Source organism: Mastigoproctus giganteus, chromosome 4 (assembly GCF_048544385.1).
Source record: "Mastigoproctus giganteus isolate SK-2022 chromosome 4, ASM4854438v1, whole genome shotgun sequence".
In the NCBI taxonomy this organism is placed as follows: Eukaryota; Metazoa; Arthropoda; class Arachnida; order Uropygi; family Thelyphonidae; genus Mastigoproctus; species Mastigoproctus giganteus.
The window spans coordinates 232911366-232983454 of record NC_143578.1 but is presented as its reverse complement, the minus strand read 5'-3'; the positions used below and the strand labels follow the sequence as shown (position 1 = coordinate 232983454).

At 37.0% G+C, this 72089-nt stretch overlaps 2 protein-coding genes and 2 non-coding genes across 6 annotated transcripts in view; 3 read left to right on the top strand and 1 right to left on the bottom strand.

Moving 5' to 3' along the window:
* The window catches only part of mfr (ferlin family C2 domain-containing myoferlin misfire), an 81536-nt gene extending 76355 nt beyond the window's left edge, over positions 1-5181 (top strand). For all 3 annotated transcript variants that reach the window (XM_090371209.1, XM_090371208.1, XM_090371206.1), the window contains exon 46: positions 3473-5181. In XM_090371209.1, coding sequence (XP_090227335.1) covers positions 3473-3653 — 181 coding nt within the window. In that variant the 3' untranslated portion in view covers positions 3654-5181. The remainder of the gene's footprint in view (positions 1-3472) is intronic.
* A 7934-nt stretch (positions 5182-13115) lies between these two features.
* LOC150087486 (transient receptor potential cation channel subfamily A member 1-like) lies at positions 13116-66434 on the top strand. Its single transcript, XM_090372101.1, has 25 exons — positions 13116-13397; positions 43425-43581; positions 45007-45182; positions 45344-45454; positions 45572-45683; positions 55237-55334; positions 55615-55851; positions 57803-58003; positions 58313-58485; positions 58578-58742; positions 58973-59087; positions 59361-59530; positions 59647-59731; positions 59859-59918; positions 60018-60104; positions 60213-60283; positions 60391-60574; positions 60662-60748; positions 60848-61023; positions 61137-61269; positions 61570-61773; positions 62666-62734; positions 62833-62943; positions 63124-63251; positions 66123-66434. Exons 1-25 carry the CDS (start codon positions 13128-13130, stop codon positions 66322-66324), a joined length of 3582 nt encoding a protein of 1193 aa, XP_090228227.1. The 5' UTR covers positions 13116-13127; the 3' UTR covers positions 66325-66434.
* TRNAH-GUG (transfer RNA histidin (anticodon GUG)) lies at positions 21794-21865 on the top strand. Its single transcript has one exon. It is a non-coding gene; the product is annotated as a tRNA-His (tRNA).
* Positions 35834-35905, bottom strand: TRNAH-GUG (transfer RNA histidin (anticodon GUG)). Its single transcript has one exon. It is a non-coding gene; the product is annotated as a tRNA-His (tRNA).
* Positions 66435-72089: the final 5655 nt, after the last annotated feature.

Sequence of the window (72089 nt, the reverse complement as noted above, 5' to 3'; positions counted from 1 at the left end):
TGATCCCGAAGGAGTATGGCAATAATATCGCATAGATTATGTGGATTGAACTGTGTTCCCTCTATTTAGCTTTGATTTTAGCAGGCTTCTCAGTTTCTGCTGGTATTTCTCAGTCAGACTGGCCTTTATCTGCTTGTTCTCTAACTTCTCTACCTGCACCATTTCCGGGTATTTGTAGGTCTGTCTCACTTATGTGGTTTCGATCTCTAGAGCTGTCTACAGCTTGCAGTTTCGACCGATTAATTTCCCCTGATGCATTCAGAGGGTCTTGCTGTTTAGTCCAAATTACATCCTGATGTCATTGCTGAAATCGCGGATCTAGAGCAGCTGTTGGAGTTGCTTCTTTGGTTGCTGAGTAAAGCTTAATGCCATCTATACATCAAGTGGGAGAGAGTACGGTTTTTCCTTCCTTCTTTAGGGTATATCCCTGTTATAGTCTAAGATAATAAATCAATATTAACGGATTCATTAATACAAGCACAATATGCACAATATTTATTTTTATTAGGATAAAAGAGAAGCAGAAACGCATTTATTGACAAAAGAGGAGGCCGAAAAAAAATCCAGCTGGACTTGTGGTGAACCTGATCCATGATGGGTTGTGGTGAATATGATCCGGGGTGGACAGCAGATTGGGTGCTGGGCAGAACCGGTGTGCTCAGGGCATCTCCCTGACAGATTCCTCTCCTGATGGGGATCGGTCTGTTCGCAATGTTCTCGACCTTGATGATGGTCCTCCGTTTTACCATAGTTGCTTGTAGAAAGCGTGACAGTGTCTGGTTTAATTTGTAGATCGATGTAGGACGTGCACAGGTTGCGGTGTTTCTTGTAGGCTTGCTCCATAACTGGGGCATCGATGGTCAATTGCTTCTTGCCTCCTTTGTTCATCAGCTTGCATCCCTTCTGTTCTTCAGCCATAATGATCTGGGTCTCCAAGGGGTCTGATATCATCTTGTTTATGTAGCTGGTCAGCATTTTGTACATCGTTGGGAGATAGATGATCGGCCTATATTTTTCCAGGTTTCTTGTGTCTTGGTCCTTAGCCTTCAGGTATGTGATTCTTGAAGAAGAAACTCTGGGTGACTTATCATTCGGGTGAATTGGTCCGCAATGTGCTTACGTGTGCAAGTGAACTTCTTGTACAAGTAGTTGTGGAGATTATCAATCTCTCCGGTTAGCCAATTGTAGGACTTCCTCATCGACTGTTGTACTTCTCCCATTCTGTCATCTCTTGTATGTCCTTCATTTTCTTCTGTTATAATTTTATCCAGAGTGGGGGAAGTCGGCTGATATGTCTTACTTTACTGCTGCTCCATATTGCCCAGGAATCCTTGATTGCTTTCTGTTCGGGTGGTCTATTGCCTTCCTACTTTCCTTGTTCGAGGTTCCTGTAAAAGGCTCTTTTGGTTTTCATGAAATGTCCCGTTTTCTGTTTTCATCTGGGCACTCTCTCTTTATGAGCCTAGTCTCTTGCGGAATGCCAGGAGTTTCTGCTTGAGTGTGTCAAAGTATTCGTGAAACCTCTGATTCTTCATCTCGTGCTTACTGTAAGTGTTGTCCTTCATGAGGATGTTCTTCTCTTTTACGATCAACTTCTACAGGGTGTCTCAAAAATATTGGTACAAACGTTTAGGGGAGGTAGGTAACATCTAAAGGAATGTGAACGCATATGAACCCATAACCGGAAACGGTAGACGGCGCGGTAGTCGCCGAACGAAGAGCATGCATCGATATACGAACTGTGAGCTGGCAGACATGCACCTAGTGTATGGATTAGTAAAGGGCAATGGACGAGCCGCTCAACGAATTTATGGAGAACGCTTCCCAGCCAGACCTGAACTGGACCTACTCGCAACCCTAAAATAATAATTTGAATTTGTTCCCACTTAAGGTTCTGTGGATTTTTTCCTGCTGGATTTTTCCCACGATTCCAGGGGATATCAGGTTCTTCAGGACGATGGTCAATCTCTGGTCTGCTATTAGCTCTTCGGTGACGTGAACAGTCGGGAACCATTCCAACCACTCAGTGTGTGGTTTCATCCTGTACATTGTCATATTGGCTCGTTACTTCGTAGTCTGCTCGCATGATGAATGTATTTCTTCACGTCATCGTTGGCTTTTTCTTCCTTCCTTGGTGGTCTCTAGCATCTTGCGCAGGAAGCAGTTCCAGTCGGTTGGGTTGGATGGTTGCTCTTTCCTTGTGGTATCCATATGGTGGATACCCTCACTTGCTCTACTGTCTTACTTGTGAGGCTGTCTCTGACTTTTGTAACCCATCAGTCTAGGCCTAAACGCGAGTAGCTGTATCCTGTGCTACACTAGATTTAGTGTGTTCAATATTTCTACTTTTCATATTCATCCAGCTATCGAGGTGCATCTCTTAATCTTTGGCTTTTGCATTCAGGAGGCGGTAGTTATTGGGAGCGACAGCAGATGGGGTCACTCTCTGCTGTAGCCATAACTTCGATCTTGGGGTAGATCTGATGAAGCGACTTTCGCGATTTTTTTTCTCCATTCGATTTTTTTTCCGCGTTGAGATTTGAACTTCGATTCATCACATCAGTGGCCTTGTAATCACAGAGCTAATCGCGCCTTATTATTATATTTTACTCAGTCATATTTATTTAAAAATATATAAAATATGCCAGACTTTCTGAGACAAGTAGATTCAAATTTACCTTCCAGACTCCAATAAAATTATTTGCACAATTTTTCTATGCCACAAATATTGATTTTAATTGTCCTCGGTAACTTTGCCGGTAAACAAACTATATTATGAAATTCTAATGATTTTATATTCAGAAACAGGTTGATCAACCTCTTTCTAAGAGATTTTATTCAATAAAAGGGGTGCTTACTGTAATTAGGCTTTAATCCCGTAAAGGTCACTTAGATTATCTTCTGTTCGCCTGAATATTTAATACAAACATGGCCATCAATTTGGTTACACAACTGGCCTTTTCTTGGCAGTCGGTTGTAACGACAAAAGGCGATATTTTCCATCAGCGGATAACAGGGCCGGCGACACTTAATAGTGTGAGTCATCTTGTTTGATGTGTGCTGTTTAAGTAACTTGACGATCTTTGGACCTGTTGAATATTCTAAAGCACTTAATTTACAGCATTTTATTCTTATACAAAGTTGTTTACCTTTTCGGGACATGTCTATCCTCGTGAAACATAATCCTGTCTGCGGAGAGAAATTAAAAATGAAAAGAAAATAGCGACGACGCATGCGCTGTACATTGCTGTATTTGACTAGGTGGTTATTTCTTAGCATTTATGGATTGGATTCGAGTCCTCTTCTTATTTTCTCTCTCTGTTTCTAAGATTAGCTTTTACTAAAGTATGTTTATTTAAGATCAGGAAGGAAATAATAAATTAAGATGTTTGAATGTTATTTAAATAATTTAATATAATTTATATGACAATAACATAATTAAACAACCAATCAATTTTTTTTTTTCCCACAGCCGGCCTGACTCCTCTTTCATCTGGTTTATCAATCCTCTGAAGTCAATACGTTACATCATCTGGCATAATTACAAGTGGGTAATCCTAAAAGTGATAATTGCCGCTATGCTTATCCTTGTACTAGCCCTATTCGTATACTCCATGCCCGGGTACACCGTCAAGAAAATGATAGGGGCATAGCATCTTATCCCCTATAGCAAAGGAGAAAATCTCCAATTTCTTTCCCTCTCTTGTTTTGTTAATTCGCGGACCGAGCACATTCACAAGCCAATGAGGAAGATTGTCTGCCATACTTTAATGGATGAATCCTTGAAAATACCGAATCTTCAGTGGATGAATCCTTAAAGGTACCCAATGTAGTGGTGAATCCTTGAAAATACCCAAAGTTTAGCTGATGGATCCTTGAAAATATCCCAAAGGACAATGCATTTAACAATGAAGGAATGTTATACCCATTTACTTTAGGGTATTTGAGTCAAGCCAGAAATGTAGTGAGAAATCCTAATTTCAATGTTTGGTGTTCCACAACCCCAATTTCTGGCTTACACGATATGAATTTAGAATTTTATATCTCTTTTAAATTAAATAAATATAGAAAATAACTGAAGTATTTATCAGCAAGATGTGGAACGTTGTATTCTGGTTGCCATGCAACCTTATATCTCTAAAAAAGATTTTAATATCACTGGGTATACCATTTCTTCATTATTTTGAGGAAATAATCTCGTTTATAGTCATAATTCCAGCATTGTTGCTCTTTGATTGTGCATTGTATTGTAAATAAAAATGAAAATATATAATATATATTTCAATATACCATAATTCAAATGTAATATGCACCGTATTTTGAATGTTGTTACAGCAATACTATGGCCTTTCTACCCTTACGATTATAGCATATCAGGGAGGTTTTTTCAAGTGTGCTTACCAAATAAGTCAAATTTTTATGTGGCCATTCTGGCCCTGAATTCAACTCAATTATTAATTGGATGTTGCTCTTTAATCTTGGAACAGATTTTTAAAGAAAGTTTTGTACGTCTTGTGACATAAAATATCAATGTGTTCTCTTTGTAAAGCATGCTCACTCACAACGTTTCGACTACATGTATCAGCCCTTCTTCAGGTGTTTTGAAAAACAATTGCAAATTTGCTTTTATTGTTCTGTATTTGGTTTTCGTATAGAGTAGAAACTTACCTATTTTAAGATGGAATATGAGTTACATTTTGTGTAAATTATATTAAAATGTTAATAGTTTCCTTTAATATAATAAGTAGATAAAAGTACTTAAAATTAAAAATAGAAGATTTATGTTTCAGAGAATAGAACATGTAAAATTTTGGGACGTTGTGAGCATTATTTTTGCAGTAGAGTACAGTTTTAAATATATCATGAAAAATTCTTATTTAATTTTTAAACTTTAATTTGGAATTTAATAATTCGAATGAATTAGTTTTTAATAAATTTATATAATTTTCTTACCCTAAAAGACATACTAGAGGCGACATCTACCGACAAATATATAACAAGCATGAAAGTGGAGGTGATATAATTTTACATACAGTCGTTTTTTATTGTTTTTGTTTTAAATGCGTATTTAATTTATTTTTATTAGTGAAGAAATAAAATTGCCCTAAGATTAAACTCGAAAAAACGTTCAATAAGCAATGAATGTTAAAAAAAACGTAGTTATTACTTGATGCCATTTCATTGACTTTTCACTCAAAAGACATATGCATGCGACATCTACCGGAAAATATGTAACAAACACGAAAGTATATTTAAAAAAAAATATATATATATATATTTTTCAGTTTTGAAATAAAAATATCCTTATCAAAAATATTAAATATGCAATCGTGAACTTTATAATACATTTTATTGCTTTATGATACATTTTTTTAGGAATAAGTGTATATTTAAATATAAATATAGGCTTATTCCTAACAAAATTCTTACTTTGTTCAATTCTAGATGCGACATCTAGCGGAAAATATGTAACAAACATGAAAGTTCATTTTTTAAAAAAATATTTATTTTTTTCAATTGTGAAATATTAACCTTAATCAAAGATTTTAAATATTAAATATGCAATAGCAAACGCATAATAAATCATTTTATTACTTTATAATAAATTTTTGTTAGGAATAATTATATATTTATATTTAAATATAAATGTACATTTATTCCTAACAAAATTCTTACTTTGTTCAACTCTGGAGACGACATCTAGCGGAAAATATGTAACATAAATGAAAATGCATTTTAAAAAATATATATATTAAGCTTTTTTCTTTGATATCATCCTTATCAAAGACATTAAATATGCAATAGGGAACACTTAATAATTTTTGTTAGGAATAAGTGTATATTTATAAGGATAAATATATGCTTATTCCTAACAAAATTCTACTTTGTTAATTCTAGATACGACATCTAGACAGAAAATAAATAACAAACACGAAAGTGCAATTTTTTAAAAAAAATATTTCTGATTTTTTAAATTGTGGAATAGAAATATCATCTATATTAAACATATTAAATATGCAATAGCAAAGGCTTTAGTGAAGTTTATTTAATTTAATTCTAAACGCGACATCAAAGATATCAAATATGCAAGAGGAAACGCTTTATAATACATTTTTGTTAGGAATAAGTGCATATTTATATTTAAATATAAATATACATTAATTCCTAACAAAATTCTTACTTTCTTTATACCTAGATGCGACATCTAGTGGAAAATAAGTAACAAACACGAAAGTACATTTTTTTAAAAGACACATATATATATTTTTTCAATTGTGAAATAGAAATATTATCCACATCAAAGATATTAAATATGCAAATACGAACACTTAATAAATAATTTTTATTGCTTTATAATACATTTTTGTTAGTAGTAAGTGTATATTTATATTTAATGTAAATATAAAATTATATGTAAATTATATTTAATATAAATATACATATAATATTTAATATAAATATGCACTTCTTTTTCAGTTGTGAAAAAAATATAAATATTTATTTTCATTATTTGTCCAAAGATTAAACTCGAAAAAACGTTCAATAAGCAATGGTGAATTAAAAAAAAAAAAAAAAACATACTTATTACTTGACGCCATTTCGTTGACTTTTCACTTGGAAGATATATACACAAGCGACATCTACCGGAAAATATGTGACATAACACGACAGTCCATTTTTTAAAATATTTATTTTTATTATTTTTTAAGTTCTGAAATAGAAATATTATGGAAGATATTAAATATGCAATAGTGAACGCTTTATAATATATTTTTATTGCTTTATAATACATTTTTTTTTAGGAATAAGTGCATATTTGTATTTAAATATAAATATACATTTATTCCTAACAAAATTCTTAGTTTATTTTTAGATATGACATCTAGCGGAAAATATGTACACGAAAGTATATTTTTTAAAAATATTCACGTTTTTTCAGTTATGAAATAGAAATAATAATACATTTTGTTAGGAATAAGTGTATATTTAAATATAAATATACTTTATTCTTAACGAAATTCTTAATTTGTTTAATTCTAGATGCGACATCTAGCGGTAAATAAGTAACAAACACGAATATTAACTGCTTTTAAATATTTTGAACTGCAAAATCGTCCTTAACTTAAACCAAACATACGTTAAATATGCAATAGTGAGTGTTTTATAATACATTTTCATTAAAAACTATTCAGCATGTACAATTTAAATATTATTATACACTTATTCGAAATATATGTCTGTAATAAATTGTATAATATTTTAGCACAGAAATTTGGAATTTTCTCCCTACTTTTTTTCTATAAACTAAATATGTATAAATAAAATTATAAAATATAGAGTTATTATCAAAAGTGATTACTTAAAATTTGACGGGTATCTCGTAGACTTGTAGAAATTTTAAATAATTCTGTGTACATGGTGTATATATATTTTTAATGTATTTATTGTATTTTATATTTTTTTACCCCATATATTGTAACAAAGAATATAATGTGAGATCTGTTTGGTAGTAAGATGATAACAAACGAATGGTTTGATAACTTACATATCATTGCTCGTATAGCAGAGAATTGTTTTATATCTTAAGACTATGGATGCTTGTAAGTATTTCCGAATTTTTCATTCTCTCAATCCATAATGTGCTCATTATAATGTCAAGCCAATTATACCAAGAGTATTGGAGAGACAGAGTGTATAGTGGTATTTGCAAATGACTTGAGCCCAAGGAGATAGTCCAGCATGTAAGTGACATATCCAACTGTACTTGGTCAATATTTTCTATTTTGTTAACATGACTATTGTGGTCTGATAAAGTTTGTTGGTAGGATCGAGTCATTTCTTGTGTAGTTGAGTAAGTTGGTGCCATCTGGAGATATTGAAGCAAAAGTGTTATTGCTCACAAATAAAATAGAAACTACTTTTAAAAAATAAATATTTTATGAATATAGTGTTAACAATATTATGACATAACTAAAATGAATTAATGTATGATCCTACAAACAAACTATTATATGTGTGTGTGTGATTATTTGCGTCTGTATATTATCTGAGCTACATTTTCATCTGAACCGATCAAAGTAGATATATTTCCTTAATGTGATGAGAGTATTTGTAGTGTAGATAACTTAAGACTTCAAGTTTGCCATTTCACCATCTCTTCAGAAAAATCAAGTATAAGGAATCTTGGCTTAAAATTTGGAATTTCAATTCCGTAGATACTGATCCCAAGAAATTATGGACTAAAATTTAAATCCCTCCACGCTGATGGGTTAACAAGAAATGGTGATATGACTTTTGAAGGATGCCAAAGCACAACCGATGTACAAATTTTAAGTAAAAAACGCCATGTTCAAAGCACTATTTCCTATAAACGAGTTTCAGCCTTAGTGTATCCAATGTAATATTTTATTTTGCAAATCGGTACAGTTGTACTGAAATAAACTCCCACTGCAAAAGAGTTTTGATTGTTTATTCATCGTGTGTCGTAGTGGTTTATTCACTGCCCAACCAAACAGGGATTGTATACAAAAATTTAATGGATGGATAACTGATAAAAAATATATTTTCCAAATTTAAGGATAGGAGTTATACCTCTGAACTGATCTCCTCTGCATCTTCCCCATCTGTTAAAGTGGTGCCATATGACGAAACTGAGTGGAACAATTCTTATTGATCGATTTTTAATATTACTGACAAGCTGTCGAATTAGAGAACCTTGCCAGTACAAGAAATTCTTGCTAGATTTTGTTTCTCAAAGATTTCTTAACGTGTGGTCCAGTGAAAAAAGTTTCACGGCGAGAGTGTGGAAAAAGTAACAGTCTATGGCATTCTTTATCAGCTGGAGTTAGAATTTTTAATCCCGCAAAGCTGTCAAACCGATTGTAGAACACGCACAATTGCAGGCAAGAGATCTGCGAAGAGTTCCCAGCATCCGTGGATAATTTTTGTAATGGCTACTTTAAATTTTACTTATTTTTTAAACAAAATCTAAATATCGTTACAGACTGGATGTTGCACCCAAAATGACAATTCAGTCGCCTACAATCATTTCCAACTTTAAAGGACTTTGTGAGACGAATAATCAACACCATTCTTCACACTAATAGCCCGTGAGCAACGATTGAATGTATACTCAAATAGTAATAGTTTATTCAGTTATTTTTCGTGTCAATCAAAGAAAAAAAAAGGAAGATTGTTAACATAATAAATCAGTTCTGAGATATAAATTTTTAATTTTGGATACCTATCGTCCAGACACCCCATATTTAAGTGAACCAGAATGTGAGGATTCGTGGTTATTTTTCGAAGCCAAAGGGGTCAGCGAGCAAAACGATTGGGAAACACTGGTCCAGACAGACAAATTTGAAACAAAAAATAAAAGACGTGGATATATGGACACCCAACATTCTATTTTGGTTACCGATGTCTCTATTGTTTTCAAATTGTGGATTTACACTGAGTGATCACTGAATTGTGACCATCCATCTAATACCGTGTTGGGCGATCGAGTATACGGATAACAGCCGCTATTCCCCTAGGCATCGACTCCACTAAATGTCTGAAGACGTCTGTAGGGATCTGCAGTCATGCTGCCTGCAAGGCTTTCCATAATGTCGAAATACTTGACGGTTGAGTGTCTACACCTCATATAATGCTCCAAAACATCCCCCCAGGTATTCAAATGGATTAAGGTTAGGCGAATTTGGAAGCCAATCATTATCGGCGATATGTTCGCTATGTTCCTGAAACCACTGCACAGTGTGGGCCTGATGACACGATGCAATATTGTCTTGAAAATCCCGTTACTGTCAGAAAAAAAAAAAAAAATCAACATGGCAAGATGCATATGGTGTTCTTAGAGTCGATAAACCTTACCTGTGAGGTCTACCGGCAGCGTTGCAACACCGTGAAACGTTGATTCATTAGCACTAGAGGTCCTAGTTCTTGACACCAAATTTGTCCCATATTAAACAACTATCGCCATCTGCCGGATAGTGAGTACCATGAACGATGGGCCCATGGATATTACTTTTACTTGCACGACCAGATGAAAATTATCACTGCTCTAGTGTACGCAGCTGTTAACCTTTTTATACTGCGAGTTATGCGGCATAGTACATTACGGATGGGGTGGTCACAATTCCATTATCGCTGAGTGTATATTCCTGAGGGTATGTGCTCGATAAATGTGCCTATTTATGCAAGTAACGTAGCTCTACATTTTGTTGCCAGGTGTTATTGGCTTTAGGAATAAAGAGATCGAAAGAAACCGGAAACTGGTAGAACATGGCATCAGAAATTGGAATCAACTTATATTGACCTAACAGCCAGTTTCGAAATTGTTTGCATTTATTATGATACAAAATATTAGTAGTAATAGATCGATACTGGAAAATAAATACTGATTTTTCTAAGTGTTATTTTCTTTCATGGTTAAGCCATGAACTTATAAATCATCCCGTACATATGCATCATATTTTCGCTTCACTGCAGTGGCGGACCAAAAAACTGCATCATCTTAAAAAAAGCAACATTTGTTGGGAGACTTATAAGATATTGTTTTATTACAGTCATTTTGTTTGTCGCAAAGCAAAGGTATTGCGTCAGATAACGCTTCTATTGCATCAGACAGTAATTGCAAGGTATTGCATCAGCCGTTTCTATAAATACGGCGTTGCAACATGCTTACAAGTATCCTGTTTTGCGGAGGTGTAAGCATGGCTCCATATGTTCAGTTGACACCAAGAAAAAAAAAAGTGTAGCTGGTGCTCCGTCCCAGGAAGCGCTTTCTACACGTGCTATCGTTGATAAAATAGGGTGCAGTCATTAGTGAACAGTATTCCGGGTGCTGAAATTAAAGCGTGATGTGAAGAGGAGACCTGGACAGGCCGCAAGAGAGTGAGTGACTAGGTCTTCCCAAGATCGATATTTGAAGCGACTATGCCTTCGTAATCGCAATGCTAGTGCTCCTGATCTAAAACTGGACTTTAAGATGGCATCTGGTGCTGAAACAAGTGCACGAACTGTCCAAAGACGGCTTTCGGAATATGGTCTGCATGCCTATCGTCCCAAGAAGAAGTCTTTGTTGATCTAAAAAATGATGAAGAAGCGACTTGCTTGGGTTAAAACGCATGTTTCATGGACAAAAGAGCAATGGGACACCGTTATCTTTTCTGACGAATCGAAATTCATCCTGCATGGCTCAGATGGGAAGCGATATGTCAGAAGACGAAAATCGGAGGCATACCATCCTGACTGTATAACACCGACTGTAAAGTTCTCCGCCCGCCGATCAGATGGTCTGGGGATGCATAACAAGCAAAGGGGTGGGACGGATTAAGTTTATTAACGAAACGGTGAATACAGAAAGCTATACTGCTATCGTGGAGGAGTGCCTGAAACCCGTTATTAGGGAGCACCACACACATATCCAAAACTGCATTTTTCAACAGGACTCAGCACCTTGACACACAGCAAAATTGGTAAGTTTTATGCTATTTAGATTTAATGATGGGTTTGTCTTCTTGTCTCACAAGGCTTAAACCATACTTATACCAATGTTTTCCCTCGTTTTTCTCCCTTAAGATGCAGTCATACCTCAGAAATTCTGGTATTACAGTGTTGGACTGGCCCGAAAATAGTCCAAATTTGAACACTATTGAAAATTTCTGGTATATAATGTCGTCTAAAATTGGTCAGAAGAAGCCAATAAGTAAGATTCAGCTGCAGGAGAGCATTGTAAGGGTGTGGTACCACGAAATTGGACAACCGTATATCCAGAAGTTGATTAACTCTATGCCAGATCGTTGAAAGGTTGTAATTGCAGCTTGAGGAGGAAGAACAAAATATTGAGGACTTATTTTGCAGATTTACAGTACATAATACTGTTACGTTAATTTGCCATTTCAGTTTGTACACGTAAATGCAATAAAATGTATGTTTGGTTCTCATGATTGCCATTTGCATGATTTCTCATATTTCCATTAATTACGCATTTTACCCTTTGGGAAGATATTTATGGTAATTTGGTAATCAGGTGGAGTCTTTTTACTGGATTTCATTCACAGAGATATATATCCCATCTAACAAATTCATTTCGAACATTTCTGCAACCCACAAATGAATTTATATGCTGAAAAAAAAAAGGTCGTCTGATATATATCTAGAATCAGAAAGGGTCCATGGCCCGAAAAGAATTGAGTAACGCACTCTAGCTATACAATCGATGATAATCATTAGCAGTCTGATGAAGCAACACGTAGTACTGAGGGAGAACTTCATTTCACGAAAAGGGTTAAGTGTACCTAATAAAATGGCCACTTCGTATATGCTTTCTCTTTATTTCTGCTATTTTGGTTAGTAATAGCCGATTGTATGAACAATAGTACTACAGAAGAAGATTTTCTTTTAACCTTCATAATAGTGAGCACCAAAACCACAAAAGTTATAAATTGAATAATAAAGGATTTCCTTCAGTTAGATGGCGCTGCCATGCGCACTACGTACATTAATTTCAGTGGGATCAATGAGTTGACATTTGTTTGGGGGAGGGGGAGCTATCAGGCACCAAAATAAGTATATAGAATGATGGAATACTCGTCTGCACATTATCCATGTTTGGAACTTGGTAAATTACTTCTTTTAGATTTAATTGGTATTGCGGGTCCAAACACGAACACCCATAAACTAATGATAACATCCACCCGATAATTTGTGCCGGTTCTTATAATGACTCAGCATTTTATTGCTTCTTTATCCCAGCCCACTTGGGAGATAAGGGATATTTCCCACATTGTCACTTTAGCAATCAACCAACCTCTGTCCACGTTGTTGATCCTCTCTGTAATTCAGCCTTTACTGGAAATAAGCACGATTCTCCCTGACCTCCACCCCCCCTCGCTTTGCTCTCACACACGCAACACCCAACGGAACGAACGCTTTACGTAGATTGTTGTGACGCATGCTCTATTAGCAAACGCTACGCCTACCGTAAAAAACCTCCCAGTTTGCCTTGATCAGGCACCGAAAAAGGGTTAAAAGTTTGTCGAATAACAGGTGAACTGCATGCTGATCTGCGGGGTGGTTTACACAGGTCAATCTACGACAAGATTGTCCTTTGGTGTAATATGGAGAATGTGGCCAATTTAGCGAGAGCCGTGACAACTTTTTCCAGACAAAGATGGATCAGATCTCGAAGAGTTTCTTTCCCAAATAGGAGGGATGCGAGCGGGCAAAAGATCAGCAAATGTAACTTCAAACGGGATGGCATGATTAAGGAAAGCGATTCTCATGTCATCATTCCATTTATTGAAAAAGGGAAAGCAGAAAGGGAGAAAGGTGTGCAGATTTTTGGTGATGTATGCTGTGTACAAGATGGACCATTTTATATATTTAAAGTAAGTGGATATTACCATTTAAATAATTAAAAGATAATTTTAATTTAATTTAATCTTTTTTAATCCATTATAAACCTCTCCTGAGCCAGCTAACTCAGCCACGTTCTGAAACGAGCCCTTTAAAATTCGAACTCAGGTGATTATAACCGCTGCGCAAAGAGTGAGGGTATTTTTTAGTAAAGTTTAGTTACAATTAGAAAATTATTGTTTTATTTCATATTTTCTCTTCATTTAAGGGTACTATTGCATGATTTCACTATCTCAACTTGAAGACGAAATTTATAAAGCCATATTTGGAAAAATCATTTAAAAATTAGATTTTCAAGTTTACTGAAGTTCAAATTGACCTATAAACTCGTAATAAACTCCCATCTACTTCGAAATTTATAGCCTTGATGAAACTCTTGGGCTTTCTGGAATCGTTGCAGTTGTTGCGGTAGGGTTTCAGGAGCATCAGCGACTAAGGCCATTCCGTGTATACTGTCTGAAACTTGCGTGTGTTCTGAGGTCGATTTTCTTTTTTGGTGAGCGAAAAACTCTAGTTTACAGGAGAAAAAAACCATGGTAGATTCACCAGAGACCAACTAACTTAGCCATGTTGTGAAAAAGGCCCACAGAATTGCTCGTATCATCGACAGAATTCGAACTCTGGTCTTTTCCACCCGGTGTCGGGAGGATGGCGATTCTACGAACTGTGCTACCCACGAGGGCTTTATGGATTCAAAATTGTTAATTGACAATGAAAAATATCTAACCACAAGACGAAGGTATTGAATATAAGACATTCCTGACATCTCAATCCATCTTTGTCAACTGTCTTTTATCCATTCAAAGCTGGTCTTTACTATTGAAAGGGTAGATTTCTCTCTCTCTTCGAAGCCTTCATAGAAAAGACCCAAACCGTAGGATTATTTCATTTAAAATAGAAACTACTCCATTACTCTCTTTGATATTCTTAAACAAGAACGTCAAAGAGAGTTACCATGAGAAAAATAACCTAGTACTTTTTGCCACATGCTCCATCTTTATGTCGAAATATCTTTTGTATGGAATCGAGAGAACAAACGAGTTCATATATTCGTTACAGAGAGAAGAATACAACAGGTGGACTTTCTGATGAAGTTCTCAAGTTACAGAAAAGATGATATTAAAAATTGTCTGTCATAACAAACAACTTATAATAAAATATGGTGGTTTATGTCGGCACCTCTAACAGGGCTTCATATAACTGGAACAGAACTTTAATTTCTTTAATTTTTACAGAAGGACCTCTGATATTGTGATGACCTCAAAATGTCCAAAAATCTCTTTTAATGGAAAACAAATTCACTTTAAAAATTTTAAATTCCACAAAAGATTATCTAGTAACCCCCTCTTCTTAATTTCCTTATAATATTTGAGAAAATTTATCTACAGTTTTCTTTTCTCTATAAGACGTGGGTTCATGTTTCTTGGTTGGAGTTCTAATTCTAGTAGGATTTTAGGGGCATCAGCAACTAAGGCCATATTGCTCTGTGTATACTGTCTGTAAATTGTGTGTTTTGTGGTTGATTTTCTGTCTGCTGGACAATAAACCTGAGTTTCGGGGAGAAAAAACCATGCTACCCTCTCCTGATACCTCTAACTCAGCCATGTTGTCAAAAAAGGTCCATAAAAATTTTTCACATTATCGACGGGACTCAAATTCAAGTCTTTTACACCCGGTGTGGGGAGTACGGCGATCTTACCAACTGTGCTACCCACGAGGGCTTGTCTGGAGTAACCAACTCACTGTACCATCCTTCATTAATTACTCCCAAATCAAAATGATACTTATCTACTGTCTGGACATAGCCTACAAATTGTTAGGAATAAAAGTGGTACAGTACTATTAAAGATGACTAGTATCATTGTTGAGCAGGGTAGACCACGGTTCAGTCAGTCAGTTGACGAGTGATGAGTTCCAGGTAATCAGATGAAATATAATAGGATGGATTTATAAATGTCAGAAGCACTGTTGGTTATTATAGGTTTTTAGCACATCAGTGACTTAGGCAGTATACGCTGTAAATTGTGAGTTCTGTGGTCGGTTTGCTGGGAAAAAAAAAATCCAAGTTTCTGGGATAAAAAGCCACGTTGTTTTTGCCTAAGATCAACTAACTCAGCCATATTGTGACAAGATTTAGATAAAATATTTATTCAAAGATGATTACACAAACTTGGACCACCCGAAATGCTTTGTGGTAATGCAAGGAAGTTACCTGTTGAGGGATTCTTTAAAGAATCTCTAAGTCTTCTTAATAAACACGTCCTTGGGGTTTTCATTACAGTTTGAATAACTTGGTCACGCCTTTCTATAAAAATATCTTTCCTTTTATGTTTTCTACGAAATGAGCTATTATCTATATTTTAAATTGCAAATATCATTCTCTTCTTTCGCAGAAGCAAAAGAAGTCTGTTTGCCCGCATTTGTCAGCACTTTTCCTTGTGCAAACATCATGTCCTTTCGGGATGCAAAGAGTGTTTATTTTCGAGAGCTGATTAGCTGACACAAAGAGGAAATTAATAGGAAACTGTACATTAACCCGGCTTCATTACTTCCGCTGAATCAAATCAATATAGTGTAAAGGGCTCAGTCAGAAATAAATGTAACCCCAAGCACAATTCACATTAGTATTCTCTGGTGGTCTTTGGAACTTGAACAGCTGCTGGGATAAGAGACCAATATTGTTTTTAAACTCAAAGGAAAATATTCATTTCATAATTCCCAAAGAACTCTTTTGAAATATTTTATGAATAGTCTACAATTAAAAGATATTTTGATTAATAATTGGACCAAAAAGGATGGTTAATTTTTAAGTTGGTTAAGCCAGCGATGTACAATATTAAATCGTGTTTTTATGAGGTTATTGAATACATTTAAGTTTTAATATTTAGATAAAATATTGATATGGCTTATCTTGTGTTTGGTATCGTAATTGTGTATGCCGATTAAAGAATGATTAGGAAGGATTCAATCAGGTTGAGTAGAAGCAGAGAGAGATGCTGGTGTAAGTAGTTGGTAAACATAATAATGTGTGTTATCAGAAAAGTGGAGTCATAAGGACTACATGCACGTATATGTATAGCGGTTGAGAGAAAAGTGATATTGACCAAACACAGTTGACAATGCTTCCAATATGGACTACTGCGATTACTGAAGGATAGCCAAAAAGATGAATTTGTGTCCATGAAAATATATTTTGGTTTATCGTAAGTGCACGTGGTTGTGGAGTCTTCCCCCAGATGTCGTGTGAGTGGCTTTGGAAATAACAAACTTCGTGCTTGTGTTGAAAATGTTTCTATCACTAATATAGTGAAATTTGAAAGTTTTTGACTTTTCAGTACATCAATTCAACGCTCCGCTCACTACGCTGTGTTCTTCAATTTGAAATTGCAAGAGGAGTCTGCATTAAGTATTAGTATTAGGCGTGGTAAATGATGCAAGAAAGCAAGATTATACATCACCCAAAAAAAATTCACATAACCTGTCGTCCCCTCCAATGATTTGTCTAGTTCTTCAGTGAATTTATTCTAGCTATCCACTTCCAAAACAACATATGAAAGTTTGTTCCAAAAAGAAACCATCCGCTGGTTGAAGGAAAACTTCCACACATCTGCAATTATCCGTCCTGAATTATGCCCCCTTTTGTGCGTAATCTACGCGAGGGGAAAAATCTCAACAGAACCGAGCTGCTCAATTCTTAAACCCAGCAATCAGATTACCTCGCAGGTGCCAAGTCTCCAGAAGCAATAATTTCAATCAATTTGGCCATGGTGCAAAGCTCATGTGGTAGAATTTTGCACTGCATGGTCTGTGCTTGTTAACAGGAGACTGCTTCCACAGGGATGGGATACACTTAAATAGAAAGGGTGCAAGAATACTTGCTGATGCTATTGAGGCAGTGTTAGGTGGGGCAGAAAACTGCTAGCATGTATTAAGTGTAATAGGGCAGAAGTGTAAGCAATCATTGCACTGCTATTGGAACCAGCGGCAGCCATAAAAGCAAGGTTCTGTGGATTTTAAGGACTGATGGGCATCATCATGAAACAAGAAAATACACGGGCTGTGTTAGGGTAACTAAGACTAAGAACAGGTGCATGTATACTTACATGTACACCAATGCTAGGAGTTTGGTAAATAAATTTGACGAATTTGAAGTGCTGGTCTACACATCAAGCGCAGACGTTGTTGAGATTTCAAAGACGTGGTGCCACTCAGATATACGCAGTGCAGAATTGGAAATTGGGGAGTACAATGTGTACAGAAAGGATGGACACGGTAGGAAAGAAGGACTTGTGTTCTTAGTTAAGAAGCATAAAATCTAAGGAAGTGCATCTAATTAACGTGGGTGGACAGTGCAATGTTCAGTAAGTTTGGTAATGAACAGCTGTACAGAGAAACAGTGACCCAGTAAATCCCAATGTCTTGTAATGGGGGATTTTAAATTCTCAGATCTTGACTGAAATTTATGGGTTTGGTTACTCACCGACTAGCAATGCTTTTGTGGATTTAGTGGACTATTATCGATATCAACATGTTAGAGAGGTAACCAGAGGGAGTAATACTCTTGATCTGGTTATTAGCAGTGGTTCTACATGCATTAAGACTGCAGATAAAGGAACAACTCGGTGGCGGAGATAACAGTGTGCTGAAGTGGGATTTACTTAAAGATGTAAATACCATCAGGGCTAAAGAGAGGGGTTTTTGCTTTCGTTAAGGTGACTACAGGGGTCTCAGACAGTTTTTAAATTCTATACAGTGGGACCAAATGATGATGTTACCAGCAGAAAATTCTAAATAGGAAGCGTTCAAGGAATTAATCTTGGACGCTACTAGGCTTTCCACGCCAACTAAGAATACTGTTCAAGTATGGGCATAAATGGATGTCAGATAGACTGATGAAACTCGTAGCAAAGAAGAAAATTTCAGGGGATGCATATAAATTATCGAACAACCCATAAGCCTCTAGCACAGCGGTTCTCAAAGTGTGCGTTGCGACACCCTGGAGAGGCGCTATAATTTACCAAGGGCGTCGCGGCGATGTAATAGTTTATGTAAGATGTTCCATGGCAAATATTACAAATCTTTGGAATCAAATGCAAAATAGTGAACAACGAAGAAGATCCTCAATGTGCTATCTGCTTCAAGGTGTTGGCTGCAGAAAGCATGCTTCCCAACAAATTGAAACGACACTTAGAAAGTGTTCACAGCAATTCGGTAGATAAACCAAATTGCAAGGAATGGATGCACAAAAAAAATATTTTTGAAGAAATTTCGAGTTCCCAAAAAGCTTTTCTAGCATTATACAAGGTTGCTTTTAGAGTAGCAAAATGCAAGAAAACCTCATGCGATTACAGAAGAGCTTGTTTTACCAGTATTTGGCATGCGTTTTTCTGTTGTTATGTTCTGGCCTCTTGGCTACCCAAAAGCATTAGTCACTTAGAGAGATAATTCTGGGTACTCGTCCACACCACGGGAAGGTGGGCCAGTCGCAGAAAAAAATAAAAGAAAGTAAAAATGATTCAATTTTTACAACAAAACGAAATTCATTTCAATGAAGAATTAAAATCAGTAATTGAGCATTTTCACAACTCCATGCACACTTCGAGAAATATTTTACAGAAAATTTTGGGGAGTACATATGGATTAGAGGTCCCTTCAATACAAAGTAGCTATCAAATTTATCAACTGTCGAAAAAGAACAATTTATTGATCTCACATCAGACCTTACACTAAAGGTTTTCGTCGTTATCTTTATATGAATATTGGTGTTTAGCTCCTTACGAAAACTATAGAAGGAAGGAGATAAATCAGATGAGTCTGCTTGATATCGAGGGCAAGTTGCTACTATGGATAAAGGGATGGTGGTAATCAATAAAGACAGAAAGTGGTAATCAATGGACATTGCTCTTCATGGACGAGTTGCTGTTTTGGGCACCAGGTACTCAATTAAAACTATTCACTGATTGCAGTTATCAAAGTCCCAGGGCTCGGTATTGGGCAATTGTTGTTTTCTACATTTGTCAACGATTTCGATGAAGGCATATCGGGCTTAATGTTCACGTCTGCAGATAATACAAAGGTTGGCACGGTGGTTAATGACAGGAATGACAGTATGTTATTGTAACAGGATCTAGCCCAGTTAGGTAGACGGGCTGAGAAATGGCAATTGAAGTTTCACCTTGATATATGAGAAATATTACATATCGGGAGCAGTAACCCAAGAGTAACGTACCAATCGTGTGTTACTACACTCAAGGTAGGGGAAAATGAAAAATTCCTTTGGAAATTTGCGTAGTCAGTTGCCTGAGCATTGCAGACAGACTGCCAAGATAGAGCCCGTGGGGTTATGTCACTGATATACCAGAATTTTCCTAGCAGGATAAGGGGGGGGGGTGATTATCCCGTTGTATAAGGAAATGGTCACGCCACATCTTGCACTACATACAGGTCTGGAGGCCTCATTTTAGGAAGGATGTGGGCTGTTGGAACGAGTATACAGAAGGAGAACGGGATTGGTGACAAGACAAATGGGTGCTCTTACCAAAAAGGCTTTAGTTCTGCAGAGGTTATATAATTGAGGTGTTTAAGGCTTCGAATGGATTGAGCAAGCTGATGGGATTCTTCCTCTTTCTCAGATCACACATAGGAGGGGGCATAAATTCAAATTGAAGAAGGACGATTGCAGAACAGATTTGCGAAAGGTTGTCTTTAGCCAACAAGTGGTTGATCGTTGCAACAAATTTCCATTTGTTGTTGTGGAAGTTTATAGCTTAAATAAATTCAAGGAAGAACTGGAAAAACTACTGGAGGGAATGGGAGGGGCTGTTTGTTTTTTTGTGTAAGCATGATTTCTTACATAATTTGCCGCTACCAACTCTAATGATTATGCGAAATTTCAGAACTGAAGCCTTCTTGGTAAAGCATCCTTCTTTTCCCTTCACTGATCTCGTTGTTCCTCTTTGCACCCATTCCAGCAGCTACACATCCTTTCTAAAACGAGGCCTCAATATCTGTATGCAGTACCCAAGGTGTGGCCTGACCATTGTCTTATACAAAGGGATAGCCAACTTCCTATCCTTGTTAGCAAAATTACTCTACATCATTGACAAAACTCCATGAGCTGTCCTGGCACTACTCACTCGTCTGCGCTACTCAGAGAACTTCATATCTGGGTAATAAAAATGAAAAAGAGCTAGGGATAACTGGGGGGTGTGCCTCTAACCTGAGTGTAAATCTTTGTTACGTTAATATGGATTTACTGCTACCCATATGGAGTAACCATGCATTTGTCAATGTTAAACATTAATTAGAATTTCTCAGCACATTTGCCTAATTTTCTAGATCTTGTTGCAGTACTATATCTTGGTTACTCTCATTAAACACTCTGTAAACTGTGTATCACCTGCAAACTTAGATTGTTAAGTCTCATGGCTTAACAATCTAAGTTTGCAGTGGCTCAGCAATGAACTCTGGGGGACTCCGCTAATGATATTGTTTCAACACGAGCAGTGTCCATTGATAACCACTCTCTGTTTTCTTAGTTCTTTTGCTGCTTTCCTTAATACAGTTGGATAGATCCCATCCATCCAAGTGCTATTTTATGTTTACCTTTGACAATTTTTCCTCCACTTTGCTCTCAGTTATTCCAAAATCATCTGTTAGAGCTAAGTTTCTGTCCACTTCCCTACAGAATTCCTCATGTGTGAATGTAGATGCAAAATACTCGTTCAGTTTGTCAGCTACCTGAGCAGGATCATCAACAGTTAAACCATTGACATCAAGGGGCCCCATCGTTGTTCATCCTCCTCCTTCTACTCTTTATATAAGGAAAGAAGCGTTTTCTGTTTTTCTTTGTATTCATTGACAAAGACGTCTCATAATCTGTCTTTGCTAACCCAATCTCCTTCCTGACTTGACTTTATTTCGATAAATCTATTTTTCATAAATATAATATTTATATTTATATATAAATGTTTTAAAATTTAAAAAAATATTATGTATTTTCAATACTATTAATTTCAAATTTACCTCTTTAGGCTTTAAATATTTTTTACTATTCCTTTGCGCTCTAGTGGCCAGGCAATCTTTCAACGTATGTAAGGGTCCAGGAAGAGTTTGGGCATTTTTTTTTCTTTTCATTAGGGTGAGGACTCGACATGTTCGGTGTGGGTGGTGCTTAACTGACACAAAACTTTCGTGTGAACTGATTTTTCTTGAGAAATCGTTAAAGTCTGGATTTCTGTCCTGATTTTTTAGACATTGCATGCATGGTTACTCTTCTGAGATGTCTTCAAGAAAAACTCATCTGACGAGGATGTTTGTGGTCTCATTCCACTTTATTAAAGAGGATTAGCAGGATTTGTAATCAGAAGCCGTGATCGTCTAGTGGTTAGGACATTGCGTTGTGGCCGCAATAACCCAGGTTCGAATCCTGGTCACGGCAAGTTTTTATTTTTTTTTAGAAGAAATTGCTTCTTTTATTGTCACCATAAGATCACGAGAGAAGTGGATTTAAATAATTATAATTCAATTTTTGATAATTGGTTTAAATTCCTCTGGTATTTTTGTTTTATTTTTCTTCCATGAAAATCTCAAACATGAAAGCTATTATCATCTTTTCGTCTTCTCAACCTTAATGGGTTGAAGGCCGAGAAGATGAAAGAAGATACTTGTTAACATTAGACTTGAATTTAAGTGGATTGTAATTTTCAAAAAATACATATGAAGGGACGTTGCTACAGAAAACGGGAGTTGAAGGAATAAGTGAGGAAGAAGAAAAATTGGTTATGTGATTTGAAGTTGGAAAGTAAAAGGTGATTCTATCAACTGTGCTAACTACAAGGGCTATGTCTTCCTTAAAATCTCTTATTTATATTCTTTTCTTAAAATCTCTTATTTCAACAAGGGTGAAAAACCAAAAGTAGCCATCTCAAAGGGCTCAAAACATGGTAGATCACGCAAGAGGACAGAGGTTGTTTCTGAGATGAACTTTATAAAAATGAGTGATTATATTTCATTAAATATGATGACCCTATGATGTCCAGTTTTCCCTGTGAGAATGGCAGGAGAAGAACATGACTGGTGTCAGTTAGTTTCAATAAAGAGATTTATGTAGTTCAGGATTTTGGTAAGTTTCAAGTCCAAGAAACAGGAAAAGCCCAATGTCCTAACTGCAGTTTGAATTATGAATGAAACAAAAATTAATGTTGATTAACGCAACCAACTGCTCCATTTATTCAAGGAATGCATTGATTGCTTCTAGGATAATATTTATAGATAATCTATGTTGGAGTTGCGTGGTGCTGTCTCTGTAGCAGTAATTCTTCATAAAAGAACAGCTTCGATCATTGTCCTCAATGACATAGTTTGTTCCAAACGTGGTGACTATGCTCTCTAATGCGTCCAGGCTAATGATATCCACCATGGTATATAAAGTATGATCAGCGCGTTCTGAGAATCCTTCATGTTTAAACGTCTTACGTAATATGTCAACATTTTGATGGTGGTGTGTTCCGCGTCATTCCTTTCTTATGCGGCGTTTTAATGTAAGTATAAAAATGAGGTCTGATCCATTTTAATACTTTGGATATTCCGATTGAGATTGTGTTGTTCAGTAGTGCCGAGGTAGCTAAGATCTTTTAAAAATATAATGCTAATAACAGCGTACCATGATGAATCCTATACCAGAAGACTCCATTTAGTATTTGCAACCCATTGATGGATCTATCGTACAACTTTCTATGACAGGTAAATTTTTATTGTCATTTTTTCGTCGCATACATTGTAATCATAACTACGGTATTTACGAGTTGGCTCAACTGTGTAAGTAGAAACTGCACCAGGTCAAGGTTGCTACACAATAGGCCTGATTAAATACCTTAATCATTAAGTGCGTTAAATTCCCTAATGGTCTCCTCGCTAGCGCCAGCGGCCTGAGGTCTGCAATTAAATCGTCTTGAAAGTAACTCCTCTTCTGAGCTTAACTGAAAAGTCAGTTGAAAGCAGCATATCCAACACAAACCAACCAACTGAGTTTCAGAGATACCACTTAACTCATAAGGGAAAATGCATCGACAGATCCACAACAAATAATCCAGTGGCAAATTGCCTTAATGAAGACGTTACTGGGTGGCCGCATCAAGAAGCTAATACTTCATATACCAGTCTGCCGGATTGCCCACCAATCCAGAATGCTATCCACTTACTCACTAGCTTTATGCCAAACAAACTGATTAACAAATCAAATGGGAACAGAAATGAAATTTTCTTCAAAAGAAAATATGCTCAAAGACCTCCCGTCCCTTCCTACTCATCTAGTCGTAGAGGGTACAGCCGAAACAATTCCATCTCGGCAGCCGGTACACAATACCCTACCAATAACAGCTGCAGTAGATTGTCAGGTGCATCAGTCTCCTCTCGAATAAAACCCATGATCACAAGACCCACCCAACAACCTAGAGCCATTTTGTTTCCCGAGTCGACCCTCAGACTAATACAGACCAAATTGTGTCTGAATGCCTACGACTCGTAATATAACTATAAGAGTCACCCTACTGAAGAGGGCAGCCACATATGCGTCCCTCAAAATTGAGTGTGATGAAAAAGATATTAACAATGTTGCCGCCACCTCCTTCTGGCCAGTGGGAGCTCTCATCAGGCCACAATGGCCATCCGAGATTAAAACCACCTCGCTATGTATTTCACAGTAAACCAACCACAAACTCACAAGTATGACGCCAAAGGAAGGAAACTAGGCCATTGTAGAATATACGCACCCCGTCAGTTACACAGAATAATGAACCTCTACCGGATCGCTAATCAGATGTCAATCGAATTCCCAGATGTCATCAGATGTCAATTGAATTCCCAGATATCATCAGATGTCATAGAATAATCAGATGTCAATCAAATTGATGGACCCCCCCCCCCCGAAAGGACCCTAGTAGGTCGCAGAAGACCTACTAGGATACAGATAAACCTATTATCCATAGGGAAGATTTTTTATCAGAATGTTAGGAGCATACAGAACAAGTTGGACACGCTAGAACAAAAGCCCTTGCCACAGTCTGCTGATGTTAGCTGTCTTACCGAGACCTGGCTCTAGCCACATCAAGAGTCTCTAGTCGCTGCTGACGCTGCTGGATACAAGGCCTACGTCAAGTACAGATCTATAATGAGGGGTGGAGGAGGATCCCTGTCTGTACGTGCCATAGCAGTTCAAATCATCTCGGTGGCCTACTCGAATTCAGAGCTTTATTTGGCATTACTTGTTACTTTAAAAGTCCACACAGTACTCTTAGATATAGCAGTCGTTTACATTCCACCTGTCCCTAGTCTAGAAATGATAAATAATGTAGCAGACTGGCTTCTCAACAAATTACATGTGTCAGCCACCCATATAGTATGTGGAGATTTCAACTTTCCACCACAGCTCAATAACCTGCTGGTCACCATGCTAAATAGACTATAGCCATGCTCCATCTCTCTTATCAATGACCAACCTACAAGAGGTGAAAATAGACTTGACCTAATTCTGTCTTCTGGTAAATGTATAATTGATGGACCCCGAAATGTTCTTTCCATCCGATCATAGTCTAATTGCAATGCTCATAATGCTACCGTATATGGACTCCAATACCAAGGAAAAAATTAAGAGCCAGCTTGTCACTTCGCAAGCCTTTCTGGACCCAAATAAATGCTTATTTGCTGCCAGCTGTATCCCGTGGGAATGTCTACTCAAATGTGATGCCTTATTTGCAACAACTCTCTTAACCAGTTGGATCAACTCTATTACAGAATTTTCAGCTTCCAAAGTAGTAAGGATATCGCCGAGATCGAAAACCTGGTGGAACTCTAGCCTAACTGCACTGTTTAAACTAAAGCAAACTCTGCACAGAAAATGGAAACTGTCTAATGACACACAAAATAGAATTAACTACTCGAGGGCCAGAGCAATATTTAATAGGGAAAAATCTAGAGCAATCAATCGCTACATGAAAGACACACTTGACAGGGGAAAGCTACCTCGTTGCACACATAAAAGTGACACAAATCAGGGACTTCACAAAGAAGCGTAGATGAACCACATCAGCAGATTCTCCAGCATATATTATGCGTCTCAAGTCAGGGAGTTTGAGTGGGATCAATTAGTTGACTATGAGGTGGAGTCTGTTCTTATCACTAAAGAAGCTCTAATACAGAGTATTAACTCCCTCGGGGCAACTAAGACAGCCGGAGTTGATGGAGCGCTCCACTTCATGGTAAAGTGTCTCAACCCTTATCTAATTGAACCACTCCAAGCAATTTATAGCTCTATCTTTGCTTGCCGAGTTTTCCCTCAGAACTGGAATAAGTACGCTGTAATTCCAATGCCGAAAATTACAAAGTCTAACCTTGTGGAGCACTATAGGCACATATCCACTGCATCTACCCTGTTAAAAGTACTGGAGAAAGCTCTACTGCCGAAGTTGTCGAATCAGATACTGGCTGGGCAGCCTCAACAAATTCATTATTCAATAACTACAAGATCAACAATTACTAACCTCCTGACAGTTCAAGCCGCGATACTAAATGCTTTCCAAGCCAGAAAGTAAATTGCAATAATTTATGCTGATATAAAAGCAGCCTTCGATAGTCTGGATATACATGCACCAACTGGAGTCTTAACTGGACTCCTCTTTACTGCCGTGATTTTCACGTAGGACTATTCTCATAAGTCCATTCTGGCTTTGATCGACTCATAGAAGTGTGTCCATGTTATTACCAATTTGGGCTATTCAAAGTGCTAAAGGGGTCCCTATTCGGTATTAGTTAGGTGTACCTAATAACGTATCCACCCAATGTATATTGTAGCTGTACTCTATCGGCCTAAGTTCGAGGGATGAAAAGCTTCACCACAGCGAAATGGGTTGATTCTACTAGTTTATATATTAAGAAGTTCTCTACTTATTTAATATTCATCCAAAAAATTAGAGATCAGTTAGAACCCATCTTGAAATTCATAGAAAACTATATAGAGAAGAGGAATGGATCGGAATTCAATAGAGCATCGCAACTACTTTATGGGATGGAGCTCAATTGACTTGAATTTGCTGTTTAAACCTTCTAATGATGGTAGATTACCTTGCTTGTCGGTGGGGGCGTGGTTTATCGGTTGATCGATTCGTTGGTTGTATACAGATGTTGAGGAAGACTTTTGAACGTTTGTCATGGCAAACACAACTTGGATAGAGAGATTAATGACTCAAAAGGATGGACCAGTATGACAATATCGAGGTTGGTCAGCTAGTGTTCTTTGAAAAATCAATATATTCTGGTGTTTTTAATTTCAAACTGTTAATACTGCTAAAAATGAAAAATTCCGAATGGAAATCTGAGTAGCCGACATCATAGTGTTGGTTAAATTTTTATCCAAGTCCAAAGATTTAAATCAGATTCAAATACTTTGTACCAAAACACGAATTCGGTCTTATTTCAGAAATTATGGTATTCCAGAAGGAGCTGACTTTTGAAGCTAATTTCAAAAGGATTCTAATATTTTGTCCAGCTAGTGTATTTCAAATCGTATTGCAATTTTAGCTACAATACGATTCTTCGTTAGTTATTTTTGTAGCAATAGATGGCGCAACGTGCAACGAACATTACCAACATCAAATTACATTTGAAATTGAAACAAGATACTCGTTTCTATGGCAACCGATATCGATATTATGCGCATGACTCGAAATCAAATTGATCGTGAAATTTACCTTTCAGACGTCAAAGCAATTTAATTCGTTTGGCGACTGTTGCGCCCTCTTAGGAGAGTCTACATGTTTTAATGGTTTTATTTGGATTTTTAATATTACCAATGAAAGAATAATATAATTTTACCGGTATAAATAAAAAACAAAATTAAAATAAATATTACGATAAGTTCACCCGAACAGCAGCGATTTTTGAACACAATCATCAAGGAATTTCCTTTCTTTTTTTCCATCTAAAGTTAGCTACTGTGGTTTATATTAGTAAGCCGGATGGCAAGTGTCTTTCAGTGCTCCAGAGTATGTGGCAAGGAAGGTAAGCTCAAGTTATTTTTAAAGACTCTTCAGAGTATTTCCAGCCAAGAATTTCCCATAAATTTTGAATGTTGACTTTACCGTTGTACACTCTTAAACCATGAGCAAATTTTATCAACAAAGAGTAAACTATTTCATCAAAATTGTTCAATTATCCCTAATACCATTAAAATTGGACCAATTTTTTAAATCCACATATTTTAGCATTAAATATCTTTGTTACGTGCACTAACTATAGAATGAATGGGCGATATGGCGAATGCGCAGAAAGCTAAACCTTCTTGGTTCACGCATAAAATCGTTGCTTGTTCTTTTGTTATAAGTTTACAAAATACATAAATCAAGAGGTGCGAGAGCGCATAAGTACATATAATGTTTACTGCTTTGCCAGAGATAGTATGCGTTATTGTTGTATGGTGTTCCTCTGTCCCTCAACCGCGTGTTCCTCGCAAATCGAGGACCCTCTGTTGCCCGTCCAACACCACGAGGAGGTTAAGTCCTAGAGTGTAAGGTTTTCTGGCTGGAGTGGACCCGGGTGTCACCAAGGGTTGCTAGAGAGGGGTCCCTAAAAAAATAACCGAAGTTTTTACGAAAGGAGCACTGGGAAGATAGTTTGAGTAGGTGAAGATGGATGGTAGGGAGACTTCTGAAGTTATAATTAGCATTAGTAGAAGCATACGGTGCAAGAAAGCAAGCTTATGCAGTATCAGCCAAAAAAAAAAAAAAACCTCCCATTTCTCCCCTCCATTCGTTTCGAATGCCTGTCCAGCTCAGCCTTAAATTTATTTAGGCTATCATCTTCCACTACAAAAGATGGAAGTCTGTTCCACCAATCAACTACCCGCTGGCTAAAGGCAAATTTCCGCACAGCTATTCTACAACTGTCTTTCCTCAATTTGAATTTATGCCTCCTCACATTCGTAACTGACCAAGAGAAAAAATCCCATCAGCATTCAGCTTGCTCATTCCATTCAGGTGATCTGATTGAGGCCTTATACACCTCAATCAGATCACCTCGCAGGTGCCTACTCTCCAGGCGCTGCAATTTGCAGAACTTAAGTCTTTCTTGGTAAGAGCACCCCTTTGTTCCCCTTCTTTGTCCTCGTTCTAGCAACTCTACATCCTTCCTAAAATGAGGCCTCCAGACCTGTACACAGTACTTAGATTAACGGGATAATCACCACTCTGTCCCTGCTAGCAAAATTCCTATATATTATTGACAAGACTCCATGACCGGCCCTGGCAGCCCGACTGCACTGCTTCATATTTGACTGCACAATTATCCCCAGGTCGTTTTCATTTTTTACCACACAGCTGGTACGTTTCTCTTCGGTTACTGCTACCCATACGCAGTACTTTTCATTTGTCAATGTTAAACTCCAGTTGCCACTTCTCAGCCCATTTTCCCAAATTATCTAGATCCAGTTGGAGTAGATTAATGTCTTTACTGTCGTTAACAACCCTGCCAACCTTTGTATCTTCTGCAAATTTGGACATTAACCCTGATACATTCATCGATATCATTGACAAAACAACAATAGGCCCAACACGGAACCCAACACAGAACCCACGCTAATAACATTAGTTCGTGAAGAAAAGTGTCCATTGATTACCACTCTCTGTCGTCTCACACTCAACCATCCTTTTATCCATTGTAGCAACTTACCCTTAATGCCATACCTCTCCAATTTGTACAGCAGTCTTTAATGTCCAACAGTACCAAAATATTTCCTGAAATCCAAGTATGTGATATCAAAATTATTTTTGACATTCAGTTCTTTTGTGACCACATCACAGCATCAAATTAAATCGGTCAGACAAGACTTTCCTTTAACAAACCCATGTTGAACTATTACCGCAGTCTTGTCTGGATGATCCTGTAATGCTTTTTTAACCAGTGACTCCATCATTTTCCCCGGAACACAAGTTAAACTAACAGGTCTATAGTTACTTGTGTCACCTTTTGAACCCCCTTTGAATTGGTGACACGTTTGCACATCTCCAGTCCATTGGAGCCACCCTTGAGTCCAAAGAAGCTCTCATAATTATGGACAAGGATTTGCATACTTCCATTGCTGCCTCCTTTAATATAACTGGATAGATCCCATCCACCCCAGATGCCTTTCTTATGTTTAAAGTCAACAATTTCTCCTCCACTTTACGCTAAGTTATTACAAAATCACTTAGCTTCCTGTTAGAGTTTGATGAACTTCTGGCACTCCCCTCATTGAATAACTCCTCGTGTGAATGTAGATGCAAAATACTCATTCAGTTTATCAGCTACCTCAGCATGATCATCAATAGTCAACCCATCTATGTTAAGTGGTCCAATGTGATTCATTCCTTTCCTTCTAGAGTTTACATAAGTAAAGAACTTCGCTCCTTGCTGTTTTTCTTTGCATTCTTTGCCAAAGATTTCTTCCCATTTAGAATTCAACGTTGGTAACATCATCAGTTGATCCCACTGTGCAGAATTTAAAAATTGTCTGGAACCCCTGTAGCCACAGTTACGAAAGCAAAAGCCCTTCCCTTTAGCCTTGATGGTAGTTACCTCTTTGAGTAATTCCCCATCAGTACATTGTGATCACTGTCACCCAGTGGTTCCTTTATCTGCAAATTCCAGTTTAAAGATAGAGGGATACCTGTGTTGGGAGCCTATCCTCCATAGGGGGAGGGGATCTGTTAAGGAGAAATATTTAGGATTGTAGAGTCCACCAAGAGAAATGTTTGGATTGGAGTTGAGTTTCAGGAGGAGAGTAAATTCATAGTATTAGAGTGCCTTATGTGGAGGGAAGGTCGTGCTGTGGGTGCACAGTGCAATGTGGTAAGAAATCCCACACTAGCCAGACCAGTGTCAGCAGACCTCCACGCCATACTTCTAAAGAGGAGAGCCATGATGCCAGCGAGGCAGGGAAATTTCTTAAGTAAGTTGCCCCTTCTGTGGTCTAATTTGGGAGGGAGCTGTCAGAACAACTACACATACTCTGATCACTCATTCATTTGTTATATTTGCACTTACTCGATGACACCTTTTTTAATGCTTAACATGTATTTAAGGGCAGAGGTAGTGTGAGTTTTAGTGTTCGTCTGCGTAGTGTAGTGTCTGGTGATCTTGGTCTGTTGTTCCTCTGGCCATTTATCCGCAGGGTCTCTAGTGGTGCCTAACATTGCCCGGGGAGGCAGGCCGGGTGTAGTAGAGAAAATAAAGGTCTCTGGCAGCGGTGAGCCCTGGAAGGAGCTTTTTCTGTGGTTGGTGGTAGAGTACACCAGGAGAAAAGCTTCGGATGGGAGATGGAGAAGGGAGACAACGATTGTGGGGATTAAAGTCATAGGGCTAGGGTGCCCTATGTGGAAGAGGAGATCGTAGTGTGTACCTGCAGTGCTCCTCTGTTAGTAATCCCACAACCTACCAGGAAGTCAGCGGGGCAGGATGCCCTGCTGGCTTTGTGGTAGGTTGCTTCCACTGCAGTCTAATTTTGGGGAACCTTTTAGAACAACGCATTCTGTACATGCACTCAGCTCAACTACACATATAGCATGCTTCGTTCTTTTTTATATGTGTTTAGGGACAGACTGTCATATTTCAGACACAGCATGGGTTGGATAAGGGGTGGACTTGTCTAACCACTCTGATTGGATACTCTAATAATATTCTCAGTTGAAAATTATGCTTTTATTATGAGAACCACATAGTTATTAGTAGTAACTGAGAGGGAGAAAAAAAGTTAAATTGCAGCTCATTAAACCTATAACCACTCTGTCCATTTGTAGATAGTGGTGCCATCTTTTGGTAGTTTTTAGCCCAATTCTTCTTGCTGTTTTGGGGATAATCTCTTTAAGGCAGGTTCTAGTAACTTTTCTTTTTTATGAGCCTCCCTAAATGAATAAACAACTTTTCTCATTGTAGAAATGATGTCCCTCAAAGCCAGTTGAAACATAAAATTTATAAAAAAAAGAAAATAAATATTTCACTTTTAATTTTAATTACATTCCATTTACGGTTTTATAAATTATTTAAAAATAAATAAATAAAAGTATAAATTACACGAATGCAAAATGGGATGGTCTACGAGATTTCTTTTCTTCATTTCTTTGGTCGGATTACTGTTTCAAATCTTCTAATGTCAATGTTTGCTCAGATTGTGTCAGTGAAATTATTCTTCGAATGATGAAATCTTTTATTCCATACTAAACCTTAAAATCTCGTCCTTTAAATAAACCTTGGTTTTCCAATAAATGTGCTAAACCCGTTCAGGAGAAGAATGATGCATATCGTAATTGGCTTGTTTCCAATTCTTCTTTTTCATATTCTGCCTACACCAAAGCACGCAACAATTGTAAAGCAGTTATTAATCAGTCCAAACTAGAAGAGTAGAAAATTGCTTCTCCCTTTTTTGGTCTCTTGCCAAAGCTATTCGACAAAACTTTTGACCATCTCTATTCCTACTTCTGTTAAAACCCGTTGGTGCTTTTGCCACCTCAGCTAAATAAAAATCTGACCTGCTAGCATATTAACCGCCAACTCTTAAACTACCTAGAAACCTTCCGTCTGATCAACGATTGCCAGTACGTATTCAGTCAGTGTCGATCCACTGGTGACATTCTGGTTATGTTACCCATTTATGGACTAATTAAATGGAAAAGTTCGGTGAAACACAAGCAGTTGCTCTTCACATCTCAAAGGCTTTCGATCCTGTTTGGCATAAGGGTCTTCTAAACTAGCTTCCATCTTATGGTTTTCCAACTGTTTTTTGCAATTGGTTGTCCAGTTTTCTCTCTGATCGCTCACTGAGGGTGATGGTAGATGGCTCTCTGTCTTCTAACTTCTCCGCTAATGTTGGTGTTCCCCAAGGTTCAGTCCTTTCCCCCACTCTTTTCCTCTTGTATATCAATGACCTTCTTCCATTGACTGGAAATCCTATCCATAGTTTTGCCGATGATAGCACATTGCATTCAACTTTCCATTTTGAGAAACCTTGTCCTGCTCAATCAGCTTCAAGTTCTCGAAAATCCGCTGCCAATTCCTTAAATGCCGATCTTCAGGTAATTCTCCAGTGGGGCAAAGACAACTTAGTTGATTTCAACCCTTCTAAAACTCAGTCTTGTCTTATATCTCGCAAAAAGGATTCTTCTGCTCCTATGCTTATCTTTAGTGACACTCTGATTTCTAGGGAAGATGATATATCTCTTTTGGGGATTACCCTGACTTCTAATCTCTCTTGGCACAAGCACATTACAAATATTGCTTCCTCTGCATCTAAAAAACTTGGTTTTCTCTTTCGCTCTCGGCGTTACTTTTCTTCCAAACAGCTGTTCACTCTGTACAAATCGCAAATCCACCCTACCATGGAACACTGTTCCCACATTTGGGGTGGTGCCCCCAAAACCTCTCTAAGGTTTCTCGATTCATTCCCTCCAGAAGAGGGCAGTTGGGTTAATTAATGATTCATCTCTAACAGAGTCTCTCCACTCTCTGTCTGTCTCATAGACGTACTGTTTCTGCTGCATGCCTCTTCTACAGATACTTCCATGGGCACTGTTCTTCTGAATTGGCTTCTATAATTCCCGCTCTCTCTTTCAAAACAGTCCGAACACGTCCAGCTAACACCCATTTACTGTCCAACTTCAAACTCACGGAACCCACTTTTCATCTTCCTCGTTTATTCATTCAACTGCCGTTTTCTGGAACAACCTCCCTTCATACGTATTTCCCCAAAATTACAGTCCACAGAAGTTCAAGTCCAATGTCAACAAATATCTTCTTTCGTCTTCTCAACCTCCAACCCAAGCACGGTACTAAGTATTATAGGTTCTGATACCTCTCGTGTTTGGGGTTTACATAAAAAAAATCCTACCTTTCTTCTAACACTTATATTGATGATCTTGGTAAATCACTTCAATGCATTCAATGCTTCCTGTGGTCTTTCGTCAAAAGGATGTGAGAAGAATTTTGAAGAATTTTCTTGATGCTGCTTTGGGGGGAGGAAATGTTATTATTTGTCTTATTTTTGTTGAGTTTTGACTTCCACCCTACTGAAGTCAAAACTCACAAAACGCAAATCTCACTGTTACAAATTATCCACTTTACTTTGGATCAATTGTATCTTACATATTATGAATCCTCAATGAATATCCAATCATTCTTATCTATTACCATTTTTTTTCTCTTACATCAGTAATATTCACTACAGATCATTCAATCTACCTTAGTTACTCCCTTTACTCAAGAGGTTTCTCAATAAATAAAATTTCTTTCTCTACAAACCATATCTGTCAAGTTATCATTTGTCGACACCTTTTCAAAATTAATGATACACGTTAACATATCCTCGACTTTACCCCTATGATTATATTATATTTCTTTATTAATTCTTTTATACTATTCCTCTCTTTTCATTACCCCTGTACCACCCTTTCGTCATTTCATAATCATTAACATTCGTAACAAATTATCTCAGACTTAGTGACTAACTTGCCCATTTCAAATTGAATTTTCTTTAGAAAGAACTATCAATCAATTTCTTACAGAGTTTAGAAAAAAAAAAAAAAAAAAAAACAGGAACAGACTTACATTCCGAAATGGCCGCTACTTCCAATTCCCTTGCGCTCACGCTTCCTTCGTAGCAGACAGTCTTAAGTTCCTTTCTTGGGCGCTCTGATTATTTTCTTTCCCCTTCTTGGCTCACATATCAGCACAACTCGCCATTTCTCAACGGGCCGGACCCTAGACACAAGTGTAGGCGCTTACACGACAGAACGTGGGCGGTACAGCTTGCGATTACAAGGCTTTCTTTCTCATCTTGCTATCACGAGATGTGAACACTGACCACCAAAAAATCTACTTTCACTTCAACCCGCAAACTCACGACTTTATCCCCTTAGACCACAGAGAAGTTCGATACAGAGTGGACACTTCAATTACTCCCCCGAACTTTTCTTTTCCCCTCAAGTTTGGAACGCCTCCCCTAAGGACTCGCAATCAATCCTCATACTCTGTTTCATTTTCCATTCCTTTCTATTTGCTAAAACATCTCACCACTGCCGTCTCCCTAGCGCACAAACCAACCCTCCTCTAGAAATTTTCTTATTTTTTTTCACAAGGCAGTATGACCCTTTCATATTTGCGGGTCACCTCCAAAACACTCAGTTTCGCATTCACACCTTCTCTGCTAAATATATCGAACTTAGCCAAATATCAATCACCCTGATGCCGTTTTCTTTTTATGGGAATACTGGATGTCTACTCATTTCCTGTTTACTTCCTAACGGTGGCTTAAATCAAAAGAGATGCGTCATAATCCAGTTTCACAGTCCTATTGTTCTTGTCCTCAGTAACCCTTTCTCGACTGTTCGCAAATGGCACCCCCTCCCTAGTGCTGACCGTTGTCCCTGTTTGCTCTCTTATTTTACTCGAAATTTCTTGTCTCCATTTAGTCACTATTTTAATTCCCAAGCTTAAACTGTCCATTCCTAAATCCAGTGTTCTTAAACTTTAACCTTATTTACATTAAAACTAAATATCAAATCTTAATACTTACTATTTTTAAACTTAATACTCCATCGCCCTTCCTGGATTTATTTTAGAAAAACAGATATTTCTATTATATTTGTACTATCTACATCTTACAATGCCAAGAAAGCTTTAGGTCCTGATGATGTTTCTCCACTTATTCTCAGAACGTGTGCTTCTGAACCTACTCTTTTGTGCCCATTTACACTTTCTTATCCCAACGGTGTTTTTATTTCTGCTTGTAAATTTGCTCATACTTTACGGTTCCTAAAAGGGTTGACAAATCCTTCCCATCCAGTTATCGTTCCATTGCAATTACTTCTCTTTCTATATTAATGAAGAAATCCTTTAACCGCCAACTCCAGACTATCTAGAAACCTGCCATTTGATCAATGATTGCCAATATGGATTCGATCAGTGCTGATCCACTGTGCTTATCCACACGCATCTATGGACAAATTCAAGCAATTGCTCTTGACATTTCAAATACTTTTGATGGTGCTTGGCATAATTGGAATATGATTGTAATTGGGTATCCAGTTTTCTCTCTGACCACTCACTGCGGATGATGGTAGATTGCTATTTGTCCTTTAACTTCACTAATGCTGGTGTTCTTCAGAGTTCAGTACTTTCTCCCACTGTTTTCCTCTTGTATATTAATGACCTTCTTCGATTTCAATCCACCTGTCCGTTTCAGAAACTTTGCCCTGCACAAAGAACTTCAACTTCTTTTAAAAACCTCTTTTCACATGATAAGAAGAAGAACCTTTATTGCAACGCTTAGAATGATAATTTACATATTCATTGTGAAATAAAAGTAGAAATTTAAAAAATAAATAAAACTTGCCGTGACCAGGATTCGAACCTGGGTTATTGCGGCCACAACGCAATGTCCTAACCACTAGACGATCACGGCTCCTTAATCATGTTCGTTCTAATACTCTTTAATAGTATGGAGTAAGACCAAGAGCAGTGGTCAGATGAGTTTTTCTTGAAGACATTATAGAAGAGCAACCATGCATGCTATGGCCAAAAAAAATCAGGACAGAAATCCAGAATTTAATGATTTCTGAGCAAAATTCAGTTCACGCGAAGGTTCTGGGTCAGTTAGGCAAACTGACCACGCCTCCCACGGGTCTTCAAACTAATAAACCAAAAATGCCCCAACTCTTCCTTCGCTCAAAGGTTTGTCCACTGGAGCGCGAAATAATGGTAAAAAAATATTTAAAGCCTAAAGAGGTAAATTCGGAATTAATAATATCGAAAATACATAATATTTTTAAAATATTTATATATTCATAATAAGCAGAAATATATGCGCATGTGCACTTCGAAATTTTTCTAAATTACACCTTTCTCTGTATATTCTACAATTCCAATTTTATCCATGTAAAATTTTAAATACTTTTATTTCCCAGCTTCTATAATACCGTTATAAAATATTTCCAGAATTATCTATTGGTATCGGTATAAAAAGAATTGGGCATCGAATCAAAAACTCTTATACTTATATAATCGAGACACTTACAATGATTTTCCGTTAAAAGCATGTACACTGCCAAGTCAAAACATGATGGCCACTTAACTAAAAGTGGACATGTCCTCCTCCTGTCGCTACCACCACCAGATGGACTGCCAATTGCTAAAACACGGGTTTCGTCATAATATTTTGACTGGATAGTGTATTTGTGTATTTGATTAGATATAAAAATTGCAAAGAGATATTTCTACTAGCGGGTGGACTATAAAGACCTAAATTCCTAGTGTAACTCAGCCAAATAGGTATTTATCTCACTACTAACAACTTTTGAGTTACAACCAGAAAGATTCTTTTAGAATCGCATAACCCCATAATTCTGCAGTAACATTTAATAGTAATTAGTACCCTGTGGGAGATGCTTTACGTTCTCGAGCTGTTATGAAAGCATTATACCAAAAAAATTTACAGCTGCTGAAACCATAGCCTCAATTACATCATTAAATTTCTTTCCACCATCACATATAAGGGGCAGATGGTCCTCTAGGGGATAATTAAACAACGAAAATTATAGTTTCTTCTGTGGAAAACACCACTTGTTACATCAGCAAATTGGCAATAAAAACCTTAGACTCTAGGCTCTAGCCATAAACGAATTTAAGAGGCCAACAAAGGATAGATGATGTACCCTTGCAGAAGTACCCCATCACCAAGCCTCCTTTATTATTTAGGAACCATTTCACCTGAAGTTCCTCCCACCATTTTAAGCAGACTTGTATTTCAATGTTTTTTATAACTCAATACTCCATGTGTATATATATCGATTTATTTACGATATTATTAATTTAATATTAATCATTTTGGTTTTATAGAGTGTCCATGACTATTTGAAAGTCTTCAAAATCAGTTTTATGCTGTTTTAAAACTCTATCAGAATTTTATTATCATTTTATAATAATAGCCCACTAGAGGGAGCCACCTTCTCATTGTCTTAAGATGCTGAATCACTTTAAGTTTCCTTCTACACTAAACTTATAACTTGATTTCGGATGATTTTCATGTTTTCGTCATTCAGACAACTCAAGCGTTTTTAAGATGCAGTTGGGAAGATAAATACTGGATACGTCAGTCAGTATTTGTTTGTCTTTGCCATTGCACAAAAGAAAAGTTTATTCTTACTTGAAGATGTTTTGGAAAGATAAATATAAGCTAACAGAAAAGGAAAATACTTCTCACCAGATAAGAATTTTATGTTTTAAGTTAAGTAGTAATATGCTGAATTTAAATTACAGATTTATTTTATGCATTGATTTCTAAAGAATTAATTAGAAAGATTTATTTAAATAATAACTATTTAATATTTAAAAGTTTAAATATAATCCACTACAGCTATATTAACTTTAAAAGCAACAGAATGACTTAAAAGCTAATCAGGTTATGGAGTCCCGCTAGAGGGAGCCAGAGGTCTGTTCGATATTTTTATTTATTTAATGGAAATACTCCAACGTTTTTGTTTTAAGTTAAATAAGAATATTGTTGCTTTTCAAGTTATAAAATATTTATTGAATGCATTGATTCCTAAATAATTAATTAGAAATATTTATCTAAGTAATAAAACAGTATTTAATATTTAAAAAGCTTAAATATAATCCACTAGAGCGATATTAACTTTAAAAGCAATAATGACGTAAAATGGTTATAGATTCCCGCTAGAGGGAGCCAGAGGTCTTCTGTTTTGTTCGATATTTTTATTTACTTAATGTAAAATATTCCAACGTTTTTGTTTTAAGTTAAACAAGAATATTAATTATTATTATTAAAATCAGTTTATTTCCCAAGAAACCTTGGGTCACCCCGGGACGGCTCTGTGCCAGAAGGGTATGAATACAGACTAAGGTGCGAGGAACACAATGTACAATAAACAAGGGTACGTTCGTGCTCGACCCGAGACTTTTACAGGGTTAAATAAACAATAATGTACAAAATATACAGTAATATACATGATTACATGAAAACAGAAAGTCTTTGCCATATACAAATAGGCAAGTTAAAAAAAAAAAAAAGTCTGTCCAGGAGCAGGGGAGTATTATAGGTTCATAATCTGGTAACAGTTCTTGAGGATTTCCTTCCTGTAGGGCTTGTCTTCACAGAACCTATCAGGGTGGATCCTAAATTTATTGAAGATCCGAAGACAATTGGCTGGAAACATGTTCCTCAGGGACTCAATGTTTGACAGAGTAAGACGTAGAGGGAGACAGGAGTCGGGGTGCTTCCCTCTTGCCCTCCTCGGGCCAGAGATTAATGCGGATACTGATGGAGCATCAATTCGCCTCGTTATAAGCCGTGCAAGCGTGAGAACATTTTTTGTCATGATGATATGTCTCCAAGGAGTGGTGCCTAGATTTGCTTGTAGGATAGATCTGGAGATAGTTAGGGGGTGGCCTACCACCCTGTTCATCCATCTAAGCAACCAGTACTCTAAACTAAGATACTTCTGAAGGTATGAGGCAGGGGCAGATGACCAAATTTCCGAAGCATAGAGAGGAATCGGCGTAATACACCTCAGGATGTGCCGAACAAGCAGCGCTGGCTGATGCACACCAACGAGCTCTTGACGCACTGCCCAAAGAGCAGCGTACGTCTTCTGCCTCATCCTGGCAAAGTGAGGCTGAAATGTGAGCCCAACGTCCCAGGTGAGGCCAAGATCAGTATGAGAGGTCACCTTTTGCACCGGTTCCCCACTAACAAAGATTTGGATATCATTTTTGACTTTCTTCTTGGTTATCGTCTGTTGCGCTGATTTGGAAGGGCTCAGATGCAGTCCAATTGTGGCAAGATAACTTTCCAAGCTCAATATCTGCCTAGAAGCTAGTTGGTTGATATCATGAATCTGATGATTATGATCTGAGCTCACGTAGAACTTCAGATCGTCGGCATAAGAGACAAAGTTCGGATTCTGAGCAAGGAAAGGCTCCAAAACTGCTGCAAACAGGATAGCTGACAGTACACTTCCTTGTGGAATGCCTCTTGAGACGTCAAATAGTTTCTTGAAAGTCATTGTGGGTCACAGACAGATGTCTAGGAAGTAAAATAGACTTCAAAATTTGAAGTAAGGTTTCCGCCAGGCCGAAGTAGTGTTTCAGAATGGTAAAAAGAGCTGGGAGGTGTATTCTGTCATAAGCCGATTTTATGTCGAGGAATATGATATCAATCTGTGATTTGTTGTTAAGGGTGTGCTGAATTCTGAAGAGGGTATCAAGAAGATTGGTAGTTGTCGATCTCCTTTGTAGAACGGTATGGAGATACTCGGGCCTGTATGCAAAGCAATGCTGGGCAATTGTTGGCTGAATTACTTTTTCGAAAATTTTGAGTAAAGAACAGCTGATGGATATTGGTCTCAGGTCTTTAGGAGATTTGGGTTTTTCTTTTAAAGCTATAAAATATTTATTTAAAGCATTGATTGCTAAATAATTAATTAGAAATCTTTATCTAAATAATAAAACACTATTTAATTTTTAAAAAGCTTAAAAATTAAATAGTGTTTTAATTTTTATTAACTCTATTAACTCTAAAAACAATAATGACGTTAAATGGTTATAGATTCCCGCTAGAGGGAGCCAGAGGTCTTCTGTTTTGTTCGATATTTTTATTTATTTAATGTAAAATATTCCAACGTTTTTGTTTTAAGTTGAACAGGAATATTGTTGCTTTTAAAGTTATAAAATATTTATTTAATGCATTGATTGTTAAATAATTAATTAGAAATATATATCTAAATAATAAAACAGTATTTAATTCTTAAAAAGCTTAAATATAATCCACTAGAGCGATATTAACTTTAAAAGCAATAATGACGTAAAATGGTTATAGATTCCCGCTAGAGGGAGCCAGAGGTCTTTTGTTTTGTTCGCTATTTTTATTTTTTTAATGTAAAATACTCCAACGTTTTTGTTTTAAGTTAAACAAGAATATAGTTGCTTTTAAAGCTGTAAAATACATTTCATGCATCGATTTATAAAGAATTAATCAGAAATATTCATCAAAATCATAAAATTGTATTTAATGTTTAATAGGTCTAAATATCATCAGGTTACAGCTGTCCACTAGAGGGAACCTGTTGTCTTATTTTTTGTTCAATACTTTTATTTATTTATTGAAAGAAAAATAATTTTCGCCAGATTCACTTTAAAACCAGCAAAATGACCAAAAATGTAATCAGGTACTAACAGCCCGCTAGAGGGAGCTTGATATGAATAAATGCTTTTAAATTTCTATACAGGTGTTCAGAAATCTAAAAATATTCTATTTATTATAAATATACTTTTCTACAAACAGTTGAGTTGGCATTGCATTCCAGCACCTACCTAAACCCAGTAAGCCATCTTTTTACCCATAATACAGCCATACTTGTCTTGGCATGGACTCCTCAAGGTGTTTGCGAGGTGTCCTGTGGTAGTGCTACCCATACGCAAAACAATATGTCCAGTAATGCATGCACATTTTCAGGTGGATGGTTGTAGCATCGAATGTCCCTTCCAGTAGGTCACAAACGTGCTCAATTGTACTGAGTTGGTTGGCCATAGGATAGCCATCTAATTCAGCTCGTTTGGGCTTTCCATGGCCATGAGAGGCAGGAGAATTCATTGTCATGTTCCTGAAAGTAGTTTGTAACTTTCCAGGCCTTATGTTGGAAGACCATGGAATTGCCTGGATACATGGTAATCATGAAGGAGTGTACTTGGTTGGCGACGATAGAAAAGTGGGCATTCCTCTCTAGCCGTTGATTAACGGTAACTAGAGGACCCAGGGCATGCCACAAAAAAAAAAAAAAAAAAAGTCCCCAAACGCCACCGCCTCCAGCCTGCCAAATACTAGCAGAGTATTCAGGTGCCATGGCCTCATGTTTCTTTTTCGAAATGCCGACACGCCCATCATAATGAAGAGTTGAAAACGGGATCCATTAGACCAGTCGACAGATTTTCATATGTCCATGGTCCAGTGTTGATGCTGACGTGCCCATGCAAAAGGCAGTTATTTGTGTCTTGCAGTGAGCAATGTACTTGTGACTTCCATCGACTGCCATAGTTTATACGAGCTAATGTCCTGCACATAGTCCACATAGATATTGGTCTTGTCCTGGATTATTAGCTGGATCACTGTGCTCTGTTACGAGACAAGACATACGATGTTCACCACGGCTTCGATCACAAGTGGCTGTCCCACATGTGACCTTTGGTTGACCGTGTTGCTGGCTGTTTTGGAGATACAAAACCATTTTGCCACAAAACCATTCCACGTTCGAAGTAATGCTGGCCCATTCCTTGCAGACTCAAAAATTGATTGCCACTTGTGCGAACAACAATCTTATATCAGCCATTCCGGACATTGGGCCTTCAACAGCGTCACAGATCAGTCCAGTGTATATTGGAGATTTTTATCATTATAAAAATTGATTAAAATAGATGTTTTTCTCAATCCGGAAACTTGAAGTGTTTTAAAAACAAAATAAGTATTTTATCTCAGCAAGGCAATTGCGTACACAATAATCTTACTATTAATATTCAAAACCTAAATTGGGGTGAGGTCATTAGACCGCGCTGGTCATGTAATTTTTTATCATATGACGAATCCAACGATCTGGAAAAGCAGCTTTATTTTCGCAGACGGCATGAATCTAAAGTTGAGTCGAACTCTATTGAAAAACAACGTTTGGGTGGTAATCCTTCAGCTGTAGATGCATTTAATTCTCCTAAACATTAAAAAATAAATTGTTCTATTTATTGATTTCTAAATGAAGAAAATGCCAATAGCTCTTGTAACGAAATACCACAATAATGTCCATTTATAATCCATTGTTCTCTGAGAACCATATGCGGTGGTTCCCATGACCTGAATCATATTTCACTAATGAAATGCTTCATCAGAGAAACACGCCTTCTTTAGATAGTTATTGACATGTTGGATAAATCCAAACATGGTAAAAACAAACCACTGAAGTGTTGATGTTCTACACACAGTTCAGAGTAAAGAGGAATAACCATTTTTTTAGGCTCCATTTTGGTTTGTAGCCGATTTTGACACCATCTACAATTCTTCATGCAAACCAAATTCCTTTTAAGTCCAATTCATCCATAATGAAATTTTTATGGATGTCCTCTTAAATAAATACCCAAAGAGGGAGTCCCTAATTAATTACTTAGATATTTTTGGAAGTGTCTTCAATTGGACTTTTCTAAAACAGCACGTGATGGGATCTTCTCTTTCACTCTGTTTTCTTACTTATCCTGCTTTGCGATTCCACAGGTTGTGATATCGAAACAAGTACAGTTTTCTCACGAGCGCTTATGTGAGTGGGTTACGCATGCTCAGTGGCCAGGTGTTGGCAATCCGTAATGAAATAGGAGGGTATTGTTTGCCAGAGGATCACAGGAGATGACGTGAAGGTAGACAGTGTTACTGCGGGTGCAGAGTTTTGTCTGGAAGAGCGCCACTCATGGCAAGTGACAAGAGAAGAGAGTTTTCCCAAAGTTTCAAGATGAAGGTGGTTCCATTGATTCAAGACCCTCAGCAGAAGATGACCCGATTCCTTGAAAAACTGCAAGTACCCTTTCTGATAGGTCAAGAACGGGAGATCGACTATGATATGTTGTTTTCGGTAGGTTATTTATTTCTGGGTTGATTTATTCAAGTGTCAAGTACGCATGCGTGCATCCAAATGGTGTTTTTTCTTGAGATAAAGCCTCCCAGCGTTTGTTATGTTAATACGTCTTCTGTTTTTGCATACCTACAACTTTATCGTTTGGTTCTCCGAAAAGCTTGCGCAGTTTTCTTTTGGTTGTTTTATAAGTGACACGCGAACGGTAGCGGTTTCTATGGCAACGGATGAAGGGGAAATTTTTCTAACTAATGTCATAATATTCATCGAATGTGTGGTAATTTTCATCTTTGTTGTGTGTAGGTTGCAGAAGCAGGTAATCTAGGAGAGTTTGAAAAATACTACCTCCTTGATGATAGTCGTTTGAAACACCAAGATAGCAAGGGCCGGACAGTTATCCATGTGGCAGCATCGCGAAACAGGGTAGAGATTGTAGAGTTCATTGTGGAACATGGTGGAGGTAAGCTCATCGTGATTATATTTAAATTTAATGCTCAAATAGTTTAAATTAGTATTAGAAGGATTTAAGCAGTTTTCTAAATGTTGATCTTAATATCCAGAGCAGAATAGATTTTGCGTTAAACACAAGTTGCTTTGGTATTGCACTACACTGCAGAAAAGATTAAACTCCCATTCATTGAAAAGATTCTTCACTTTTATGGACTCTATTATTGTACTGTTAAACTTAATGGTCCAATGTAATCAATAAAGACTATTTGATAATGGACTAATAAGGAGTAATGCGACCACATGATGGGGGAACAATACCTCTCGGGGAGGATAGTTCCTAAATTGCTGGCTTCTGTAATACTCCCACTGTCTTCCTAAGCAGTCCGAACCCATTCCACAAATGAGTCAGCATCCATTCAGTGTCCAACGCCAAACTCACAGAATTCTTTTAATTATTACAAAATACATTTTTATATTTTGTCATTCTGTATAATTGGAATCGATTATGGCTCTCTTTACTTCGGATCCTTGAGACTCCCTGTAAGTAGAATAACCAAGTGGAGGGTCAAATCCGATGAATAAAGTGGATTATCTTTGCAAGTAAGATGCAGTCATTCTGTAGAGTAGTTATTTTATTTGGTGGGTCACATGATTAGTCCAAAATCTTCGCGAGCCATATTTTATAAGTTTATTTAAATATGAATTAGAGATGTAAAGTGTCAGATTACTCTTGTCGTTCGTTTATGAGCGTCTACGTAATTTGCAGATGGAGGCCATCATCTACAATCGCTATGAAACCAAAATATTCACACCTCTTGGTGAAGGGCCATTTTCAAATGGGTGATTATCCTTTTTCTCTATAGTAAACATCCCTCCCGGTAAAATATTACCAGAGCCTCCTTTCCTGGAAGCGAATAAATAATGCATGTAGTCTTTGAGACTCTTGACTGAGTTGAGTATCTTTGTGTTCATGTTTATAAGATGATATTCTTCCAATAGACCGATATCGAAGATTGCTTTTATGTCCTTGACAAACAAGTACCATCCACTGCTCTTTGGAGTTTATGTCCCACTTCTTATGAATGCATGATGAGAATTTTCATACTGAAACCTTTCTTTCTCAATTTAGGGGTGAAGATGTCCACAGGAGGTGTAATAAAATTCAAATATCGTCTCTTTGAATTTTATTGTTCAACGCGCATACTCCCTATATCTAGAAAAATTATAAATTAAATCAAATGAATAAGTGCCTAACGCATAAATCAGGTATGTACATGGATCCATAAATCAAATGAAAAATTATTGTGCCGATTTGATCAACTGGATCCGTCTTCTCCAATGATTTCTTAATAATAAGCCCCTTTTCCTTTTGGCTGCACTTCGCGAGGAAAGCTAAGTAAATATTTTTCTTCTTACTTATATAAATCTTTTCCAGATATTAACGCCCAAGACAACGCTGGAAACACAGCACTGCATCTGGCGGTGGAGACAGAAAGTATAGAGACGCTAAACTTCCTCTTGTTGCACGGTGCAGACTCATCCATCCTCAATAACGAGATGAAAGGCGCTGTACATCTAGCTACGGAGCTGAACATGGTCAAGGTTCTTGAGGTAAGTGGGAGTAGTTAAGGTAAATAGTGGAGCAGTAATCTGAGAGTTATATAAGGGAAGGATTATATTGGGGAGCACATTTTTCTGAAAGAAAGAGTTTATCACAATCAAGAATACGTTTCTTTTGTGTTTCTCTTCACTCTAATCAATGTCATTAACAGGAAATGGTGAAATATAAGTCGCAAGTGGATATCACCTTGAGGGGGAAACATGGAAGAACTGCTCTACACCTCGCAGCGATATTCGATTATCCGGAGTGTACAAGAGTTTTGGTTAGTCGAATTTTATTTCTATGTACTGTACCATGTTTGTTTTGCGAACACCATTAATGAAAGCTTCTGATATTTTGAGCAATAAGTGTACGTGTTTCCTTGTTTTTCTTTCTTCAGCTCAGAGATTTAAGATGCTGTCCCAGAACTCCTTGCGATAATGGTTACTACCCTATTCACGAGGCTGCAAGAAACGCGTCGGCCAATGCGATGAAAGTGATGTTGGATTGGGGTGAGTTCGCTTTTGATCACAATTTACGATGTATGGTCTCTGTATTTATGTGTGGTAATTGATGAACGCTTTCCATGTTGGTCGAAAAGTCCATCTAATCTAACCTCGTATGTTTTCAAAACAACTTCGAGATGTCGCTTTGCTAGCTTTAAAACAATATTCGTTCTGCATAATGCGATGTCAAACAACGCTGACCCCTTTCATTCGTCTAATTAACGGCTTATGGTTGGATAACCCAAAGACGCTTAGATTTTAAATAAGGTTCTCCTCATTAGCCACGTTGATTACATACTGTCAAGGCTTGGTATGTTTGTCTTTCATTTCTCCTCCCTAATTATGCGCAAATATTGATTACTGTTAATTTATGGTAGTGAATTTTTTTTGTATGGACTGTACATTTTCTTATCTCAGGTAAGTAATTGTCTATATTAATACTTCAATGATATTTATTTTAAAGATTGCCTTAGCAGCTTTCACCTTTCATCGTTTTAATAATTTATGGGCAGTCCAAAAAATCTGCATACCGGTTTGATGTAAACTACATTGCCAAAAATTATGGTTCTTCCAGTGTCCAATAGGCTGATTGGACACTGGAAGACTGCAAACGAGTGTGCTGGTTGGATGAGTTCAAAACGCAACACGCCGAATGACGCATTCTTGGGGCGCAAGCAACACGAGTCCATGGACCCATCGTGTATGGTGTCCACTATGGGGTTAATATGGGGCATGTTTTGCTGGCAAGAACTAGGACTCCTGGTGCGTATGAACCAACGATTCATTGATAAGATCTACCGGCAGCTCTTAGGATACCATGTGGACTCTACCATGTTGCCTTTTTTTTCGAACAGAAACGATATCTTCAAAGACAATAATGGGCCTTGTCATCGGGCCGCACTGTACATAATTGGTTTGAGGAAAACAATGAAGATATCACCCATCTTAGTTGGTCTCCAAATTCACCTAACATGCGATTGAATACTCGTGGGATGTTTTGGAAGAGGAAGTGAGGTATATGGACATGAAACTGTCATGTCTTCCGATACTGTGAAAAGCGTGGCATGGCTGCAGATCCTTACGCACGACTACAGACATCTAACGAAGTCAAGCCTATGCGACAGTGGTGTTATCCACGTGAACGGTTGCCCAACACGGTATTTAGTAGATGGTCATAATTCAGTAATCACTCTCGAGTAATATGCGCTTAGCTATATGTGTACCACATTGTTTCTCAAAATAGTCGTGTTCCTTCTTACTATTTTATGATTAAATGGACATAAATTTAATTTTCGTTGTAACAAAAGTGGACCAGATTCCCCAAACATGCGTTAAGTAGATGTGGAAGAGTGGGTTGTACTTCGTGTTTGTTCAAGTATATCCAATCCGAAGTGGTTTTTTATCCTGTTAATCGATTTCTCCTCTGTTGTATATGTCATCCATCCGTCCATAAGGGGTCAGCATGAGCGATTGTCTTGTGCTTGGATGGATAGCGATGTCGTGACTGGATACCAAACAGTGAAGCGAATGAAAGTTTAGGAGCCGTCATGGTAGTATCAGAGGCCAATCGCACAGGGTGGAGTGCCTTAATTGTGCGTGTTCGATCAGGTGCTCTGAGAACTCCAAATATTTGATCTTCACGTTCACTTTGAAAGGTTACTACAACCCAACCGTGACAGATCGGTTTGCTGTTGTTCGTTTATTAACTTTCCTCTTGGCAAGTTGAGGTGGTTAATTAAAAATAGAGTTATGAAAAATACAAAAAAGTTAATAACATAAATCCATCCGACCATGAAACACAAGTAGTGCCTTCCAGTGCATTGTTTCTGCTTCTGTAGAGATCATAATGTCCTATTAACGCTGATATTTCATCCCATTATGGTTTCTAGTAGCTTTGTTAAATCTTTCAACGAAATATAATATATTTCCGATTTTATTGTTTTATATATGTCGAGACTTTCATGGACTTCCATGTCTTTCATAGTACCAGCCATCCGGTATACTTGAACATTCTTTGTTCTTTGAAACAAGGCCACTAATTTAATGCACAAACTTCATAAACCTGTTTAGAAACACTGAGCTATTTTGTCAAAATAAAATGAAATACGCCTCATGACCTTGGTTCCTTCAGCAATAAAATAATCAACATATTTGAAATTTTTAATTTGCTTTTTGAAATTGTTTTCAGTTTAATTAATTCATTTTTTGATATTTGTCAACACCCTTACTGCGGCTGGGTGACAATGGGAGAGGCCTATGAGTTTTTCCTGCACGAGAACCAAAGAACAAGAAAGTTCTTCTTCAGAATAATCAAGACAGAATTCAAGAATCATGATAAGAATTTTCGAATTTTGCCGCCATTGTTATAGTATTGATATATTCGTATGCCGCGAGTCTCGGCCATACAGAATGTGCTATTTGGGCAATGTTTGCGGGACTATCAGGAATCGGACTTGATACTGCCAATGGGGACGTCTTTCTGTGTGTTCGGCGCAAAGAGTATAAGGAAATTAGAAGCGAACTCAGCGTACCAGTGAACGTTTATGAGAACTCGAAGAATAGAGTGGATTCCTTCGAAGAAATTAAAATGGGGCCCTCAAGTTCTCAGCTGCTTAACTTAACGCCAGCGCCCTCACATGTGCATCAGGTAACACATCGGCAATCCCCAAGGCAAAATGTGCTGGTCGTACAGGAGGTAGTTGTTGTCGGTGACTCGACTGTCGTAAAAGTGGGACTATATTGAGCAAAAAGGATAGGTGGAATAGGACCAGGGTGTATCTGGCTGGGTGTACCTTTGTTGTACACCTTTGAACCAATGATATAAAGAGTAGGAGATATGAGGACTTATCTAACAAGTATTAGGTAATGTTGGCAAAAAGTCGCGAGTTAGGATTTAATTTGAAAATACCTGCAATCCTGCAGAAACACAACAGAAGAGAATACATGTTGAGCGACTTCTCAATCAATTCGACCCTGGAGCGACTGCGCAATGTTCATTGAGGTAAACTTTATCTCAGAGTGGTGTGTGCTTGTTAACAGGAGAAACTGCTTCCAGGGATGGGATACACTTAAATAGAAAGGGTGCAAGCTATCAAGGGTGCTGATGCTATCGAGGCAATGTTAGAAGATTTGAAAACTCCTAGCTTTGGGAGAGAGGATATACAGGAGGATGTCGCAGATTTCAAAAAGTCTCTGACAAATTAAGGGAGGCAGCAACGGGGGGGGGGGTAACAAAACATTAGCCATAATTATGAGAACGCCTTAGGATTTGGGAAGGTCCCTGTGGAGGGATATGTGAAAATACTTCCCCAATTCGCAAAGGGAGATCAAAAGGTGTCATGAGTAATTACAGATCAGTTAGTTTAACTTCTGTTCCGGGTAAAATAATGGAGTCACAGGTTAAAGATGCATTGCAAGATCATCTAGATAAGACTGCAACAATAATTCAGACACAGCATGGGTTTGTAAAGGGAAAGTGTTGTCTGACAAATTTGATAGGACATTATGATGTGGTTACAAAGGAACTGGATGCAAAAAATAATTTTGATATCATATACTTGGATTTCAGGAAACTTTTGATACTGTTGCACATGGAAGACTACTGTACAAATTGGAGCAATATGGCATTAAGGGCAAGTTGCTACAATGGATAAAATGGTGGTTGAGTGGGAAAAGACAGAGAGCGGTAATCGATGGACACTGTTCTTCGTAGACTAATTAGTTGGGATTCAACTAATAACTAATTAATTATTACTGGAGTCACCAGGGTTCGGCGCTTGGCCCATAGTTGTTTTATATAGTCATTATTAATGATATTTATGAGGATATAAGATGATTAATGTCTACGTTTGCCGAACAGGTCATTGCACAAAACAGAAGGAACTGTTTTGTTCAATGGCTTTCATCCTGCAGTGAATTGAAAATGGCTGATGATGATAATGATAATGAACCCCAGAGTAGCGTGCCAAGTGTGTGGTACTTTGCTCAGAGTAGTGGAACTCAGATATGAAATTCTCTGAGCAGTGTAGGCGGCCATGACATCTCATGGGGTGTTGTCAATGACACACAAGAATTTTGCTAGCAGAGATAAGCAGGTAGTAGTAGTAGTAGTAGTAGTGGCATGTGATGCAAGAAAGCAACTGTATGAACTTATGCAGCATCAGCCAAAAAATAAATAAATAAAATAAAATAAAATAAAACAATAATAATAAAATAAAAAAAATCACACCATTCCCTCCAAATGCCTGTCCAGTTCCTCCTTAAATTTATTTAACCTGTCAACTTCCCCAACGACAGATGGAAGTTTGTTCCAGCAATTAACCACCCGCTGGCTAAAGGCAAATTTCCGCACATCTATTCTAGTGGAAGGATCCCATCAGAATTCAGCGTGCTCAACATATTCAAGGCCTTATACACCTCAATCAGATCACCGCGCAGGTGCCTAGTCTCCAGCCACTGCAATTTGCAGAACTTAAGCCTCTCTTGATAAGAGGATCATTTCATTCCCCTCACCAATCTTGTTGCCCTTCTCTGTACACGCTCAAGTAAATCTACATCCTTCCTAAAATGAGGCCTCCAGACCTGTACGCAGTACTCAAGGCGTGGCCTGACCATTGCCTTATACAGAGGGACAATCACCTCCTTTTCCCTGCTAGCAAAATTCCTATATATTATTGACAAAACCCCATGACCTGCCCTGGCAGCCTGTCTGCTTTGCTCAGAAAACTTCATATCTGTCTGCACAATTACTCCCAGGTCTTATTCATTTTCTACCACCTTAAGTGTAGTACCACACAGTTGGTACGTTTCTCTGGGGTTACTTCTTCCCATATGCAGTACTTTGCATTTGTCAAGGTTAAACTTCATTTGCCATTTCTTAGGCAATCTGCCCAAATTATTTAGCTCCTGTTGCAGTAGCACACTGCCATTACTGTCATTAACAACCCTGCCGACCTTTGTATCATCTGAAAACTTCGACACTAAGCCTGATATATCTTCATCAATATCATTGATAAATATACAAAACAACAGTGGACCCAACACCGAAACCTTTGGGACTACACTAATAACATTAGTCCACGAAGAGCAGCACCCATTGATTACCACCCTCTGTCTTCTCCCACTTAACCATCCTTTTATCCATTGTAGCAACTTACCTTTAATACCATTCTGCTCCAATGTGTACAATAGTCTTCCATGCGCAACAGTGTCTAAAGCTTTCCTGAAATCCAAGTATATGATATCAAAATTATTTTTTGCATCCAGTTCCTTTGTGACCACATCATAATAACCAATCAAATTTGTCAGACAAGACTTTCCCTTAACAAACCCATGCTGTGTCTGAATTATTGCTGCAGTCTTGTCTAGATGATCCTGCCATGCATCTTTAACCAGCGAATCCATTATTTTATCCGGAACAGAAGTTAAACTAACTGGGCTGTAATTACTCGTGTCACCCTTCGATCCCCCTTTGTGAATTGGGGATACATTTACACATCTCCAGTCCGTGGGAACCTCCCCTGAGTCCAAGGATGCTCTCATAATTATGGCTAAGGGTTTGCTTAGTTGCTTTGCCGCCTCCTTTAATATAACTGGATAGATCCCATCCATCCCAAGTGCTTTTCTTATGTTTAACTTCAACAATTTCTCCTCCACTTTACTCTCAGTTATTACAAAATCATTAAGCACACTGCTACAATTTGATAACCTTGTTGTATTTTGAAACCTTAATAATTCCTCACGTGTGAATGTGGATGCAAAATACTCATTCAGTTTGTTTGCTATCTGAGCAGGATCATCAACAGTCGAACGATCGATGTCAAGTGGACCAATCAGATTCATCCCCTTCCTTTTAGAGTTTATATAAGTAAAGAAATCCTTGCTGTTTTTCTTACCATCTTTTGCCAAAGAATTCTCGTAATCTGCCTTCGCCTGCTTAACCTCATTTGTGACTTGATTACAGACTAGCTTATATCTGCCATAGGCTTCTGAGTCGCTTGATAACCATTTAGGCCTAAACCTTGAACAATATTTCTTAATAGGTATGAAACTTTTAGTAGCATCCACGATTAATTCCTTGAATGCTTTCCACTTAGAATTTACTGTTGGTAACATCGTCAGTTGGTCCCACTGTACAGAATTTAAAAACTGTCTGAGACCACTACTCACCTTTACGGAAGCAAAAACCCTTTCCTTTACCCCTGACGGTAGTTACCTCTTTGAGTAAATCCCACTTCAGCACACTGTGATCACTGCCACCTAGTGGTTCCTTTATCTGCAAATTCTTAATACAGGAATGATCACTGCTGATAACCAGATCAAGAGTATTACTTTCTCTGGTTGCCTCTCGAACATGCTGCTGCAGAAAACAATCATCCAATAAATAAACAAAAGAAGTCTGACTAGTGAGTGAGTGACCAACCCACAAGTTCCAGTCAATATTTGGGAAGTTAAAATCCCCATTATAAGACATTCCGATTTACTGGCCCACTCTATTTCTCTGTACAATTGTTCATTGTACTCATTCAAGTCATTATAACACACTCCTACTCTAATTTTTGCTTTCACATAATGTCACACCAAACTGACTCAACAGTGCACGGTTCATCTGGATGCACTTCTTTTGATTTTATGTTTTTCTTAATTAACAGCATGACACTTCCTCCCTTCCTATACTGTCTATCCTTTCTGTACACATTGTACTCCCCAAATTCCAGTTCTGCATTCCTTATATGTGTGTGACACCACGTCTCTGCTGTCCCAACAATATCCGCCTTTGATGTCTTGACCAGCACTTCAAATTCATCAAATTTATTTACTATACTTCTAGCATTGGTATGCATGCAAGCATACATGCTCCTACTTGATTATACTTGGTATAAGTAATGATCTGGCCAAATCTTGAGTACCGCGTGCAAGTCTGGAGGCCTCATTTATGAAGGATTTAGATTTGCGGGAACGTGTACTGAAGCCTTTCTTGCGAAGAAAGACTTCAGTTCTACCAATTGCAGCATCTGGAGACTAGACACTTGCAAGGTGATCTGATTGAGGTGTTTAAGGCTTTGAATGGATTGAGCACACTCAATGCTGATGGCATTCTTCCACTTGCTCGCACTGCACACGTCATGGGGCAAAAATTTAAATTAAGGGAGGATGGTTGCAGGATAGATCTGGAAGGTTTGTTTTCAGCCTGCGGGTGGTTGATTGCTGGAAAACCTTTCATCTGTTGTTGTGGAAGTCCGTAGTTTGAATTCAGGGTTGTTGTTGTTGTCGAGTTTAACGACACATAGGGTGTTAGGACTATATTGTGTCTTTCTAATGGTTATATGAAATAATAACTATATTTTATCATATATTCCTATTCGATTTAGGAAAGTAAATAGTTCTTTTTTATTAGGATCATTTCCCAGAATCTGCATTAAATTTATTGATGACTACGTATTAGCAATTGATTTAAAGGTGTTTAAGGGGATGCTTTGAAAGTGGGGACAGTCCACCCGCTTCAAAAGCGAATTATGTTAAGTACAAGCGAATGGTCACTTGTACTTAACATGATGTACATTGGGGAGCGTTGTCATTAGTTAATAGACATAAGTGAGTGAGATGAGTATGCCCAGTCCTAATCTCAGTCCTTTATGATGGTCCAGGCTGACCATGACTTTGCAGAAAATTTTATTTTATCCAGCGAGTTGTTAATTATAGGATTAAATTTCCATGGATGGCTGAAGCTTGGAGTAATTCAAAGGTCAACTGGATATTGCGCACGTGAGGAGGGAAACACGTTTGGTTTCTTTGTACTTTTGATTTTCATGCATTTTTATTTTTGTTTATTACACACTCTTTTATACGAGTTGTTTTCCAGTTTAATGTCATGGGGCCACGTGGTATTGTATGGTGTCATCCCTCCAACGTTTGGCTTGATCCTGCTTGGCTGGATTCTTTGAGTCTGAATTTTTCTCGTGTATGCTAACGGCATTCTCACAGCGCCTACAAAACCAGTTAGCTCAGAATTGACAGATGAGAGGAAACTTCCTGGGGTTATTCTCATCGTACTTTCAAGGCCATACATGTGACACCCAGATAATTGCTGCAGGTTAACTAGTAGTTGTTACCACAAGCCCATCGCAATTACGAAATCGAAGGCTAAAAACAAAGATAACTTGGAGTTCAACTTTAACCCAACCCGGTACTGGTTGTCCTCTGGTTGTTATGTACACTATATTCTCAAATGTTTTGGACATTGCTGTTCAAGACAGGGGATGTTTGTTCTTCAAAATTAACAATGTCCAACTTACCTTTCAAATTTCGATTTATAGTTCTTTAATTAATTGTTTTGGATAAGTGTCCATGAAACTAAGGTTGTTGTTGTTTCCCAAGTTGGTTTGTTGGTTGTTGTAGGGTTTTAGGAGCATCGGCGACTGAGGCCATGTTGCTCCGTGTATATTGTCTGTAAATTGAGTCTGTTCTGAGGTTGATTTTCACTTTACTGGACGAAAAACCAGAGTTCCCGGCAAAAAAAAACCATGCTACCTACGCCTGAAACCGACTAACAGCAGCAGCCACATTGTGAAAAAGAGGCATAAAAATTCCTCCTGTCATTGACGGGATTCGAACTCAGGTTTTTTCCATCCAGTGTGGGAAGGACGACGATTTTGCCAACTATGCTACCCACCAGGGTGTTCCCCAACTATATGACCTTGCATTTTGCCGTACTACAACATAGTTGTCCCTTTTCTGACCATCCTTGAAAGTCTATCTAAGTCGGCCTCTAAATGGTCTGTTTGGGTTTGATCATTAACTTATCCACCGATCTTGACATCATCTGAAAATTTGGATATTATGCCCTCTATCCCCTTTGAAATGTAATTTATGAAATTCAAAAACAAAGGTGGTCTCTCAATATCCTTGGAAAATCTCACTTCTGATATTACACCAATCCGAAGAGCATCCATTAATCACAACCCTCTGCGATCCATCTTATAGTCTTATCATGATCTCAAAATATTCCTATAATTTGAGCTATGGTAAGTTTTCTTTCCTCACATCAAATCCCATACTGAGTACATTGTACGTACCATGGTGAAACTGATCATCCTCTTATAGTTGAACTCGTGGGTATCACAGTTGGCACAATCGCCGTCCTCTCCACACCGGGTGGAAAAGACCTGAGTTCGAATTCCGTCGATGGTGGGAGGAATTTTTATGGATCTTTTTCACAACGTGGCAGAATTAGTCAGTCTCAGGCGAGAACAGCATGGTTTTTATCCCGGAAACTCTGGTTTTTCGTCCACCAGATGGAACCTCAGAACACGCGCAATTTACAGACAATATACACGGAGCAACATGGCCTTAGTTGCCGATGCTCCTACCCAATAATATCAACCCTTATAGTTCCAGATATCACCGGAGGGGTACCTCTTGGACAAAGTGACATCACCAGAGTTTAAAGATTATTTTCAAAGGAATGTTGGCCATTTATTTACCATTAATGTGCAGACACTATTTTTATATGAGTTGCTGAAATCGTTCCTATCTATTGAAAAGGTTTGTTCTTTTGTAGCTGAATCCGTTGGAGTGAAGAGGGAGAACATGATGAAACTGTACGATGCCGAAGGAAATGTGCCATTGCATTCTGCGGTCCACGCCGGTGATATAAAGGTAAGAAGGTATTTGTGGATCATTTGTAATTTTTTTAATCTTTTTCTGGACAACCCAGACTGGCGTCTTGAGATGAGTGGTGTAAGAACGCTGGAAGGCGTTGAGAAACCCTTGAATCAATTGCGTCTTCAGTTTTCGCTGATTAAATTAGCAAAGTCAAACAGCAACGGTTCGTTAAATAAATTATGCGATCATAATTAAGCGCTCATTTGAATATTGGGTTGCGAAATTCTTTGGTGATCATCTTTCAAGATGGTAATGAACGAACTTTGTTTTGCAGGCTGTGAAATTATGTCTGGAGAGTGGAGCGATCATCAGCACCCAGCAACACGATCTGTCAACTCCGGTGCACTTGGCGTGTGCCCAGGGAGCGATCGAAATGGTGAAATTGATGTTCGAAGCCCAACCCGAACAGAAGCTGCTCTGTCTGAACATCAGCGATGCCCAGAAGATGACCCCTCTTCACTGTGCTGCCATGTTTGACCATCCCGATCTGGTGGAGTACTTGGTGATACAGGTAAGAGCTATCTCTGTCTTTTTGTACCAATTTTTTTGTACATTTTATGAAGAGAGAGAGAGAGAAAGAGAGGTGACACGAAAGAAAGCTGGAAACAGTGTAAAAGAGCGAGAAAGGTAGAAAGAAACTGAAAGAGAGAGATTTAAAAAGATTCAAAACGGATAAAAGAAAGAAAAGAAACAAGGCAAAATAGAGACAGAGAGAAATATGAGAAAAAGAAGGCCAGAAAAAACTAAATGGATAAAGCGCAGAAAAATACAGACATACGCAGAATGAAAGATAGAAAGAAAGCTACGAAGGGAGTGAAAGACAAAGGAAGATCAACATTAAAAAAGAAAGATGAAAAGAGAGTGGAAAAGACAGAAAGATATTAAGGAAAAAAGTGAAAGAGAGAAATAACATAAAGAAAGAGAAAGTGGAAGAGAAAGAAGCTAAAAAAGAAAGAGGAGAAAAAGAACAAGATGATAGAATGAGTGAGAAAAGTTAGAAAGAGAGTGAAAGAAAGAAGGGAACAGAAATCAGTAAAAGAAGAGAGCGAGTGGAATAAAGAGGGAAACACAGCGAAAGAAAGAAAGAAAGAGAGAAATAGCGTGAAAGAGGAAAAAAGATAGAGAGTGAGAGACAAAGAAAGATAGGCAGTAAAAGAGAAAAATGGAAAGATAAAATTATATTCCTATGATTAAAAATAAATGGATATTGAATGCCAATGTTTCTTTTACAGTGGGTTTGCGGTTTTGGTCATTTACATAACGAAAAGTGAGGGAAAGAGAAAGATATAGAACGAGTATGAAACAGACAGAAAGATGGAAAGAAAGAAAGAAAGAAAGAAAGAGAGTGGAAGAGAAAAAATAGGAAGAGAAAGAGAAACGGAAAAAGAAGGGGAAGGGATAAAAGAGAAAGGAGAACAAAATGGTTGAGAGAGAGAGAGAGAGAGAGAGAGAGAGAGAGAGAGAGAGAGAGAGAGAGAGACAAAAGAGGAAAGAGAGAGTTGGAGAAGAATGGTAGACAAAAAAGAAAGTAAATAAGGAAAATTGACTAAAAGAGAGAAAGAGACGAAGAACGAGAAGAAAAGAGAGAGCCCTAAGTGATGTGAAATATAGAAAAAAAAGAAGTAAAAGAGAAAAAAGAGTGAGAGGCCATGAAGAAAGAAAGTGAGTAAGAGTGAAAGAGAAAAATATAGAAAGAGAGAAAGAAAAAGAAGGGAAAAAGAACGGAAAGAGAACAAAATGTATAAAAGGAAGAGATGAGAGAGAGAGAGGACACAAACAAAAAAAGGAAAACAAGACAGAGAAGAAGAGAGAGGGATAGGAAAGAACGGTAGACAAAAAAGAAAGAGAAATAGGATAAGATGGAGAAAGAGGAAGGAGGGAAGAACGAGATGAAAAGCGAGAGTGACACATTTACCACATTTACCAGATTGCCACATTTACTTCGGCCATTGTTCTTGGTTTTCTGTAGACTTAGTATTAGTATTAGTAATGGCCGCATGGTGCAAGAAAGCTATGGCTCATGCTGCACCAGCCAAAAAAAAAAAAAAACCGAATAAAACAATGATAAAAAATAAAAATAATTAATAAAAGAAAAGGAAATTAAACCTATCATCCTATGCGTTTCCCTCACCCGAAGGTACTATCCAGAAGACCTTTGAATTTCCCCAAACTGTCAGCCTCTGCCACCCATGTAGGCAACTTATTCCAGTAATTTATAACTCGCTGGCTAAAATAAAACTTCCTGCAGTCCAATCTAAACATTCCCCCCTTAACTTGAATTATGTCCCCTAGTTCTAGCATCATTTTTAATCTTGAAAATTTCTTTACTGATGCCTCTCAGAGACTTTCCAGATTAATTTCGAATTTCGCTAAACTAAATTTAATTCATTTTATAATTTATTATTAAACTAAGGGCGTGCATTCCCTTTTACTAATATCAATACTTTTCAATTCCTTTAAAGGGGGCAGATATGAATGCCGAAGACAAAGAAGGAAGATGTGTACTACTTCTAGCTGCCGCTAGGGGCGCTTGGAAGACTACCATGATGCTCTTTCGTCTCGGGGCCAACGTCACTCATAGGGACAACTGCCATCGCAATGTGCTGCACTACATCGTAATTAGTGGGGGCTGTCTGCACGACTTTTGCACCGAAATACAAAAGGTATAGTCCCGAATTAATCTTCTAAAATATAATATAAATTAACTATTAAAACTATTCTTAAACCAATTATTTTCATCATTAAAATACCTTCAAAAAATAATCTAATCGCCATTAATTAATGGCTTCCACTAGTGCTGCCATCTGCTGTGCAAAAATAAAACTATACTCACTAGTGCTGCCATATCTTGGCAAAATATAAAATTACATTCACTAGTGCTGCCATCTCTTGGCAGAAAATAAAACTGTATTTCTATATTCCTGTTATGAAAACTAAAATTGGTTATTTAAGACGAATATTTTCTTTTACAGAGGCTTTGCGATTTTGGTCATTTACTTAACGAAAAAGACGCTTGTGGGTGCACCCCAATGCACTATGCATCGCGCAATGGACACCTGAAGACCATTCAGAGTTTAATTCATCTCGGCGCTATAATTAATTTAAAAAACAATGAAAACCAGTCACCTTTACATTTTGCAGCGAGGTAATTGACTCTGACTGACCTTTCCGAATAAATATTCTCTATCTTCAAAGAGTGACACCGCGATTAATAAATAAACAAATGTTTATTTTCAGGTATGGCCGCTACAATACTGTGCGTCACCTTTTGGAAACAGAGAAAGGGCATCTCATAATTAATGAGATGGACGGTGAAGGAATGACCCCTCTACATATAGCGTCGCTTAATGGGCACACCCGGGTCGTTCAATTACTGCTAATTAAGGGAGCACTGTTGCACAGGTAACCATCAAAGATACCAGAATTTCTTTCCCTCTATCTCTTAACGATTTTCAGCGTTCTGCAACTGCTGCCATCTAGCGTTAAAATTAATAATCAAATTAGGATTTTCTTAATCGTTATTTTCTAATAGTTGTTAAATCAATTTTTTTTGATATTTTATGAGCACAAAATAATTATTAGTATATATTTCTTGAATAAATTCTTTTTTACGTTTTCCTTAATCTTTACAGAGATCACAAAGGTCGAACACCTCTTCACTACTGTTCTTTGAATGGCTACACACACACAATGGAACAACTGCTGGCTGTTCATTCTCATCTTCTGGACCAAACAGATCGAGATGGGGTACGTAAATACACTTACTGGCCAAAAAATTATATAAACATCTTTAAATGATGAACGGATAAAACGTACAGTATCTAAATGTAAGTTGGGACTTGGTTTGATCACAATAAAGGTTTCTAATAATTTGACCAGTGAGTGTAGATGAATCATAAACTTCAATGAATCCATACAACTCATTTTAAATCCGTCTAATTATGACAATATTGTAGCGTTAGAAGAAATGGCATAGCTATTAACCATCTCGTGTTACAGTTAACAATTTCATTTTTCTAGAACAGTGCGCTCCACCTAACGGCCATCCACAACAAGCCATCAGCTGCTAGTTTCCTCCTAAGCCTTAACTGCAAGATACTACGTAATAACCAGGACATGGCCGCCACTGACTGTGCCCTTGACTATAAACACAGCGATGTCGCCATGGCCATGGTAACCCACGACACCAGGTACGCCATTGAATCCTTTGATCCAATTTATTTTTTAAAATGTAAAATTTGCTTTGGCCTGCTATGGATAATGGAGGATGGATTCTCTTGTAATGCGCATCCTTTATATTTTTCAGAAGTTCAGAAGTAATGTGGTGTCACACCAAAAAATATAGTTGTCTTTTGGAAGGCCTTACTGCTGTCATGCCAGAAGTAATGATGGTAACCATTTTAAAGATAAAATTATTTATTTCATAATGATTTCACCAAATTTACTCTTTGTTATTATATTTACCCGAGAGCTATCAGGGCATTTAAAAGGCCTTTTTTTTTCCTGTGATTAAAACAGGCTGTACTTGACCAGGGTGTCGTGAAATCCAACTCCAACCTGGACTGCAAATCATATTTCGTAAGTGAAAAATATCCAGAAATTTCCCTCCGATTTTGATCATTTAATATTAACTATCTTTTATAAGTCTTGTTCTCGCTTATTAACCTTCTTTTTTAGATAAAATACAATTTCCAGTATTTGCAAGACACAGGAAAAACCAATGACATGATTCCAGCTACAGAAACGCCCCTACCAGTCATGAACGTAAGTAATATATTTCATAATGGCAATGAAGAACTTTCCTACAAGTTTCACTTAGATGTATTATATTTATTTATGGTTAATGTATTCATTATTTTTACAATCCTTCAGATTATGGTGAGGTACCGAAGAGAAGAACTCATGTCCCATCCCCTCTGTTGCAAGTACCTTGAATCAAAATGGTAAATGTGGTTACATCGTCAATAAAATCACTCCTAAAACCATTTATGTCACGATCTATTGATTAGTAAATTTATAAAAGCAACATAATACAATTTTCTCTTTTTAGGAACTCGTATGGCATGTATTTCCACTTGATGAATCTGGCTATTTATACCGTATTTCTGGCCTTTATTACCACCAATGCTGTTCAGTTAATGGAAGATCAGCAAGTTCCTCTAGGAGAAGAAAATTCTTTGGGCCAAAGAAATAGTACATCTCACGAACGGTTTATCCATTGTCCACCAAAGAAGGTAATTAAATCTATTAAAATTGTCTTCGCAATATAATTTTAGATTAAAACTGCTATTTTACCATGTTCTTGTATTCTTATCCTATAGGAGTCACTACATTCCGTTACATCAACGGTTGTGTTGGTTTTTGTGGTCCTCAATATCTTCAAAGAATTCTGTCAAATGTATCAACAGGTAAGTCAAGTGATCATTAGGATCAATTATCATTTTAATTATTAATTAAATAATAAACTACTATTATTTAGTAATAAATATTTCTGGTTATTTTAACAGCGAACAAAATATTTCACGGATTTTGTCAACCTTGGAGAGTGGGTACTGTATATTTCTTCAGGTATGATGGCAGTTGGACACTCCTTCAGCGATTTCCTTGATCCCAGTACTCAGTTCATCATGGCTGCCATTGCAGTATTCTTAGCTTGGTTCAATTATCTTCTGTATCTGCAGAGGTGAGTTCAATCTGAAAATTTCCTCAACGCGAAGTTACCCATTGTAATTAAGACAAAATTACCCAATGTTGTCTTAATTATATTTCTTACATTTTTTTTGTATTTTCTTTTAGATTCAACCGGATTGGCCTATACGTGGTGATGTTCTTAGAAATTCTGTCTACATTACTTAGGGTAATGTTTGTATTTTCAGTGTTAATTATTGCATTTGGACTCAGTTTTTACATACTGCTGGCTACCATCAAGGTACGTATTAGTCAAGTTCAATCATGGCATGCTGATAAAGGCTGTGTGACCTTGAAACATTTGATGTTTAGAGAACGTACATTATTTTATATTATTTTATATTCTTGCCCCCCAAAAGATTTAAATACTGGACTCTTTCTGCCTCTTTCTTTCTCCATTATGCCAGTATGGAGTAGGCAGGAAGAAGAATGGCTTTGAGCTACCTATTGTATTTCTCATATCAATAACTATGCTAACCATGTAAATAATTTAACTTGTGACCAGCAAGTTGTAAAGATTGTTTAAAATTTTATCCATCAGGATCTCGAATACAAAGGATTCTACAGCCCTACCATTTCCTTGGTGAGAGTATCAACAATGATGCTTGGAGAGATTGATTTTCTGGGAACATACCTGCGTCCACTACGAGATCTGGGCCGACCTTTTAGTAATCAGATAATTGCCGCTACCTGGTTCCTCATGATATTTGCTGTGTTTATGCCAATTCTGCTGATGAATCTACTGGTAAGTACATGTCCCATGACTTTTGATTGGACACTGCAGATAAAGTTAAAATTAAAAGGAAAAGTTAGATCTAATGAAACCTCGTTTTGATTGCGTGTCACAGGGACCACTTATAATGAAGTCCATGCTCACAAAGGACTTCGCTATAAAACAGAAGAAGTCATTCACTAAAGGGGACAACAGAAAGGAGACTATTACTGCCATCAACGAACGATAAAAGGGACAGAATCAATATTGGATAAAAATTGCAAAACGTGAAAGACAGGCGAGGAAACATTCAAAAGCCGATGAAGATATTATCACCCAAAGCCGATAAAAGTGACACCGTAGGGATGACAAAGATGAATACATCAAGAACGTGGCAACGCGATCAATGACTCTCAGAATACTTTATGACCAAGAAATTAAAATTCGATCCTCCTAAGCACATCAAAAACAAGATCTCAGATGAGGGAGAGATTCACAGAATGAACATTACAATCTTCTTTCCATATATGGTCTCGTCAAACTTAATAAAGTAGCTCGGCCAAGATCCATTGTTAGTTTCAAAGGCATCTCTCCTCTGTCTTCTCAAAACAAATGGTCAAAACTCTCTTTCCTTTTCTGGACAATGTTTTAGATAACAAACACGGCTCAACTATTTCTAATATGTCAGAAAATTACTATAAAAAGGTTATATAAGGTCTATCAATGTGAGGTTCCGATATCCAATATTGGGACTTGATATTGATGGACATTATACAATCATTTGGATGTTGATGAATCTTATATTGATCTCTGCATAGACAAATCTAACAAAGTACACTTTTGTGTATTATGCGTATGCTTGGTTTAATTGTATGTAATAGGATTCCTTCCATTTGAGGTTTAATGAAAACATTTGATTTTATAGATTGGCCTGGCTGTAGGAGACATTGAAACAGTAAGGAAGAATGCTCAGATGAAACGTATTACTATGCAGGTAAATGAATCCTAGTTGAGATTTTTAATCTAACCCTTTATGATATTCAAATTTATTCATGCCATGGGTTACTGTTTTATCTTTATTATTTTTGGCAGGTTGAAATGCACACAGATCTGGAGAGAAAGCTTCCCAAAAGGTTTTTGAAAATGGTTGATACAACTGAAGTTTACGAATATCCAAATAAAAAATGTCAACCATCATATGTAGTAAGTTGAAGTAAATCAAATTCGTTTTTTGGAACCCATTCTTGGAGATTTTTTTATGGATTAATAGTAATGAAAAAGTTTACCAAATTAAAACATAACGTTTGCTTTACAACCATGAAATCATTGTTTCATGATTTACTTTTTAGTATAATGATGTGTCCTGTCTTTGGAATATTTCAGTGGACCGCTTTGCAAAGATGGTTTGCCAATACCAAGGAAGACAAACTGGACCAGCCATGTCGTATACCTGATGGGGCAGATGGTGTATCAGATGATATGTATTCCGAGCTTTTTGGACAAAAGAGAAAGTAAAAATCGAATTTTAAAAATTAAAAATGTGAAATTAAAATTTAAAAAATTTAAAGAAAAAAAAAGAAATTAACATTTAAAAAATTAAAATTAAAATTAAAATGTAAAATATTAAAATAAAAAATTGAATAAAAAAAGAAAAATTAAAAAGTTTAAAAAATAAAAAAATTAAAATGTAATTTTAAAAAAATTACTTCATAATATTTTTAAAAAATAAAATTAAAAAAAAATAAATAAATAAAAATTCAAAAATTTTTAAATTTAAAATAAAAAAATAATTTTTTAAAATTAAATTCAAAACAGTAATTTTTTACTTTATAAATTTAAAATTTTAAAAATTATCGTAAAAACAAATTTTAATAAATATAAAATATTTATTTTAAATTCATCATCATCATCATCATCATCAGCCATTTTCAATCCACTGCAGGATGAAGGCCTCTCCAGCAACTTTCCAGTTCCTTCTGTTTTGAGCACTGGCCATCCATTTACTACCCAAAAACTCATGAATTTCATCTGTCCATCTCCGCCTTTGTCTTCCAAGTTTTCTTCTAGCTCCTCTGGGGTACCATTCTGTTATTTTCTTAGTCCATCTGTCATCATGTCTTTAAGCTACGTGTCCTGCCCAAGACCATTTTAGTTCTTTAGTTTTGATAAGAATGTCCTTTACTTGAGTTTGCTGCCTAATCCATGTGTTTCTCTTCTTATCTAACAGTCTGATTCCCAATATAATTCGTTCCTTTCTTCGCTGTGTAGTTCTCAGCTTCTCTTTCATTCTTTTGGTGAGTGCCCAAGTTTCACTTCCATAAGTCATGGTGGGGAGTATACATTAATTCATTATTTTACGTTTCAGACAAACTGGGATATTGCTCTTCAGTATGTGACTATGTTTCCTGAATGCTATCCATCCAAAATTTATTCTTCTCTTGACTTCCAGCCATGTCCCAGATAAGTATATGACTCCACCTTTTCAATTACTGCTCCTTCAATCATTATTTCCCTTTCTGTGGCATACTTGTTCATCATTACTTTTGTTTTAGCCATATTCATCTTTAGTCCAAAATCTATACTAACTGTGCATAACTGATTAAGATTTTCCTCTAATTCTTTGGGGTCGCGGCTTAAGACCACAATATCATCTGCAAATCATAAATGGTTTAGGTACTCTCCGTTCATATTGACTCCTTTCTGGGAATCTTCTTAAAGCTTCCTCAAGGGCAGCAGTAAACAGCTTCGGAGATGTTGTGTCTCCTTGTCGAACTCCTTTCTCGATTTTAAATTTGCTACTGTCTTTGTCTAGTCTAATAAAGGAGGTAGCACTCTCGTATATTTTCTCCAAAATCATAATATATGGGGTATCTATGCTTTGTCTTTGCAGTGCCCGAAACATTGCCTTATGCTGTATGGAGTCAAATGCCTTTTCATAATCCACAAATGCCATGCATAATGGTGTTTTATATTCATTCGCTTTCTCCATTAGCTGTGATATTACGTGAAGGTGATCCATAGTTGAGAATCCTGTCCTAAAGCCAGCTTGCTCTTTCGGTTGATTCTCATCAAGTATTCTTTCTAATCTGTTAGTAATGACCCTTGTGAACAACTTGTAGATGTGGGATAACAAGCTAATTGGTCTATAATTTCCAATTTCTGATTTATCTCCTTTCTTATGCAGCAAAACTATGATTGCATTATTCCACTGCTTAGGCATCACACCTTTCCTAATGCATTTTGTGAAGAGTCTTGTCCGTTTTTGTGTCATGTCTCTTCCTCCCCATTTTAACAACTCTGCAGTAACTTCATCTTCCCCCGGAGCTTTCTAATTCTTCATTTTCTTCAACGCATGTTCTTCCTCATCAGGAAGGATATCATGGCTGCTGATTTAAATCCTTTGTTTTCCCATAATGCTTGTTCTATTTTTCTTGTGTTAAATTTTCTTATGTCCTCTCTGAGGCTCTTTCTAATGGCTTTGCATAACTCAGTATACTCAATTTTCTCCTTCTCAGTGTTTTGCTTGCTTGCTCTTCATTTGTCGTCTTCGGTTCATCATGACAAATGTTTCTTGACTGATTTTTTCTTCTTTGGATTTCTTTTTCCCTATAGGTTTCTTGGGCTTTATCACTTTCAGAAAGTTGTAATATCCCTCGTCGATATCTTGGTCCTGAGCAGTCTGCAGAAGCTCAAACTTGTTCTTAAGTTCCAGTACATACTGCTTTTTCTCCTCCTCTGTTATTTCAAAGACCTTTGTATTATTTACTCGAGTCAGTTTTTTCCTTTCCTTTCCTACATCTATATCAAGTGTGCATCTTACCATTCTGTGATCACTTCCAACATTTAGCTTATTCAGGACAGTAACATTATTCACGATATATCTTCTGTTAGTGAGGATGAAGTCAATCTCATTAGTTTTTAATCCATTTGGGCTCTTCCATGTCCACTTTCTGTTCACCCCTTTTCTTGAAAAAAGTGTTCATTACTGACATTTCTCTAGATTCTGAAAATTCCACAAGTCTTTCCCCTCTTTCATTTCTTTCACCAATTCCAAAATTTCCTATAGTACCCCTTTCTGCGCTGTTTTGGCTCTTTCCAACCTTAGCATTGAAGGCTCCCATAATGATAGTGTAGTGAGTTTTCTGCTCATCTAGAAGACTCTCAATTTCGGTGTACATTTCTTCAACCTCTTCATCATCATGGCTCGATGTTGGTGCATAAATCATTATAACCTTTAGCTTATACCTCTTAGAAATCCTGAGTAGTAGTCTTGACACCCTTGGTGATGTACTTTTGAATTCCATGTGTATTTTAAATTAAACTTATATTAATACCCATCTACAAAACGCTTACCTTTTTTATATTTATTTTATTTTCGTCAGACTCAAAGACCTGTCCAAGATGATGGAACAGCAATTGCAATTGCTACGTCTCATAGTGCAAAAAATGGAGATTCGTACCGAGAATGATGATATGGACGAAGGAGATTATTATACGATGGAAAGGCCCATCAGCGCCCTCTATAGACAACGATCTCCAGCTACTACTCCAAAAGGAAGAGTTACACGAGAGATGCCCAAATAAAAATGTTCCTAAAATCAATTCGCATTCTTGCTAATGGACATTCTTCTTTTCGAGCAGAAATTCGATGCAGGATGATGATATTAGCTACATAATGCTAAGGAAATATTACTTGCACTTTAAACGTATCGAGATCGGCTAAAATAATAATTTAACGCCGTCCCATAAATCTGTCCTTGTTTGATAATTGGTAAAGTTTCCTCTAGATATTTTTAAAATTCAAATTCTTAAATTTGTATTGATAGTAACTTAATATTTGGATGAAAATATTTGCTATACAAAACTAAAACGTATTTTTATAAGGTCGATGCTTAATAACGTCCAATTTTATGCCAAAGATAGTACTTTAAAAGAGATAAAAATAAATAAATAAATAGTAGGTTCGTTAGTAATGTATTTATCCATCGATAGATGGCGCCACACTTCATTTATTATTAACGTATTTTTAATAATATCGAGGCCCAAGTTGTTTTTTATTTCTTTTTTTCCCTTTTTGGGGATGTTTTGTTTTAATTTGATCTATTATAGTTTTATTATTTAAATTTTGCTTTTAAATTCGAAGGGAGAATTTATTTCTTAGCAGCATCTTTATTAAGCGAGCATGAATAATGTCTGTCTGTTTATATTATATATGAATAGAAAGACAAATGTTGAATTAATATTTTTAAGGATGTTTATGTTTGTGATTAAATTAATAGGAACAGTGTGGATATAATTAATTTTAAATGTTTCATTTTATAACTGTTGAACAGTGATTGTATGCTAATCGTGATTGTTTTTTTTGAGAAAAAACGACTTTGCTTTGGTAAAAAAATATATTTTAGGCATAAAATTAATGTTTGCAACAAGAATGTTATGAATATTTCGATGTCGTTAATTGTATTCAATTAATTTTGTATAATAAATTAAATATTTTCATATTTATAAAATGCCCACCAAATCTAAGTTTAAAGTGATTTTGGAATATTCGATAATTTTTTTGATTTCGATTTTATTTGAATTTCTATTGAAGTAAATTTTAAACACATATTGGAAAATTGTTAATTTTTTAAAGAGAAAAATTATGTATTTATGTTTTCTTTGCATTAAAGATTTTTTAAAAAAAGATTTTCCTATATTTTTAATTGATATTCATGGATATTATGTTACGAATATCGTGCTGCCATCTATGAACTATAAAAAGAAACACTTCTTATATACTCTAATATTTTCCAAATTTCCAATAAAGATTATTAAAATGGGTGAATATAAGATAAAAAATCATCAAATTTTTTGAAAAGTATAGAGGAAATTCGGTCTTTTATATAATTTTTATCTAAAATCTCCACTTAATATCTCTTGTGCTACAATATCCGGATTTACAAATGGGATAGTCATTTCCACAATCGCTTCAATTACCATTCTTGTTAATATCATGAACTCAGTTCCTGGTTGAAGTTCTTCAAGATAAGTTAGCAACAGTTAGCAATAGTTCTTCAAGTTAGCAATTGTTTTTTGAAAAGATTAATAATAAAAACAAATCCAAATTCGATTTTGAAAGTCCGGAAAGTAAACTTTGTTTTTGTTCAAAGAGTAGTCGAACCTTTTAGTGTCTGGACAAAACTATTGGCTGCAACTTCTATCTGACCACATTTCCATCTCCATTTCTGTTTCGGCCTCATCTAAAGAAGAAGCTGACTTACTTGTAGCATCTTAATTTCACTCTTACATAGATGATCTTGGTAAATCATCTTCTGGTAAATCACTTAAATCTTCAGTGGCCTTTCGACAGAAGGATCCTGAACAGTCTATACCAAACAATTTCAGATCGTGAACCTATGCTCCGAAAAATGCCCCTGCTATGTGTTGTCTTTTTTTTCCATCCTGTGGATTGCAATTTGGCAGCCACTCTTCTGTCTGATTGTTCATAGCGGATAATGGTAGGGCACTCTACGGATTTGATTTATGTCACGAGATTCTGTTTCCCTCTACTTTTTCTCCCACTGTTTATTAATGAGGAATTGTGCTCAGTACAAACCACCACAATTCCTTGGAGGTCCATTACCTTTGACTTTAGATGAAAAGCCTTATTGAAATATGTATTTTAGTAAGGTTTTTGATACAATTCCTCTTGAGAAGTTATGGTGTAAATTAAAGGTCGGTATATCAGGAAGATCTATCTATGTATTAGTGGTCGGTTGAAGGATAAGAGACAGACGATGGTCATAAATGAGTAGTAGATCCTTATCGAAAGTATTTGAACATTGCCTGCATATACGGATACCAGACAAAAAATTGGTCACTTGTCCAATTTGTCAAATAAGTTTAGTGCGAATCGTTTGTAAAATTCTCTTTGGCAGGTATTCAACTATGCCTCTCAAATAGTTTATATCGATATTCTGAAAATAATTGAGCCAGTAATTCTTTCAAGTTTCTTCGATGCCTTTTCTGTTTTCACTTTCCATTCATGCTTGCATCATATGTTCTCTATAGGATTTACATCTGGTTATTTGGTGGCAAAATTTAAATGCTCTACCATTCTCTAGTGTTCATATTGCCAATTTAAAAAAAAATGTAGAGGTACTATAAACAGAACATTGTTATCCTGAGATTCAGGAATGTCGAAAGCAGGAGTGTCCATGAAATGTTCAGGAAAAGAAACAATCTGATTAACCAGCATATTTATATAGCAAGCCAGAATCAACCTGGTTGATATTTCAACTACAGGACCCACTTCATAATTAACACATACCCAGATAATCACAGACTTACCACCAACCACCTTTGCATAGTCTGGATGAAATTCCAGGGGCCGTGTTCACCTGTAAACTCGGTGGCAGGCATCATTACAGTATAGGCAAAATTTGTATTCGTCAGACCACATCACATCTTTCCAATCATTGACAAGTTCGGTTATATGCCTTTTAGCGTAAATTAGCCAGTCTTTTTTTATGATCAGCTGTTTACATTGGTCTTTTCAGCAGTTCTTGAAATCGTTTGTCGATAACTGGACGCGATATTCGTTGCCGATAACGATCACTTATCAAAGATTTCCAACCAAAAATTCAGGTGTTCAATCTGTTACTTGCCCTAAATAACACATGTGACTAAATTTTTTGTCCGGTGTCTTTATATTTCGTATATTTAAGCAACTTTTCCCCAATAGTGTATCTCATATATTTATAAAAAGTTCTAAGGACAAGCTCTGCTCACAGTGGATTGAATGGGAAGAGAATCTGAAAAATTCTCTTCTCATAAATTGATTTATTTGAGATTTGGTAATCAAAGTAACCAAACCAAAGACCCTAATTTCATCAGGTATACCAGTACTGGTACATCCCATGAAATTAAGGTCTTTTGTTTGGGGTATACCATCAAATAAAAGCGCGAAAGAAGGATCCTCTCTAGCAGCCATACATTCTATTTTGCTTCTTGGCATTGAGTCAAGAAAGGTGACCGTTTTCCTGAGTAATCTGCTAAAAACTGTGCATACTTTCAAGAGATCGACTAAATCGGCCATTGTCCAAAAATCCATAACGATTCATCCCATCGATGATGGGATTCAAGCTTAGGCTTTTTCCGCCCGATAGAGGAGGTCATAACCACTGTGCTACAAGCGAGGTCCAATTCTTTGCAATACGAGTATGTTTTCGTCAGCCTTGTTGGAGGTTGGAGACTTCTCAACAAGCGAGAAACCAAGGCTTATTTCTGCAGTTTCCTTTTGGAATTCATTATGGTGATTTTAACTCAAGGAAAACCACTATTAAAGAAACCAGACAAGATGTATTGCTTAATAATTTTTATCAGTTGTATTACAATTTTGCGGGCATTTATTTTGAATTATTCTCCGGTTTTATACTGCCATTTTTTTTATTATTATTTTTTTCCTACAACAGAAAGACTCTTTTCATCCTATAATAGCTGTCTGACAGACGATACGATCTGCCCTCTAGCGACAAGACACGAAAAACAAATAGTCGAATGCGAAATATGACGTGTATCGTCGCCATGGCAACCGCCACAGGAAGGCCTGGAGATCTCCATTTCTCTGCTGTTGTCAATAATACATGGTGATTTTATACTCTTCGTCATAGTCTGGTCGTTTAAGAAGACTTTAAAGCCATTTTTGGAAACTCGTATTATTTTTTTCCCTCCCCACAACTCTTACGTATAGGGGGCGATACTTTACCATTTTTATCATTGGCTTTCAAATGAACCCACTACCCCTTATCTGAATTTCATGAAGCACTTAAATCTGATTTTTTTTTAGAGAGAAAAGGTAAAAATTTACATTCGGTATCTGGGAAATGGAGAGATGCTGCGCATGCGTGGATTGAAAGAGACAGTAGCAACTTACAAACGAAATTATCGGAGTATTACCAATCATAGTAGGCGCCCTCTATGAGAAATAACCATGAATCATATTTTATTTTAATAATTATCTTTCATTGTAGCGAAATAGGCGCCCTCTATGACAAATTAGCCATGAATTGTACTTTATTTTAATAATTATCTTTCATAGTAGCGAAATAGGCGCAATCTATGCGAAATTAACCATGAATCACATTTTATTTCAATAATTATTTTTCATAGTAGCGAAATAGGCGCCCTCTATGCGAAATTAACCAAAAAACATTATATTTTAATAATTTTTCAGTTTTACTAAATAGGCGCCCTCTATGCAAAATTAACCATGAACAATTATTTTTATAATAATTTTTAATAGTAGCGAAATAGGCGCCCTCTAAGCGAAATTAACCACGAATAATATTTAATTTTAATAGTAACGAAATAGGCGCCCTCTAAGCGAATCATACTTTATTTTTAATAATATTTATTTATTTTTTGCTGTCAGCGAGATTTATCGAAAACGTTGACGTCAAAAGTGGTTTTTTTTAGAGAAATAAATCATTTTTAGAATAGATTTTTCGAGCAAATGTCGAGCAAAGTTTGCAAATAAAACTGGCGGGTGTTTAATTTAGTGAGAAGGAATGGGGAGGAATAAAAAAATAGGAATGCAAATGTTCGTTTAAAAATTACACGGTAAGCTCATTCCTATCAGTCGTATTTGCAGCAAAAAAATTTAAATGATTCTACGGCTAATTGAAGTAATGGAACTTTCTTTTTTCGCTGAATATTTTTTACACCCAATAGACGTTCCTCTCTCTAGCTACATAATTAACTGCGCGAAATACGGAAATAGAAAGAAAGGTAGGAAAAAAAAATGAGGGGAAAAAAGGTCTCGCCAGTCTTTCTACAAATAATTTTTATAAATGGTTGAAAAAAAAAAAGAGTATTAAGTGAGCGAGAGGACAAAATTGATGAGGGAAAGAAATCTAGTGGAAAAACGGGGAATTCCTCGACACAGTATGGAGCCTCGACAACTGCATCAATTTGTAGGATGCGCATCCCTTCATGGAAGGGATAAGTTACCATGAGATGAAGAGGATCCTGCTAAACATGATAAACGATATTCCTTCTCCATTGGACTCCACGTTATCTTACATCTTCTGAGACCTCTTGTACACAGTCTGCGCTAACCTTATATCACCATTTTCTGTCGCTGCCTTTCTAAGTGTGGCATCTTCGCCGCACGGGCCTCTTCTGATCGATAATACGTCTGCAGGTACGGATCAAGCAACAAACTTGCCTTCGCACTCTGCTAGGGCTCGCTAGAACCTTAGAAGAGTGGGCGAGAGGCTCAGGAGGTTGGGGTGCACAACGGCATCTTGGCGGTGGCGGATTTCCTCTTCGGACGCAAGGAATAAAGCGAGAGATGGAATAATATA

Excerpts from the sequence above, each read along its gene's own strand:
- LOC150087486 (XM_090372101.1), top strand. The coding sequence starts at position 13,128 with ATGGAGAATGTGGCCAATTTAGCGAGAGCCGTGACAACTTTTTCCAGA. Across the intron at positions 58,486-58,577 it reads CCTTTACATTTTGCAGCGAG|GTATGGCCGCTACAATACTG; the intron begins GTAATTGACTCT and ends GTTTATTTTCAG. Across the intron at positions 60,105-60,212 it reads CGCCCCTACCAGTCATGAAC|ATTATGGTGAGGTACCGAAG; the intron begins GTAAGTAATATA and ends ACAATCCTTCAG.